This window comes from Taudactylus pleione, unplaced genomic scaffold, assembly GCF_031769625.1.
Source record: "Taudactylus pleione unplaced genomic scaffold, aTauple2 ptg000007l, whole genome shotgun sequence".
NCBI lineage: Eukaryota > Metazoa > Chordata > Amphibia > Anura > Myobatrachidae > Taudactylus > Taudactylus pleione.
Genome location: NW_028284410.1, coordinates 806170 through 878258, shown reverse-complemented (window position 1 = coordinate 878258; position 72089 = coordinate 806170). Strand labels below are relative to the sequence as shown.

General features: G+C 44.9%; 1 protein-coding gene and 1 pseudogene across 1 annotated transcript; one reads left to right on the top strand and one right to left on the bottom strand.

Moving 5' to 3' along the window:
- Positions 1-32157: 32157 nt before the first annotated feature.
- Positions 32158-49492, top strand: CUNH1orf216 (chromosome unknown C1orf216 homolog). The gene is made up of 2 exons (XM_088460285.1): positions 32158-32283; positions 48256-49492. The coding sequence occupies exon 2, from the start codon at positions 48285-48287 to the stop codon at positions 49119-49121; it is 837 nt and encodes a 278-aa protein (XP_088316411.1). The 5' UTR covers positions 32158-32283; positions 48256-48284; the 3' UTR covers positions 49122-49492.
- Positions 49493-51972: 2480 nt separating this feature from the next.
- On the bottom strand, positions 51973-56268 carry LOC148542839 (uncharacterized; annotated as a pseudogene).
- Between the last annotated feature and the right edge of the window lie 15821 nt (positions 56269-72089).

Below are 72089 nucleotides of genomic sequence, written 5' to 3'. Positions count from 1 at the left end.
CACTATGCGATTATTATTCAAATTTAAATGTATATTGTAATTATATATCATATCAAAGGTAGTTAGCATATCATTGGCCAATGATACGGGCCTGCCCACCATCGTCAAGGTCACCTTGTCGAGCAGGTCCCTAACACTCTGGGGTTCGCATCTGTGGTGCAGGGCACCCCAAAAGACAGCCCAGCCAAAGACCTCCCCAGGGCATCACACGAAAAAAAGGGTCAGTGAAGTGTTCTTAAGTATCAAGTATGTGACATTAACTATGTGTGTGAAGTTAGCTATTAATGGCTCTATTTACTACAATCCGCATTGGGAATGCAGATTGTAGTGTGATATTACCGACTGAATTCGCATTGGCCCCCCACGATCGCGGACTCTCTCGCGACCCCCCCTCCCTTAATTGCACTTACCTGCATGATCCGGGCTCTGGTGATGTCCTCCACCTGATGACTGGGCCGCAGTGCAGTATGGGAGACCAGCTGACCGGAGGGAGGATATCACCGGAGCCTCGATCTCTGGTCCCTGGACTCAGGTAAATAAAAAAAAAAATTTCTTTTTTTTGCAGTGTATCAGCGTGTGGTCTGTTTAGACCACACAGCTGATCGCTGGGGCCGCCTCCGGGCTCTGCTCTGCATGTTAGAGTGGAGCAGAAGTCCGGTAACCGGGTGAGATCCTGGATAACGCCACCTCCAGCTGGCGTTATTATCACAGGGCCTCCCCAGGTATTTTTTTCACAATTTATTTTTAGTAACTTGCACACAGACCACTTTTCTCATTACAATTATGGGAAATGCGATCTGATTACAAAAAATAAGTGATACTTAGGGGTAGGAGTAGAATTTTACGAATTCTACTCCAATTGCCCTTTAGTAACTTTAGGTGAAACTAAAACAATGTGAAAAGGGTGTGAAAACACCCCTTTTCACTTTATTTTAGTAAAAATAATGATAATAAATAGAGCCCTAAGTGTTGGAAACAGTAATAAAGGTGAAGAATATGTGAAAAAATGTGAATAATAAAAAAAAAACATAAAAGTGATATAAAAAGTGACTATGGGCTCTATTTATTATCATTATTTTTACTAAAATAAAGTGAAAAAAGGTGTTTTCACCCCCTTTTCACATTATTTTAGTTTCACCTAAAGTTACTAAAGGGCAATTGGAGTAGAATTCGTAAAATTCTACTCCAACCCCTCATTAACACTTATTTTTAGTAAACCATCATTTAAATATGTTTTTCTTGAAAAACAAAATTGTATTTATGCATGTAGGTGGTATATGAAGTGCATCAATATGCCTAGCAATGCATTTAGCTATTGCCTCCATCCACCCAGCTCATCCTATCTGGAAGCACCAACTTTGGCAGCATCAGATGTCATGTTTACTTTCATTTCCTTATCAATGCTAGAAAAATGATACATTGGTTGCTACAGGTTACACATTATTAAACTTTACCTATGCACACATTTTCATAGATGATTCCAATTGACTATAACTAATCATACCACATGCAAACTTCCAAAATCAAAACAGCAAGGCAGCTAGAAGGGGTTAAACATCCCTTGACTCCAATTTGAAGGTCCTAGACAAACATATTTTAGTTATTAAGGAGGAGGATATTGTTAGTTCCTGCTAGTAGATAACTTAACATCTCCCAGTCCTGAGAATTTAACTCATGCAGAGAGAATTCAGCAAGAGGGGGTCATTTCTGGGAGCTATATTGTGCTGACAGAGTACAGCCAGATAGTAATTCTTTCCGTCTAACTCATACGTATCTATCTCTATATATTTTGCCAGGCCAAGAAAAAAAGATAGAATATAGGTTTTGTTTGCTCTATGTCCATCGTCTGACTCTCTCTATATAGTCTATTTATTATCCAGCAATTAGCCAAAAAGGCTATTGCAGGACTTCACGCAAGTTATTACAGGGTCAACAGCAGAGAAAACCATTTTACCAGCACTTACAGCCGTCGCCACAAACTTCTATTAGGTAATTAGGCAATCCATCATGTAGCAAAACACTTTGTAGCACCATTTCTCGTGATGGTATTATTTATCTTTAAAATGGTATCCAACAAAACCGGAGAGGCTTCAATGGATCTGTACCCGGGTCACAGCTCTAGACGCATGCACCCATGTTAGCCGCACATGCACATAGCACTACTTGTTTTCATAGGTAGTGTACTGGGTGACGGGATAAATGCACCGCCACCCCAACTTGATTCTAACGGGATGGAATCCAAACTGGATTCGAAACCAGTCAATCAGCGGGTCCACATTCACGCACCGCAGCATTGGTGAACCAATCCTAGCTCATCATGGGCTTGAACACAGCAGCATGCAGAAGGGAAAACTTGGCTCGCTGCATAATTACCCCACTCCCCTCGTGTCAGGTTATGATTACCTCCGCAAGGTGTCACAAGGCAAATTGAAGGTGGAGATAAAGACGATGTTGGAAGCCCTGGGGAAATGCTGACCACTACAAAAGAGCTCTCACAGGCTGCTGGCATCCAGGTGAAGACTGGGACAGAAGACTCCAGAAGACCTGAAGCACCTCAGGTGGAGCATTCTACGAGCCATGAGTGTGCCACAGCCCAGGTGAAGTCCAGGAAAGAGGTGACCGGAGAGTAATGCTTGTTGAACCAGGACTAGTTTAGCTGATGACACAAAAATAGTAGGACTTCAGTGGGTCCTTTATACTTATTTTCATTAGGCCCGAGCCACTGTATATCTTACGGCACTAAACCTGTGCCACACCACTGTTGAATAATGAGCACTAGGCCCACAAAACTGTTTATCTTCAGTCACTAGGCACCTGCCACTGGTTATCTTGGGCAGTAGGCACATGCTGCTGTGTAACCCCAGCGCTATGTAACCCGGAGTGTTGTTCCTGTGCTGCTGTGTAACCCAAGGTCCTAGGCCCGTGCTGCTGTATAACCCTGGCGCTAGGCCAGAGCTGCCAAGTAATATTGGGTACTAGGCCCGCACCACTATATATCTTCGGGAACTAAGCCTGCACTACCATTTAATGTCAGGTACTAGGCCTGCGCCACTGTATACTTTTGGGCACTAGGCCTTTGGTGCTGTGTAAGACTGGACACTAGGCTTGTGCTGCTGAGTAATTTTAGGTTCAAACGTTTGGGTGCTAGCCACCCACTCTTTACAGGTGGCACTAGGTTTATGCGGTTTTCTGGTCCCGACACCACACTGGCCCACCAGGGAAAATCATCACCAGAGCACTGAGGGTAAAGACAGTTATGGGGCTGCCTAGTTAACACTCTGACTTTAGGCTACCCCCTATTCCCGGCTGTAGCATACCTAATGGGACATATTGCCTTATATATTAGGCATGAGGCGCAAAATGTCCGATGATAGAAAAGGGAAATTGGTATGTAAAGTGTTTAGGTCAGTGTACTAATTTTATGCTTATATTAATGTTTATTGTTGTTGCTGGATATTTCTGAACGATGTAAGTTGTAAAGGGTAGGGTTTAGTGTAGTACACATCACACTTGAGTTCTAAATTGTTAACATTGATTCCACTAGGACAGTTACAGTTAGGGCCAAAGTGTCAGCCATCTAGTTGTTGTGTAGAGAGGTGGCAACAGTAGTGATTAGTTTAGTTAGTAGTGTTATTTAAGGGGATACATCATCCGTAGCGGTGTTGAGAAGACGGTTCTTTGCCCAGGTTCAGGAGGATTAAGAAACCTTCCCTCAATATACAATACACTCCAATAGTGGATGGTAGAAGTCCAGAGAAGAAACCTGAAGGTTTCCCAGTACTCGGAAACGGTGACCATTTGCTCTGAGATTAGTTCGTAATGGGATTACGGAGTGCGTATTTGCATCAGGTCCTGTTGGACAAAATATCTGCAAATGAGGACCTTAATTTCCATAAGGTTCAGAAGGTCACTGTCACCCAGGACCACGAAGGCAACTTTGGCTCATACACTTTTTTCCAGCAGTGGTTACATCACGCAACTATGCCACCAAAAGAAGAGACCAAACCTTGGGAAGTCTTCATCTGGGAGTTGAATGATCCATTGACCACAGTACAGGAGGAATTCCCTCAAATGAGAAAATCCTCTTAGCAAAGAAGAGGAAGAAGAGGACAAGAAACTGTGGAGAACAATGAAACATTGATGACATCCAGTGTTTCCGTAATAGATTAGTACACTATGCCAGCCAGTGTTTGGGGATACCCACCCTCGAACTTTTAAACTAGCCTTCCTTTGAGTTGTGGGGAAGAAAGAGTAAATGCTAGTTCTCCCAATTGTACATGTAAAGAATATGGGACTCTTCCTTTTTGTGTGGATTATAGGCGCTTGAATCTGTGTATCATCAGGGACGCCTATACCCTTCCACACATAAAGGAATCATTGGCAGCTATTGGACAGGCCTAATACTTTTCCACGCTTGATCTGACTAGTGGATATTGGCAAATAACAGTGGCTGAGAAAGGTATTGAGAAAAAAGCCGTTATACACCAGTGGGGCTTTTCGAATTTTGTAGAATACCTCTCGAACTAACCAATGAGCTAATCACGTTTCAACAGGTTATGTAATGATATATTGATATATTGAGGTATTTTGTTTTATTCTATACTTATCTAATTGGATGACATTATCTCTTTGCCCCTCCCCTGGAAGAAGGTCTGAATCAATTAGTTGTGGTACTACAGTACATTGGTTGGAACAGTAGCAGCATTTGGCTGCTGGTGAAAATTAAAAGATCCTTGCCAAGGAAGGGAGCTTTGCTTGGCCTCCCAGAACAGCCCTGTCAGAGTAAATAGCTGTGGTACTCATTGTGTATAACCTCCATATGCAATTATACACAATCAACTACTAAAGATAGTTACCAATGCCCACAAATAAATATAAGTAGACATCTATCTCCTTTGTAAGGCAAAGCCAATTAGGGTAAAAAACAAAAACTCTATCTACTTAATATCCATCTGCTTAATATCTCACTGGACCAACCACAGTGGCAGATTATACTGTAGGTGGTGGGGTCTGGTGTCCTCAGCTGCAGGAAGCACCCATTCCTATTTGTGGAAGGTTCTGCAGGTACTTCAAAACAGTACAGATTTTCAAGAGAAGATTGTTAGAGGCTAATAGATGTTTGACCTTTCTGCTATGGAGTGGCTACCTGGGAAATACGCAGGGGTGGATTGGGTTGTGACTTAGACCGATTGGAGATTTGTCACAATTTGTTCCAATTTTCCTATTGGGAAGGTATGTCTATGCATTTCTAGAAACAATGGGAGATCTTGTTAAACTCAAATTAGAACTCTACACTTCTCCACACACTCCACTCTGTTGGCACCTACACTACCATTTAGGTTATACAGCTGCCTATGCACAACCTTAGACAATCGAGGGATTAAATAGATTTTTACACACTTTGGGGAAATATGCCCCATCCTCCTTTGCAGTAACAATATGGCCTTCCTTCCAATCTCTAGTTTTATAACACCCAAATAAAAGGCTTCATTTGGGGCCAAATTATATCTTCAACAACATAGAGCAGGCCTGGCCAACCTGAGGCTCTCTAGCTGTTGTGAAACTACAAGTCCCAGCATGCCCTGCCACGGTTTTGCTATTAGGAAATGTTAAAACTGTAGCAGGGCATGCTGGGACTTGTAGTTTCACAACAGCTGGAGAGCCACAGGTTGGCCAGGCCTGACATAGAGCCTCAACCTTATTTGCAAGCAAATGCACATGTAAATTATAAGTTATTATTCACTGATCCTGTCTTGGGTAATTGCTTAGAGAAAAAACCTACAGTACAGTAGTTTTTAAGAAGGCTAGGAATTTAAGAAATATGTTGGCCCCTAGCTTTTTTATTAATCCTCATCAGGGCCGGATTTACCGCTAGGCAATCTAGGCGCCCACCTAGGGCCCGCGAACGGCCCCGAAATCCAGCCCTGATCACCTGGCGAACTCAGTTGCAACGGTGCAGCCGGTATATTGCCGGTGCTTGCTGCAATGAAGGGGGCCACACGGAAGCATTGACTAATGAGTCACACTGACTCATTACACTGCGGCCGGCCATAACAAAGGAGGAGGCTGTCCGACATGCCTCCTCTCCTCCCCTGTCATCTCATCTTATTCCCTCCTACCTCATTACTCTCTGTGGTGAGAGGCGGCCGGTGATGTCTGAAGGATGGGGGCTTTAGAGACCAGGGGCTACAGGGGTTGAGTGGGCTTAGGCGGCTCCTGAGCGGCGGGCTTCGTCTCCGGTGCAGGCTACTGTGCTGCGGGGGGCGAGGCTTCTGCGGTGCAGGCTGCTGTGCTGTGGGGGGCGGGGCTTCTGCAGTGCGAGTGGCTGATCCGGAGACTGCTGCTGCTGTTTGTGCTGATGGCCGCGATAGTTGGACTTGCTGCCCATGCCTCGGCTGCCACTTCCCCGCCTGTAAATGTTCCCTCCCATACCTCCTATACCTGCCCTAGTGATCGACCCCGGCGTGAAAACCAGAGGAGAGGAGCGGTACAGCAACTAGCCTACAGTCAGACTGCGTGAAAGGTCAGTTCTCTCACTCACCGTTAATTCCTGTTGTGGTTTTTTATTCATTCTCTCGCTCTCTCTCTCTCTCTCCCCCCTCTCCCCCTCCCTAACATACTGTACCATTTGCCTCTACCCAGTGGCGGAACTCCCGGAGACAATGGAGTCAGTCGCCGCCGGGCGCCAGCCCTGAAGGGGGCACCTGGCTCCATTGTCACCAGGGTCCCGGCCATTCCACCTACGCCTACCAGTACTTGCTTCTTAGTTCTAACAGTAAAAAGAAAAAACAGAGCCAGAGGAGCCGCTGAGCTGAGCGCCTATCAGCATCAGCGGCGCTCCTCCTCCGGCTCCACTACTCTCTCTGGTCTATGTGGTTGCGTCGCACCGCGGACATCACGTATCATGTGACTGTCCGCGACCCTGTGCCTGCTCCTTCTGAGGAGCCTCTGACACTGCATCGGCGGCTGGCACTGACTACTGCGGATGCGGAGTGTGGACCGTGGAGAGACTAGTGGCCGGGACCTGGGAGAGAGCGGCTGTGTCCAGGGCCGCCATCAGGGGGGGACGGTCCACGAGCTCCAATTAAATTGCAGCCGTCATTGGATATGTCACTCATGTTACCTGGGCCTCTCAGCGTCAGCGGTGTGCCTGGAGAAAGAGCTGTGCCCGGCAACTGCCAGCCAGCATGTGGAGGCCGGGCTAGGCCACGAAGAGTACACCCGGGGGAGAGGGAGGAGCAGTAGCGCCTGGGGAGAAGCTGTTTGCATCCGCTGCCGCATGATTGGCAAGGTAAAGAGCTCAGAAGAGCAGGAGAGGCTGCGGGGGATCCCACTTCCCATCCACTTATTCCCATGGTAGAGACATCAGGTACAGAGATCACTGCTTTCCCACCCTCAGCATGCTCTCCCACCCTGCTCTCATCAAAGGCCAAACTTAAAATTTAACTGGTTTATGCACCAGTAATGCCCCACCCACATTAGCAATACCCATCTCTGACAAACTGCCCCCCCTCTGAAGAGGAAGGGCCCTGCCTATTTTGATAGTCCTGGGCCCCACAATCTCTAATGGCAGCCCTGGACTATATTGATTTTTACTGCCTGTCTCCAGTCACAGCCCACAGACGCAGCCTGTGTCTGTGTGCTGTGGCACTGTGACTGGAGACAGGCAGCAAAAATCAATATAGTAAGCTAAGTCTGTCTCAGTGTCCGGCAAGCCAAGCCTAATGAGGGTGGGGTCGTTGCCTGGCGTTGGAGTCGGCGGTGGTGGTGGTGGTGGTGGGGGGGAGACTGGTCTAGGACTTTGGGGGTTACAAGCACATTTTCAGGAGCATTCTCTGCTTTGAATTTTGGAACCATAAAAAGATCATATGGAGATCATGTTTCATCATTACTGTTCTTATAATATCATACACTTTACACATCATTTGAACTTCTGTGGCAAAGTTCATTTCTAGCCTTCCTTTTCACAAAAAAGCATTAAATAAAAAATGCCAGAAGTAATAAAGACAATTTTCTTTGCACTTATGAATATTTGAAGCAGTGGCAGAACTATGGGAGACAATGGAGGCGCCTGCTGCCAGGCTCCAGCACTGAAGGGACACCTCCTCCATTGTCCACAACATATTCACCCCTCTTAGGGCTGTAACTATGTACCTGGAGTGTACCGTCATGGCCGCCCAATACATGGCACCTCTTCCTGGCACCTGAGAAGCCACCATACACTAGTGGAGAGCTCCATGTCAGGCTATCAGCTGCTGCCTTCATCTATCTATAGCCTGTCTGCATGTGAATTACTATATTACATTGTCAGCGGCTGTGACGGGGGCACCAAATTATAACTTGTCTCGGGCATCTGGGATGAACTTACACCACTGCCTCTACCCTTTAGCCTTTGCCTATCACTCACTGCTTCTCCTTGTAATCCTCTTCCCGGTACACTCTCTCTCCATCACCCACTGCCTGTCTTCCTCTTTGTCTCCGTTACCCTCTCTGTTACAGACTCATAGGCAAACGCAGGGGGGGTTTCTGTCTGCCTGGAAACCCCCCTCCCCAGCCCACTCTATGACCACAATAGAAATAGTAATATAATGGAATTTTACTAGTGCTGCATGTTCTTCTCAGTATCATAAATAAAATAAATAGCACCACCTGTGGATCTTTTAACATGTATCAGCCAGTAATAAATAACCTGTGCACCAATTAGGGGATTTGGAAAACATGCGCTGTTAGGGATGCACTGCTATAGAGCCCAATATTTACATATATGTCCAGGGCAGTGCTACGGTAGGTTCTTCTCCTGCTTCCGCAGACTCCCGAACTTGCTCCCATGCCCTGGAATGGTGCTCACATCTAAAATAAAAACATTCAGCCCAGGCAGGATGACCCTACTGCTGTATTTAATGGCTTACTGTGATCACTGGTCCTGTATATGCTGGAATTATGATACACAATACACTTTGTATGATGCATATTAAAGCTGGATAAGTGGTAATTATGCCATCTTCATGGACTGGCCACACTCACTCTAACATCACACATTTGGAAACCCCCCTCTAGAAATCCTGCGTTTGCCACTGCCACTGCTTGACACCCTCTCCCCATCACCCTCTGCCTCTACCTGTCCCCCTCTCTCTTACCCACTGCTTCTCCTTGTTGCCCTCTCCCATCACCCTCTCCCCGTTACCCACTGCCCCTCAACCTCTTTCTTTCACCTGCTCTGTCACCCACTGCTTTTTCCTGTTGCCCTCTGCTTGTCATTCCCTCCCCGTCACCCACTGCTTCTCAATAACACCCTCTGCTTGTCACCCTTTCCACGTTACCCTCTGCCTCTCTCCGTCACCCTCTGCCTCTCTGTTACCCTCTCCGTCACCCTCTCTCTCTCCCCCCATCACCCTCTCCCTGTCACCATATGCCTCCCCTGTCACCCTCTACCTCCCCTTGTCACCCACTGCTGTGGGGAATAAAATTGAAATATATAGATATATATATATTATCTGTAATTTCCACAAGGTTTCAACAGAGCCTAACAAGGGGTGGGCCCCAAACCGGTATCTTGCCTAGGGCCCCACAATGTCTAAATCCGGCTCTGATCCTCATAATCGAAAATCGGAATTTATACCGAGTACAATCACAGGAAAACAAATTGTGGTTTCTATAAATGCAACCACAATAAGTGTACAACATATTTGCATGTAGTTAACAAGACAAACTCCGTGTTTTCAAGCAAAACCGATAGAGAATTTAAAATAGATACATTCATTAACTGTAATTCAGATTTCGTTGTCTATTTATTATATTGCCCCTGTCATACATATTATGTGGGCCGCACTATGAGTAATCTGAAATGAGGATTTATGGAACATAGGAGAAATGTTTTAAATAAGTGTACAAATCATAGTGTCCCTAGTCACTTTTTAGAATTTCATGAGGGGGATCCTTCTGGCTTATGTTTAGAACATATTCCCATTACTAGCAGGGGTGGCGACAGGTTTAGAACATTACGTCGCCAAGAAGCTGCTGGATACTTACATTGCAATCGTTAAAGCCACAGGGACTAAACGAGACAATTGATCTTGAAATTATTTGATAAATTTATAGTCCTTAATTTGATCCTGCTTCTGTTTATCTGTTTGAGAGATAAAGATATTCTTTTGTAAACTATAAGGATATTGTATGTATAGTTATATGACATTTAGCTCTCTGGTATACTATTCTTTATATATATGTATTCTTCCTATATATGAGCTATAATATATTGCTCCAGTTATTATGTGAAAGATGAGTGACAGTTGGGGTGCATTTGGATTGAATTTCAGTGAACAAGACAGGTTATAAATGTCCAGTCGGTGATTTACTACTTTGTTTTATTTTATATGCATATATTTAAATGTAATTATGTCCATGAGCACTATGTTTGAGCTAAACAGCTTTTACATTATTGCTACTTAGATTCACCTGAGCATGCTGATTATCAGCCCTATTTAACAAGGATCTGGCTGACTGACAGACACTTCCACCTTTTGAAAAAGCTGCCTAAGTGCGGAGAAACGCATTGAGTATATGGAGTTAATCGGACTTGTTGCAGGATCTTATCATTCACACTAGTACTGTAGCAGGATGCTGTTCTTACTCCCCCATGAAACCAATCTGCAGTTGCCGGCGTACCCATGTGATACCGCTGAGTTGTGTAGGAGTGTGAGACTCACAGAGCTGAGTTCGGTGAGACCCATGGAGAGAGAAGCCGGGAAACTGCTCTGGGAGGAATATTCACACCAACAGAGTATACAGACTGAGGACCGCTGGAGCAGTGATTCAAGTAGGTGGATCGTGAGTACAGTAGAGCGCTGGGACTCCAGAACTGTCCCACACTCTCCTTTTCACTTGTGCACATTGTTGTTTCCCCAGTATTAGAGGATTGTGGAACCTTGGAGGAAGCCTCTGACTGAGAACTTAAACAGCAAATACAAACTGCTACAGTGTTTATATTCATCTGCTACATAGTTCCTATTTAAAGCTGCTACATATTAGAAAACTGCTACATTTTAGAGATTTCTGTCGATAGTGAGACCACAAATTTAGTGGCTGATTTGATTATGAGAATTACCTACCACAAGTTGACTTACATGTGTTGATCTAATGTGTACTTATATGTTTTTATATAATTTTATATTGTGATTAGATTGTTATATCTATAACCCCACTCCCGGGAGTTTTATAAAGTGATGTATACTGATTATTTGGTATGTTTACTTTTTACTAATAAATATCTGAGTCATTACCCCATGCTGGGATCCCACAAAGAGGGATTTTATATTTATATCCATTTTTATATATTTGTTATCATTTTGTGATATCTATTTTTATTGTATGCGAATAAAACCTGTATGGAATTTTTTGGGACATTTACGAACTATCAGTGGTTTGGATTTTATACCAGTGAGCACCTGGAGATAAAAGAAACCTTTCTACACCTAGAGGGATTTACTGTATATCTCAGCTGTGTGTTTCTATATGAGTGTGAAAACTTTTCTTCTCTGGAAAGAAGAACAAGGGGCAATTAAAGAAAGCTTTATGTGAACATATCTCACCAAAATAAGGTGAGTCTAAAAGTGGGCATTAGTCCAGGCTGTCAACCCATCTATCTAAAAAGAATTCTAATTCTAACCCTTTATCTGAACGTTTAAACACCAAATTTAAGAAACAGCCTTATATAATCCCACATAGAAAAAATGGATCCGAGGTGTTTCATTTACCAGAATCTGGAAATCCACCAATACAGGGGGGACCGAGATTCAATCAGTGGTCTCAGAAGAGGACTAGAAAATACTCATATAGGACGAATATGAATAAAAAAATTCCATATAGACCCTCAGAAGGAGCTGTGTCATATAACAGATATGAACCTCTTCTAAAGACCCGTAATAGGTTTGATATCTTGCACAATACAGGATCTTTTGCCAATGATGATGATTTTTTAGAGAGGAACAGGTTTCAGAGGAAATATCATTAAAAAATTTAAATAATACTCCTAAGGCCAAAAAGAAAAAGAGGTCTTAGAGCAGGAAAAAAGAAATGTATGAAAAAAGTCAAAAATAGTGACATCACTTCAGGTATGGAGATTAATGAATCTGGAATTAAATGTATTGAGGAGGGTGTTAAAGTCTTTAACCTTAGTAAATATGTTCTTAATGAGATTGAGGAAAAAGTTTTACAGAAGGGCTTGAAATTTTCACCTTCTAATGATGTCAATTATTTTGATATATATGTAGATTTACAAAAATGTATATGCAAACTATCCTTAAATAGATTTTTTAAAAAGAATTCGGAATCTGAAGATGTTAATATTGTGTTAATATTTTTAAGAAAAAAATCTACTTTCAACCCGACCGATAGCCGTGGATGTTTCGTTGAAGCATTTTATAAAAGTGTAATAGATGACATTGAAAATATGAAATCAAAAGGTCTTAAATATAAAAATAATTTAAATCAGAAAGAGAAAGAAGCTTTAAAATCCTTGCAAGACAATAAAACCATTATTGTCAAACCCGCGGATAAGGGGGGAGGAATCATAGTAATGGATAAAGATTTATATATTAAAGAAGGTATACGACAACTAAATGATGGAGTGATATATTCCAAATTGAAAAGTGATCCCTCCGTATATATTTTAAATAATTATCAATCTTTAATTCAATCATATAAGGATTTAGGTACTATTAATAAAGAAACATCTGAGTATTTAATTAATGAGAATTTTTCTGTTCCTGTGCTGTATCTGATGCCTAAGATACATAAGAGTTCACAAGATCTGCCGGGCAGGCCTATAGTAGCAGGGACTAATTCCATTACTTCCAATCTTTCAGCATATATCGATCATTATCTCCAACCTTTTGTCATAAAAGGAAGATCACATCTGAAAGATACTAAAGATGTTTTAAATAAACTTAATGAGATAGAGTGGAAGGAAAATTATTCCCTTGTTACTGCGGATGTATCATCATTATACACCATCATTGCCCATTCCCAAGGAATAGAGGCTATCCAGTTTTAGAACGAGAAAATTTGGATGAAATTACTAATAGATTCATTCTTGATGGTATTAATTTTATACTTAATAATAATTATTTTAATTTCAATGGAGTTTTTTATAAACGACTTGTGGGTACAGCTATGGGCACCAGGTTTGCGCCCAGCTATGCCAACCTTTTTATGCCCAAATGGGAGGAGTCTCTCTCACGTGTGGTCTGGACATGGCTGGGGCGCAAACCTGGTGCAGTGGTGGCGTTATATTGATGACATCTTATTTATTTGGGATGGGGATGAGGAAGAGCTGAAGGAGGTTTGTCTATACCTTAATAAGAACTTGTTTAACATAGTCCTTACCTTTTCCATTAGTAAGTATACTGTGAATTTTTGGGATTTACAAATTTGTGTGAGTAATGGTCAGATTGAGACTAGCAACTTTAGGAAACCTACGGATTGTAACACGTATATTGACAGAAAAAGTAATCATCTTCCCCGTTGGTTGGAGAATGTACCAAAGGGACAACTGTTGAGACTCAGACGTAATTGTTCTAATAACTCCACATATGAAGTTCAGGCTAAAGAAATTATTGGGAATTTTATCAAAAAAGGATATAGTCCTTCTAAATTAAAATGCAATATGGAGGAAGTACAAAAGGTAGACAGGAAGTCTTTGTTGGAAGACAACAGAAATAAAAACCGTAATAATAAATATATGGTATCCTTCAGTACACAATTTACTAACAAATATAAGCATATTGAGGGCATATTCAAGAAACACTGGGGAATTCTATTGAAAGATGATATTTTGAAAGAGATATTGCCAGTAAAACCTAAAATTATATATAGAAAAGCTCCTAACATCAAAAACAGATTGGTGCCTAGTGCATTACCTCTTAATGAAAGACGCCTATTACCTAGGAATAAAGGTTTCTATAGGTGTGGAGATTGCAAAATGTGCAAGGCATGCAAAATCTCTCAATCTAACGTAACTGAAGTATCCATCAATGGACATTGTTTTCCCATAAGAGATTTCATTACCTGTCATACCAACTATGTTGCATATGCGTTGACCTGCCAATGTGATTTAACTTATATTGGAAAGACCAAACGTCAGTTGAAAATAAGATGGGCGGAACATGTGTACAATATCACAAGAGGTCATGAGAATCATCCTTTCTCTATGCATTTTAAAGAAAAACACAATAGTTCCATTAAGGGTTTGAAACATTGTTGTGGCATTGTCTGTGTTAGGGATAATTGGTGTGTTAGAGATAGGGATATCAGACTCGCCAAAACAGAGATGCGCTGTATATATGAACTTCAGACACTTAAACCTAAAGGATTAAACTCTGATTTTGAAATTAAGTGGTTTTTATAAAGTATGTCTTTTTATTCAATATGTTTTTTATTATGGTATGTTTTCTATTTGATTTTATTTATTATGTTTGTTTATTATGTGTTATGTACAAGATGGAAACCGGCTATAATGCAATGGTTAATTTCCCCTTCTTGGGTTGCTAAGCAACTGCAAGTTTTTCAAAACCTTCTTTAAGCTTTTGAATTTTATTTATAAGATCACATAGAGTGATCAAGTGATGCTACATGTCTCCTGCCCTGGGTTATAATAAACATATGCGGAGTTAGTGAGACAGTTTTGAGGTTAATTGTATATTACCCAGTTATCATCTATGATTCATGGGATATGTAGTTTTAGGATCAAAATGGCGCCTGTTATATTACGTAGTTAACGTCATGTTATTGGGATTTGTAGTTTTTTACCATCTGGATGGCGTTTGTCATACCACGTTATTGTTATAAGTGGTATTTTGTGTAATGGTATTTTTAGTTAGACCCATAGATGACTGTGATGTCCAATTTAATATCTGGACATCGAACATATAGTTTAATACTGCTGGTATATCCTTCTTCTTTTTTGGTTACTTAGCAACTGTAAGTTTTAAGTGTATTTTTTATTTCTTTTTTATCTTACGATAGAGGGATTATGTGACATTATAGGTCTCCTGCCCGGGTTGATAACAAACATACGAGGGAGTTAGTGAGGCTGTTCTCATCCAATCAAGGAAATACCTATACTTTATGGGATTTGTAGTTTTCTTCATCAAAATGGCGCCCGCGATACCACGTGGTTTGCGTTGTGTCATTGCCTTCTGGATGGCGCTTGCGATACCACGTGATTCACGTCATGTTGTTGTGCGTGACGCACTGCGATGATGTTCTCGTTGGGAGCTACGTGTAGACACGTGACTGTGATATCCAAGGAAATATCTGGATATCCAGCATAGGGTTTAAATGCCAGCAGTGATTTATGGGACATGTAGTCTTTCCAAACAAGATGGCGGCCGTATGATAACTCATGCTGCACGGTTTGGTAAGTAATACCACATTGTCCTGTATCATTATTTTATTTTATATGTGTTGTACCTTATTTAGGGTTCATATTTCTCATTCATACAGACATTTAAGTTGATAAAGACGCTGCAGAGCGTCGAAACGCGTCCTAGTGTCTGTTTATTTTCCTACCCTGTGCGATCTACCTACCTATCTAGCGTTATTCCCGGGATCCATCTTCACGCTGTAGGATTGTTTGATGCACATAGGGTATGTTTACTATGTTTTCATGTATTTGTAATAAACTTTGGAGTGTCAGCTATCCGTGGTGAATGTTTGGTCCCTTTATTTTTGGGGTGTCGTGGATCCTATTCATACGAGGAATCTGCAGATTTGTGATTGTTAAAGGAGACGCTTAAAGAAACCGCTACGTGTGTGCACTATACCTTATTCATGTAAGCACCATTTATTGTGATCACAGTGTGGATGCTTTCTTTATGGACGTTTTGACTATTCTCTTACAATCTACCTCCACTGTGGATCGAAACTGTCTTCACCTCTCCATCCGTTTTCAGCACTGAAGGTGTACAATATTTATGGCAAGAACTTTATTACAAAAAGAGTTCTTTTTTTCTATGTTCTTTTTCATATGGACTGATTTAAATACGTTTGGAGTCTGTGAAAAAGGTTTGTTATCTGGAAACATGTCATTAGCGCGGACTTGTAAGATCATTTTCTATGATTATATCTGTAAGTTGGTGACTTATATCGTGATCTTTTTTCTGCTGCTATATGAGGCAGCGCCAAAGGTTGTGAATATCTTTTTCTTGTGTCTAGACTGCTACTTCACAACAGTAGAGGAATCCCATGCTTATTGTCATCCTGTTTAGCAGGAACCAGCCCAGGCTGTATAGTACAAGCTTTTATGCATGATTTTTGAATCAGGTTTCTACATGTAACACACATGCTGATAACCCCCTTGAAATTTAAGGCTATTAAAATTAAAGGCGAATAAGACTGTAATGCTTGCTTTCTGGATGCATCCAAAAATGCATACTAACTTGTACACATGTAACCAGCATATCAAACCTTACAGGATCAATGGGCTTATACATAGCATTGATACATGAGGTTTTCACTTGTGTTTATTGATGGAAACACTGTTTTTTTTATATGGAGGTATACGGGGGGTACGCAGTACCAAAATTTTTTTGTAATTTTTAGACATAGATCCATACATAGGAAGAAATCGGTGAAATCATTCCAAAAATGAATAAAATAAGGATCTGCAAACTTATCCAGAGTGTGGAAAATATAATTTCAGGAGCGTATTAACACCCGAGGTGTGCAGCAGGCCCCCTCCTCTTAGCAGTGCCCCCCAAGCATCGCATCTTACCATGTGGGTCCCTCCTCCTCTGCGGTGTGCACAAGAATCTTTGCTTTCACTACGTGGTGCCATCTTCCTGAAGATGTCACTGGCGCAGTGGAGGAGGGACCCACTTACCGCATACATGCCTACCCTCCCGGAATTTGTGAGAGGCTCATGATTTTTTGGGTAACCCCCCCCCCCACAAGGGTAGGTACTACTACCGCATTCTGCCCACTTCCTAGTGAAGTAGGCAGAATGGGGGGAATATTAGCGGGATCTGCGTGTCCGTGTGTTAGGGGCGGGGCCTATTGATGCAATTCTATGAGAATCATGTCATTTAGCCCCTTCCCTTATTTAAAATATGCGCTGTCATGGCAACTTCCCATGAGGGGGCAAGGCTTAATGACGCACATGCTTCTCCTCCCAGGGCTTCTCCCGAGGAGGTGAATTACTAAGTCGGCAAGTATGACTTACCGGCACAAGGTAAGTAAACTATGGGTGCAGGGATTGCAGTGCAGTCATTATGTCGACATTTACAATGTCATTCATAATGTTGACACTCCAATGTTGATAGTTATGATGTCGATAATGAACATGTCGGCATATGCAGAATGTCAACGTGAAATGTTGACATTCTGCATGGACTGGAGGGTTAGGGTTCGGCTGTGGCAGCAGAGGATTAGTGTTAGGCTATGGGAGAGGAGGGTTAGGGTTAGGCTATGGGAGAGGAGGGTTAGGGTTAGGCTGTGGCAGCAGAGGGTTAGGGTTAGGCTATGGGAGAGGAGGGTTAGGGTTAGGCTATGGGAGAGGAGGGTTAGGCTATGGGAGAGGAGGGTTATGGTTAGGCTGGGGCAGCAGAGGGTTAGGGTTAGGCTATGGGAGAGGAGGGTTAGGGTTAGGCTGTGGCAGCAGAGGGTTAGGGTGAGGCTATGGGAGAGGAGGGTTAGGGTGAGGCTATGGGAGAGGAGGGTTAGGGTTAGGCTATGGGAGAGGAGAGTTAGGGTTAGGCTGTGGCAGCAGAGGGTTAGGGTTAGGCTAAGTGAGAGGAGGGTTAGGCTATGGGAAAGGAGGGTTAGGGTTAGGCTATGGGAGAGGAGGGTTAGGCTATGGGAGAGGTGGGTTAGGGTTAGGCTGGGGCAGTAGAGGGTTAGGGTTAGGCTATGGGAGAGGAGGGTTAGGGTTAGGCTATGGGAGAGGAGGGTTAGGGTTAGGCTGTGGCAGCAGAGGGTTAGGGTTAGGCTATGGGAGAGGAGGGTTAGGGTAATGGCTGTGGCAGCAGAGGGTTAGGGTTAGGCTAAGTGAGAGCAGGGTTAGGCTATGGGAGAGGAGGGTTAGGCTATGGGTGAGGAGGGTTAGGGTTAGGCTATGGGAGAGAAGGGTTAGGCTATGGGAGAGAAGGGTTAGACACTAGGGGTTAGGGATACCCACTGCTGGAAAAGCGGCAGGATGACACAGAATTTATCATGACGTCACCTGGGACCTGGAAGATACCTCTGTTACCAGCGTACCCGTCATACTAGGTAAGTCATCACTAGACCTCCAAGAACGTTTTGTCAAGATTTCAATCATGCCAAGTATATTAACATGCTGCATATCGACATTATGATCACGTTGATATTCTCATGTCGACATGATGAATGTCAACAAAATATATCACACACACGCAGTATGTAATTGTGTAAACTACAAAGCAAGCTTGCAACGATTGTAAATTACATAATAGTATTTATATAAACTATTATACAACAATTACATAGCAGACTATAAACTAGTTATTCATGAATGTATTTACAGGATTGTGTATGCAAACGTCAGTGCTAACACAATACTTTGTATGAATCTTCCCAGTTTTCAGTGTCTGGAATCTCTGCCTGCGGGGAGTAAATTAGAGGGCTTTTTGAACTTGATCACATAAAGATCATGTGAGCACTTGATGGAGATTTCTGGAGCAGAATATGAAGGCCTGTCCATGCTATCTGTGTCACTAAGAACATTCAGCTGCGGCGTCAACAGCAAGCCTTTTGTATGGATGTTGGTCTAGCACACAATAGGTTTAGGCATTCAAAATGCTGGTATGAAATATATTATATCTTTGCAGACGCACCATTAAGTGGCCATAGGTATATTTCAGAATAAGTGAAATAAATGCTTGCGTAGGCTCCTTGATAGGATATTATCGTCACAATCAGGCTGAGATTAGTATTAGAGATATGTCGATTTTAGCCATGAACTTTTAGCCAATAACAAATTTCTCAGTATTTGTTTCAGTGGGTATGCGCTCTTGGAACTGCAATAATTTTGCACGTGCCGTCTCTGTGGTTAGCTTTATATTACTAGACTCTAATGCCACTACCAAGAAGTCAGACACCTGCGTAAGATTTTGCAGCATCTTCATAGCTATCTCTTCATTGTCAATAGCAATACCAACTGAAATTAACTGCTGAGAAATGGATAACATTGTTATTGATTATTTTACATGCACTAAGGGCCTGATTCAGACCCACTCGCGAGCGGCTGTCCGCTCGCAAGTGGGTCGATGTTCTGGACTGAGCGACGAGCGAAGGAAAGTCCTTCGCTAGTTGTGTCTGATCAAAGGGGGCGTGCTGTCGATGTTGATTGACAGCACGCCCCCTTTGGTAGGCGTGCCGGGGGCGTGCCTCCCTGACGGGGGTGTTCCCACGGGAACGCCTCCCGTCAGAAGCCGGTCCACTGACATCACTAGTGATGTCAGTGGGAGTGATTTTGGCTCTGATAGAGCCAAAATCACTCCGGAGCTTGCGGTTGAAAACCTCAACCGCAGGCTCCGGCTCGCAGTTTCGATGGTCGCGATGGTCAAGACCATCGCAGCCATCAAACTGCATGCTCGTATAGCCTGTGGGTGGTGACCCACAGCTATACGAGCGTCCAGGAGGACGCTCCATTTTCATGGAGGCCGGCCCTCATTCAGAGCGTGCGATCTGCTCAGAGCGTACGGCTCTGAATGAGGGCCTAAGTTTCATTGCATACAATGTGCACCTCAGGTTATTTCTCCTCATTAAGGCCTTCATTCAGAGGCGGCCGTACGGTCTACGACCGCACGGCCGCCTCGATGTTTGTCAAGTGCGCATGCGCATGAGGGAGCCGGCTACTTCGTGCGCATGCGTGAGACCCGCTACGACCGACAGCGCCGGTCGTAGCGGGTCTCTTTCCAAAGGGGGCGAGCTGTCGATGTTGATTGACAGCTCGCCCCGTTTGGAAGGCAGGCCGGGGGGGTGGCAGCCCAAACGGAGGCGTTCCCATGGGAACGCCTACCGTTTGGGGGAGGCCCCACTGACATCACTAGTGATGTCAGTGGAGAGCATCCGGCTCTGACAGAGCCAGAAGCTCTCTGGGGCTTACGACAAGTGAGACCCTACCCTAGGGTCTCGTCGTAAGCCCCGATGGTCGCGATGGTCTCTGACCATCGCGACCATCACCCTAGCGGTCGTTAGAGCTGTGGGTGTAAACCCACAGCCTAACGACCGAAACAGAGGCGGGCGGTCAGGATGCAAGCGGCCGCCCAGTTTCTGAGCGACCGCTTGCATCCTCCGACCGCCTCTGAATGAGGCCCTAAGTCTTTATCTACATAAGTCATCTGCATCTCCTTTTAGACCTCTAGATATGGAGTGAAATCCAGATCTACTTCTATTGACCAATATGCTGATGGTATAGTTTGTGTAAGGCAGGTATTGGTGCTGGTGGCGGATAGTCCACACATAAAATGCCTAATTAGTTCTTAGATTTATTATAGTCTGACCAGGGCCGGTTGTAGACATTATGGAGCTCAGGGCAAAAGTTCCCAGTTGGGCCCCCCCACCAAAATAAAGAAATAACTTTTTTAGATGGCGTTCCTCTGCGCGCACTGAAAGCGCGCGTGTTTCCGGAAAGGGGCGTGTCCTTGCGGAACACCCCCAATTCATCACACTGTGGGGCGTGCCCAGCACTTACGAAGGTGCTGGCCTTCCCCCAAACTCTTCCCTCGTGGCGAATAATTTCCATGCAGTAATGCGCCTTGCACGGTATGTCTTACACAGTAATTCCCTGTATAACACATTATGCCACATGCAGTAATGCCCTGTATAACACATTATACCACACGCAGTAATACCCTGTATAACACATTATGCCATACGCAGTATTGCGCTGTATAACACATTATACCACACGCAGTAATGCCCTGTATAACACATTATATCACACGCAGTAATGCCCTGTATAATACATTATGCCACACGCAGTAATGCCCTTTATAACACATTATGCCACACACAGTAATGGCCTTTATAACACATTATGCGACACACAGTAATGCCCTTTATAACACATTATGCCACATGCAGTAATCCCCTGTATAACACATTATGCCATACGCAGTATTGCCCTGTATAACACATTATGCTACATGCAGTAATAACCTGTATAAAACATTATGCCACATGCAGTAATGCCCTGTATAATACATTATGCCACAGAAGTAATGCCCTGTATAACACATTATGCCACCCACAGTAATGGTATTTATAACACATTATGCCACACGCAGTAATGCCCTGTATAATACATTATGCCACATGCAGTAATGCCCTGTATAACACATTATACCACATGCAGTAATGCCCTGTATAATACATTATGCCACACGCAGTAATGCCCTGTATAACACATTATGCCACACACAGTAATGGCCTTTATAACACATTATGCCACACGCAGTAATGCCCTGTATAATACATTATGCCACATGCAGTAATGCCCTGTATAGCACATTATACCACACGCAGCAATGCCCTGTATAATACATTATGCCACACACAGTAATGCCCTTTATAACACATTGTGCCACACACAGTAATGGCTTTTATAACATTATGCCACACACAGTAATGGCCTTTATAACACATTATGCGACACACAGTAATGCCCTTTATAACACATTATGCCACATGCAGTAATCCCTTGTATAACACATTATGCCATATGCAGTATTGCCCTATATAACACACTATGCTACATACAGTAATAACCTGTATAATACATTATGCCACTCGCAGTAATGCCCTGTATAACACATTATGCCACACACAGTAATGGCCTTTATAACATTATGCCACACACAGTAATGGCCTTTATAACACATTATGCCACACGCAGTAATGCCCTTTATAACACATTATGCGACACACAGTAATGCCCTTTATAACACATTATGCCACATGCAGTAATGCCCTGTATAACACATTATGCCACACGCAGTAATGCCCTGTATAACACATTATGCTACACGCAGTATTGCCCTGTATAACTCATGCTACATGCAGTTATTAACCTGTATAACACATTATGCTACATACATGCCCTGTATAATACATTGTGCCACACACAGTAATTCCCTTTATAATACATTATCCCCAATTCAAATTGCGCCACACAGCAATCCCTTATTCATGGTATGACACACAGTGGTGCCCCTTTTACACAATGCCCAAATTAGTGCCCCTTATACAGAAGGCCCGCAGTAGTAGTGCTCCTTATACAATGCCCACAGTAGTAGTGCCCCTTATACAATGCCCACAGCAGTGGTGCCCCTTACACAATGGCCCTGGTAGTGGTGCCCCCCATGCAGTGCCCTCATTAGTAGTGCCCGTAGTGGTAATGCCCCCATTGGCAAAGCCCCCAGTACTAGTGCCCCCATTTGTAATGTCCCCTATAGTAATGCCCTTATTAGCAGTCCCCCAGTAGTAATGCCCCCCCTATGGTCGTGCCCCCAGTAGTAATGTCCCCCTATAGTCGTGCCCCCAGTAGTAATGCCCCCTATAGTAATCTCCCCAGTAGTAATGCCCCCTATATAGTCCTACCCCCAGTGCTGGTGCTTCTGAAAAAAAAATACAATTAAAATACAAACACAACCCTTACCTTAAGCCCCGATTCTGTGTCCGCAGCTGTCCGGTCCGACCGTGGCTCCACGGAGCTATGGGAGAGACGTCATGACGTCCCTTCCATAGTGCTCTCTATGAGAGCCAGAGCTCAGGAGTGAGCTCCGGCTCCTCGGATCTATGGGAGAGACGTCATGACGTCCCTCCCATAGTGCTCTCTATGGGAGCGGGAAGCCAGAGCTCAGGAATGAGCTCCGGCTTTCGGATGCCGTTGCAGGGAGAGAGCCGGGTGCCCGTGGGTAACTAATCTCAGTGGGCGCCCGGCAAATGGAGCCTCTTGTGGCGGCTAGCGGGGGGCGGAGTTCTGGCGCTGGGGTTTTTTTTTTCTTCTGGGAGTTTTTTTTTCTTCTGGGGACTCAGTGGCGCTCTATAGGGGTCGGCGCTCCGGGCGACGGCCCTGTTAGCCCGCCCCTAGAACCGCCACTGACAGAAGAGCAAGTAACATAAGACACAGGGATATCACAGGTGTAACAGCAGTAGGCAATGGAACATAGCAGCCTGGAGCTTAGGATAATGGGTGTGGGAGTGAGTCCGGTGTGAGCTGGGAGTATGTACTGGCGGTTGATAGCCCCAAAGTCCCTCTGTGTAACTGTGGTGGAATAGGGTACTTGCAGTTATTGTCACTGGCTGTACTGGCATGTATTCTGGTGGGAGCCTTAGTAGTCCACGTCCTATCCTCATTGATGCTGCGTAGTAAAGACACGCAGAGACGCCACGCATATCAGAGGTCAGGCTCCTCCTGACTGAACTGAGCTGGTTCTTAGTGACCACTGGCTCAGCTACACCTACAGGACGCTTGAGGGAGTCAGCAGCATGCGCACTCCTTCCAACAGTTCTATCCTTTAAGTTACCTAAGGCAAAGTGTGAAACTGAAAAGGCGTCAGTAGCATTAATGCTAATAGTAATGATTATTGTGGTGTGTAGGTAATGTGAATGCGTAGCCCACTGTACACCCTTCTCATCTGAATTGTTATGTAAACCCTCTTGTTGTTATGCCAATATATATGTGTATGTATTATAATGTAGTGTATAATGTATCATATATTCTTAAGTTAAGCAAGACGGGGTCACCACTCTACTATTGTGAATGATCCTTAGTTCTGTAGTAGATGTAAGGATAAAGGAATCATATAGACTGGAGCTTCATTCAGATTTTCTTTTGTTTCACTGGCTTGCAGCCAGTCTGGACAGTGCCAACACAGAGGCATTACTCTGGCCAGACTAGACGTAGGACGAACGAATATCAGCCACAAAGTGTTCACAAGAGCGATGAAGGGCCTCAAGTTCTCCAAGCAGTCTCCATGAACTGTGCTACTTTGTCCACCTGCCACCTGGGAATATTTTAAACTAGTCCATACCAGGTGGGTATTGGAGTGAGGAGTGTGGCTTGAAAGCTTGGATTGCGAATTGTAGTGACTATTAAATGATGCTGGGGAGATATAGGAGTGTTCACATTGTCACATTTATGCTATTATGTTGTGGTGTATGTTTTTATATTTAATAAATGAGTGAATACAGACCATGTAAGGCTAGGGACTATGCATAAGACCAACAGGTGAATCAGTCAGCTGACAGGGGTATAAGAACTAAACTTGTGTTCTCACCGTTATATGCCAGTAATAGGTACAACAGCGGCAGTGCCAAGTAATATGCTATTAATGATAATACTGAGAAATATACCAACAGTAGTTGTATGCCTATGGTATTTGACCAACACTACACCAGCAAGTTTTCATCATAAATGTTCTAGAATATGACACAGAAATAGTTATATACCAGTAGTAGCTACCAAGTAAAGGCCAGCAGGACTGTACAGTAATATTACAGATGTGTTCTCATATACCTATCCTTTTTGTGCCATATGGCACAAGACACGTGGCGTGACTTAGATGCTCCAACGCCGGTAGCGTTTCCCGCACTTAAGTACTTTTTCCTGAATTTTACGTCTTAATTCACTAACCGTGTACTTAGTAGCTAATAGTGTACTAAATACTTAGGACTACTTTTTTGTCTCAAGGGAATTGATGTAAATTAGCAGAAGCATAATGCATGGCGCAAGTCACTCATATAGGACCCCTGTCTTTTGATTTTTTACCCAGAGTCTTAATTTGTTACCAGAATACTAGGGGTAACTTTATTAAAGTGAGAGTTTTTAGAAGTGGAGATGTTGCCCATAGCAAACAATCAGATTCTAGCTATTATTTTCTTGAAGGTGCTAGGTAATATAATCTGATTGGTTGCTATGGACAACATCTCCACTTCTAAAAACTCTCACTTTAGTAAATATACCCCTACATTTTTTAGGATTAGTATTTTTGCAGCAAAATAATTGGTATAAACTAAATAGCAAATTAAGATGTATATTTTAGGAAAAAGTTGAATGGTATTGAATGATGCATCTAATTTGCAAAGTCTGTGGCACACCAAACAGAGCTATGTGGCACAATTTGAGGACAGACATATGTACTACACTTTCTGTGCACTCTTTGAACTGGAGATGAATGTTTATGCTTCTGGTTCATTACATAGCTTGATGGTCAGGCCATGTCTGGTATCAAATCTAAATATATGAGTTCTATCTGGTGTGAAGTCTGATATACATAGTCATATATCATAGTAAACCAAGTCATATCTGGTGACCAGTCCAACATACAGAACCATATACAATACCCATTCCATTATGCAGACGCATTTCTCGTGTGCAGCCTGATATGCCAACCCTTATCTGGTGCCAAATCTATTATACAGACCTATATCTGGTGGCCAATTTAACATGCAGACACATATCAGGAGCTAAATAAAAGTTAATACTCTCGGCAGAGCCTCCCCCTTGGCTTCCTCCTGCAAGTCCAGTTCAAAGTGATATTGCTGTTTCCTATGCTGTACAGAATGCCACTAGTCTTTCAGGATTTAATGTAGTAAGGGAACCTGAATATTAAACAGCCAGTAGTGGTCCCCCCTATGCAGTGCCCCCAGCAGTGGTCCCCCATATGCAGTGCCCCCAGTAGTTGTCCCTCCTATGCAGTGCCCCTTATGCAGTGGCCACAGTAGTGATACAGTGCCCCCGGCCAGTAGTTCCCCTTGCATATATAATAACACACAGACATACACACACAAAACACTTACCTGAATCCCTGCTCCTGCCATGCCCGCCACTGTCCGCTCCTCCGCCACTGTCCGCTCTATACTATAGGAGAGATGTCATTACATCTCTCACTGCTGGAGCTGGAAGGCGGAGCTCATGAGTGAGCTCCAGCCTGGCTCCAGCCAAGGGTGCAGTAGCCAATGAGAGTCTGTCTGACTCTCATTGGCTGCTAAAACAAACACATCGCCGCCAGGTAGTAAGAGTGTACGACCCAGCGGCGGCGGTGTGTTTGTTACTGTGTAGTGCGGACCACAGTCACTGCGGTCCACACTAAACTGACTTTAACTGACCTGGACCTGGCCGACTCCCCCTGGTACGCCACTGGGTTAGGCACTAGGAGTGGAAGGTTAGGTTTACTGTAGGCACTAGGAGCAGAGTTTAGGTTTAGGGTGCGGGAAGGGAGGGTTAGGTTTCGGGATAGGGGTATGGTTAAGTACTTACCGACAGGTGCCGGTATCCGACCCCTGTTGTGATGCCGGCATCTGGATAATGACAGTTGGGATCCTGAGCGCCGGCATCCAGTACCCAACCCGCCTATTCTAGTCCCCATTTTTCATATGTGAAGTTACATCCATTTTCATTACCTTTCGATAGCCATAAATCTTTGATGACTAGTATAAAAAATACTAGTATACAATGCAGTCTACTGATTTATATACAACATACAGATGATATGCAAACTAAGAGTCACGTTAATTGCATAAATGTATATTCACAATAAAAACTCCCTGTTCCAATACAGCCAAAAATTTAATGATCTCCTTACTGAAAAATGAGGTTTAAAACCACCACATTTGCCTTTGCCATATCACTGACCCATGTTTTCAAACTTTATCATAGAAATGAGAGAATCAACCTACATTTAATAACTACAGCTGTCAATGCCATTTTTATAATTAAGGAAGGAGAGTCCTATCAGAGAATCTGGCTCCTAAAGATTCATCTGGTTAAAAAAAAATTAAAGAAAAGCAAAAGTGCGATTTTGCAATTCACACATTCACAAATTGTATGATTTATAGACTTGTATAGAGGAGAAATAAAAAAGTTTCTTGTTATTTTAGGCCCCTACCCTGTGAGAGCCCTGGGTAGCAGTTTAGTATGCCTATGATAAATGTGGTATGTTTTGTCGACATTCCAAATTTGTGCGAATGGATCTCTCCACCACGTCCCGTAGATCCTCAATTGGGTTCATGTCTGGCAAACGTGGTGGCCACACCATTCATCAGAACTCTCCAGAATGATCCTCAAATCAATAATGGACAAGTTGGGACTGATGAAATTGGGCATTATACTGCTGTAATATTCCATTGTTGTGGGGGAACATGAAGTCCATGAAGGGCATCAAGCAATACAACGTAGTGGTCACCGGTCACTGGTGTGTTCAGACGGGCCAAGTAGACCCAGCCCATGCCACGTGAACATGCCCCACACCATTATGGAACCACCACCAGCCTGCAGGGTGCCTGTCAGGTTGCGGCCTAGGATCGGCCATTGCTCACCTCTGCGCCGGCTTCCCCTGATCTCCCATGTGGTCAGACGTCAGGTGCGGCGGAGAGTAACTCGCTGAGTATTCTGCTTCGTGCCATGTGAACTGCCTTAGTTTGCTCCATGCCTGGTTTTTTGCGGTTGCCAGCATGGATGCAGCTATGGATGCATCACCTGACAACTCCATACCCAATGGTAGCTGCTGCTGGTCAGGTGACACTGTACACCAATGATCTGCTACTGCTGGGGATAAAGCCAGACTCCGGATTACAGGAAGTTGCCTGTGCAACATTGTCGCTACGAGTGCTTCTTTGCTGCTACCTCGTTCCAGGTTCTCCTGTGTCTTTCGTAGATTATTGCTGACATTCTTTGCAACAGTGTACTGACCATCTTACCTGTGTACCGGACGATTACCACCTCTCACCGCAGCAGTGAGATTGTTACCTAGCCTGTGTGCAAGTTACCAGCTCTCTGTGCAACAGTGTACTGACCATCTTACCTGTGTACCGGACGATTACCACCTCTCACCGCAGCAGTGAGATTGTTACCTAGCCTGTCTGCAAGTTACCAGCTCTCTGTGCAACAGTGTACAGACCATCTTACCTGTGTGCCGGACGATTGCCATCTCTCACCGCCGCAGTGCAATAGTTACCTAGCCTGTGTGCAATTCACTTACTCCCTCTCTGCAGCAGTGTACGGAACATCTTACCTGTGTGCAAGGTTTTCACCTCCTCGAGGCAAGGGAGCGACCAGGAATCCTCCAGATTGCTATTTGGATCTGTCTCCAGCAATTAGCCTCAAAGGGTCCTCCTCTCCCTCCTGGCTGACACTTCTCCAGGGCCATTGTATATTCGACTCCATTTCCACGGAGTCAGACACCAGTGCAAAGGACCGCGACCTGCCAGCTGGGTGCAGCAAAACTCATATCCCAATTGGTAGGGGTCACTGGTAAACACTTCCCGGCTGGTTAGACTCCGCACCTTTGCACTGGTCTCGTCAACATCTGATGTCCGTGGATGAGGAAGTCTTATATACAGGCCCCATGCCTACGTTTCTGTCCACAACCTGGGACTCCCGCTTTCACCCCTCCTCTACAGGGGAATCTCCCACCGAGACCGTGACAGTGCCTTTTTGACAACTGGGGTCCATGGCCTTATGGGGTCTAGACCACACCCGAACCCTACCATCAGCCCAAAACATCTGGAACCATGACTCATCAGACCACGACACATGTTTCCAGTCCTCTAGGGTCCAATTAGTGATGTCACAAGCCCAGGTGAGGCACTGTGTCCAGTGTCATAGTGTTAACAGGGGCACTCTGGTGGGTCTTCTGCTTCCATATCTCATGGAAGCTAAAGAACGCTCCACTGACAGGCTGGATATGCGTCTGGTACCTCCTGCATTGAATGTGGATGTGATTTGAGCCAGTGTTGCTTGTCTGTTACCATGGACATTTCTGGCAAACACCACAGGTCATGATCCTTAAGCACCCTGGTCGGCCACTGCGCTGTCCACAGTGGGTGGTAATGCCATCCATGAGTGACACCATAGATCGAGGAATGTTGAATGTCTGCACAACTTCAGAAGAAATGGAATGTCCCATCCATCTGTCACCAACTATCATGCCCCATTCGAATCCGATAAGTTACGTCGCCTTGCCATGAGCAGCCTAGCCCATGTTCAAACTGACTCACGAGATGCCAGATTACTACTGATGCAGGTCTGGGCATTTCCAAGACGTCACAGTACGGTGGCATTACCTTTACATACTGGTATCCCATGGCTTTTGGTACTTCAGTATACTGAAACGTTTATATCACCAAAATGCTATATAACGTGTGTGTGTATATATATATATATATATATATATATATATATATATATATACACCCTTTGCTTGGCATATCATTCAAATGTAAAAACAAGAAACAGTTTTGGAAGGAGGCATATTTTTATATAATGGGGTAGATATTGCTCTTGTTTGAAGGTGTTTAGTGGGGTCTGCATAACTCTTTAAATGGGAAAAAATGGTGCTATATACATAGCTCCAGAAGTGATGGCATTGAAATCGTGACCACTGCATTTTGTATATGGTTTGGTATATGGTTAGAATACTGTCTATACTTTATAAATGTAAACCAAAGTAATTATCAAGTAGAAAATATAAAATTATTTCATTTAAATAATAGGAGGCATGTCACATTGAAATGCACATATTCACAAAATTCTAACCTCATATACCACATGTAAGGTTTTGATTTTGAGAATACAGTATGTGCATTCCAAGCCAAGACCAAAAATCTGATAAATGGCATCTGCTTAACCAAACCATGGAAATATGGACTGGGGCATGCACCACTCTATCCTTTATGTGCTAAACTAGGCACATTAGTATGTAAAAAAGTGCACTGCACTCACATATTTCAGCATTCATACTTCACCCTCATTGGAAAATAGTGTGGCAAATAGTTCCCCAGCTCTAAGTGGGATATTAAGCAAACTCTCAAATAACTGGCTACAGGTTTCTCATCTTCACAGATGTCCAGCAACGCAGATTTAGCATCTAGAAATGTCTTATTTAGTCACTGCCAATGTCACTAATGTTATAGTTAATTTTGCAGGAGCTTTCTAAGATTACTGAGGTATAATGTTAGCTCATCACATTACTGAATCGCACCTTATATGTTTGTGACTGTAAAAAATTTCTATTTTAATTAGAAATTACCAGCAATGAGAATAATACAAGATTTATTTTCAAGTTAACATCTGTGTTTAATAAAAGCACAAGGAGAGGAAACACGTCTCTCAAGGAGATCCAAAGAAATTAAAATAAACAATAGCTGGCCCTCTGCCCCTTCAATCCGCTTCTCATCCCTACAGATCCCCACCCCTTTTCTTGACTTCGGTCAGAATGGTTTAATTGTGAACACATGGGATGTACCTCTGTCCTAGACATGTCCCCAAATCTAGAAGCAGATGAGGCTTTCCAAAGCCAAAAGCTTTTACTGTATACAGACCCTTTAATAACGTAATAATCACACACTGCCAGGTGGTAATGTCAGTATTTATCATACTAAGGCGACACAGATCAGCCATATTGAACTAATGTGGGAGATTACTGAATTGTTTAATTGTTAAATTAGAACTCAGTTACAGCACAGTGACATTATATGTGACTTGTTTCTGCAATAAAGTGTATACCTATCATGCAAGCTGCGGACAGAAAGATTTTCTTTACTACAGCCAATATTACTGTATTGTGGACAATAGGGAAAAGTACTGTGGGCCTGATTCAGACCCGCTCGTGAGCGCATATCACTCGCAAGTGGGTCGATGGCCGGGCTGTGCGCACGCACGGCGTGCACGAGCTCCAGAGCGAGCGAGAAATCACTCGCTCCGGGGCTCGCGACAAGACGGAGCTCCCGCCGTCGTGCGCATGCGCAGTGCACAACATCGACCCACTTGCGAGCGGACAGCCGCTTGCGAGTGGGTCTGAATCAGGCCCTTAATTTGCAATCAGAAAGATTGTTACTGCAGCAGGTATCTCTGATATATGCCTCAGTACCCTTTGGTAATTGTCCCCAAAATTCAACATGATAGTTTGAAATGTGACCTATGTGTTTGTTTTACTCTGTGACCTGTATCATTTTGTTTTGCATGTTAAGGGCCCTACATAGTAGACACTAGACAATATCTTGAGCGATTTGGCCAAATCCGAAGCATCGGAAAGACAAATTGTTCATATCGTCGAGTGTGAACGCACGATGCCGATGCTCGCTCCCGCGTATTGTCCGTCGCATCCTCAGATCTTTTGTACATGCAGTAAGATCTAAGGATGTACCTTGGGATGCCATGTGAATGCAACATAGCCCCTGCTACCCCCCTGCCATTGCTGCCGGCATTGGCAAGTGTGTATGCACTTGCTTATGCCAGCACCACCTCATCTACTGTGTACCCAGCTTTAGAGAAAGCTATTAAGGCATATTTAAATGGGAACAAAACATTTATTTTCTTAACAATGGGCCTGATTCAGCAAGGATCGCAAATGCGATTACGCACGCAGACGGCCGATTGTTGCGTTATGCACATGCGTATGCATCACAGTGCGATCAGGACTGCGATCGCAGTGACTATGTAGACCCATCGCAGAATGATTGACAGGAAGCACCGTTTGGGGTGATGATGGGGGTTGGTTGGTGAAACGCAGGCATGCCAGTGCGTTTGAATGCCGTTGCGGGGGTGCGCATAAATTAGGCACTGTGATGTCATACGCAGCCTGAGCTCTCACTGCATACCGGAAGCTTAGTAATTCCCGAGTAAGGTCAGAGCTTATGCAAGTGGGTGTGAGGCTCCGATGGTACACGATGTTACCGATGGTTTCGCAGTCTTGCTAAGTATTACGGATGTGTGTAAGGTAAGGTAGGCGTCCTTATGTTGTGCTGCGACGGCATAGCGATCGCAGTGGATTAGCATATCATCGCAGTGAGACTGCATGCGTAATCGCAGCCACGATCGCAGTTGCGATCCGTACTGAATCAGGCCCAATGTCCAATAAGTGCATCTATTGTATCTGTCAGGATAATACTCAATTAATCTTTCATCTATTTACCTGGATTAGAACCTTCTTCTTTATCTCAGTTGTATAATAACAAGGCAGTCTGTGCTATACTCAGTAATCACAAACTAAATGCAATCACTGATAACCTAAAGCAGTGACTGCTTATGTAACAGCAGAGAACATAGAACAATGAGTTAGGAAATGACGAGTGCTGTGAGAGTGAATGTGTTTCAGCTTCCAGTAAGTGAAGGATGCTGTGGCTGCATTGCTCTAGATAGGAAGTGTGTAACCACTGACGCTTTCCTGCTCTGCTGCTGAGGAGATTTCCGTTCCTTTAGCTGCTATACAGCTGAGCCTGGCCAGGGTGGATAACTCAGGAACATACAACACAGTACTGTCGGTAGGTCTGTGTGCCCTTGTGTCTGCTGCTAACCAGACGCTGACATCCAGCACGGGTGATATGTTCTAAGCTGTAACAATGTGGCATCGTTTATGTTTACATTTTCATAGTAATACTGGCGATAGGTATGGCATGGGTGTGTGCTGTACAGGCTGCAGCACTGGGTGTACAGTAAGGTGCAGGCTGCTGTGAGGGGATACCTCTGCTGCTGGGTGATATGTTTCTGGCTGACCCACTAGATACTACACAATGCGCTGCAGCCATGACTATTAATATGTTTATGAAGGTATTTTATTTTGATTACTATAAACGGAAAACGGATTAATTATTATTATTAATAATAATAATGATGCTCGTCACAAATCATTCAGTGGGCTAGATTCTCTGGAAACATCATAGATACAAGTTATGATAATTCCCTAATGTTATACTTTAGAAAATGTTTAGGTCCCAAAATGTGAAGGGTGTATGGCAGGCTTGGTGCAAATGTTCTCTGTACCTACTGTAGTTTTTGTTAACAAGTTGCCTTAAGAGCTAATTTTCACTGTAGTGTTTTTTTTTTTTTTAACACCGCATTGCATGACAACCAGTCATTCTAGTGATGTACAGGCTTTGCTGCATTCATCTTCGTTAGAATTTTATAGAAATTAAGTAAATGCTGTCTTTCTGAAAAGCAATGGATGAATGCAGTGCATCTTATACTGTATACATCATGTACTGTATATGCACAGCTGGTAATTGCAGTGACGTCCAGGGTACAGCAGCAGCAGGAAGCAGTGTGTGTTTGGCGCTGTCCTTTCAGCACCCCGCATCTAGTACAGGCAGGAGCTACCGGCAGCATCAGGCTCCACCTTCCCAGCTTCAATACACAGGCTGAGCTCTTCTCTCTGGCTGCAACATATCATGGAAGCAGCAGTAGACTGCCCATACGTGCTATGAGATGGTACTAGTACTGTATGTCCCTGCAAGAGGACCGCATCTTCTGATGATGTGAACGACGTGACATTGGTGCCTTGTGTATTATCTGGGTGTGTGTTCAGAGCTGCAGGTGGAATTGCCCCCAAAAATGAATAAATGCAATTAAAGAGGCTAGTGGATAAATGTGTTATATAACAGTTTCTTAAAAATTACCTTTTATGACTTGTTATGATCTAGGGATCATAGTAACAATATTATGTTAAATGTTGGTATTCTATTTACTGATATATTTTGTGGATAAAAGTGCTATGTCCAATTACTGTCAAATTTATCCTTAATTGTAATTATCTCAAATTTTTCTAAACATAACATAACACCTTCATGCACTCGCCTCTTCAATTATTAAAATTAAACAAAACTGGATAACCCCCTAAATTCACCTTCCAACCCCCACATACATATATTCAAAATTCACAAGAATAATAAGTGCTGGTCTATGTTGAATAGATTTCATGTTTATTAAATTGTTGAATTGGATTCATAGGGAGAAAACTATCTATAGAAATAGCCTTTCTCTCTACCACCTCATCCCATCTTACAGTCTATGGGCCTGATTCAGCAAGGATCGCAATTCTGCTAATACGCACGCAACGCAGTTGCTAATATCAGCGGTGATATGCAAACAATTGCATTCGCATTGCGATCGCAGCCTAACATAAGGGCGCCCACTTCCCCTTACTCACATCAGTATACTTTAGCAACATAGTGAAATAATCGGTAACATCGAGTAACATCGTACCCATACACACACTTGCACAAGCCCAGACCTTATATATATTTGAGTGTGTGTAAGTATGTATATATTTAGGGATGGGACTTTCAAGGAACATATATATATTGTATATATTTGTGTGTGTGTATGTATATATTTAGGGATGGGACTTACAAGGAACATATATATATTTGTGTGTGTGTGTAAGTATGTATATATTTAGGGATGGGTCCGGGATGTCGGCGGTCAAAATCGAGCCGGGCTTAGGATACCGACACTTGTCAGTTGGTATCCTAACCCACCCCTCTCCCTACCCTAAACCTCCCTCCCCAGGGCATGAACCTAACCTCCCCCCCTAGTGCCTAACCCTAACTCTCCCCATAATGCCTAACCCCTAACCCTCCCCCCAACCCCGCTACTTATTTTCGGGATGCTGTCGCAGGCCCTAGCTGGCTGCCAGAGAGGCGAAGGCATCGCCACCTAAGCAGGGTAAGTATGGGAGTGTGGACAGAGCCGTATTAGAGGGGGACGAGGTGGCAGAATGGCGGCAGAACAGCAGAGAGGGGGGTAGGGCCAGTCAAAGCAGAGGGCGGGACGGTTCCGGACTTGGGTCCAGCACCCATATATGTGTTTTAAATTACGTCACCCCCCCTTCTATGCAGGGGTATATGTGTTTTTCGGGAGCCGGGAGACTTGCCCACCTTTTCTGGCGGCCAGGAGCGGCACCCAATTTTTGGGAGCATCACGGCCGTTCCGGGAGAGTTGTCAAGACATCCATTAAGTCATAACATAACAAGACAAATATATATATTCTGTACTAATATGCCCGTGGCAAACATTTCGCCAATTTTAACCCAGAACATACATACTGAAGTGCTTAGCTAGATAATGGCTAGATCATATGTTAATACGATGGAATCGGGTAATAAAAGATGCGTGTGAAACATAACCGGTTAAGCCACGCTAGATAATGGCTATATCATATGTTAATACGATGGAATCGGGTAATAAAAGATGCGTGTGAAACATAACCGGTTAAGCCATGCCCTTTTATTGTTCTTGAGGATTTTTTTATTGTAACATTGCCAATTTGTAAGTGTGATGATATATTTGCCCATGGACTCTGAAGCAAAATAGACCATTTCCAGGGGGTATTGCAAGCTGAGCCCCTTTAGATGCAAATGATAATGCACTGTTACTCCGCCCCACCGTCTCCCAGCCTCCCGCCAATCAGCGGTTGCCGGCAGCTGTCATGGAAAGCAGAGAAAAGAGGCGTTGCTTTCGAGGTGCAAACCCGGTACTGATTGGCTGGGTGTTGCAAGCCTGGAATTGACGTGTTGAAGAAGGTAGGTGAGGGAAGAGTGCCCCCTATGGAAGCAGCCTCACGTGTTGTGCCACCCCTGCGCCCTCCCTCATTATTTAATAGTTACATCACGCAACCAGGCAGCCAATCAGGAGCCAAACTCTGCAGAATGTAAACCGTGTCCGCACATGGCTAGGGTGCCGGGTCCATGTGATTGCACAGACCACCAGTAATGCGTGAGAACAGCAGCCAGCAGTGGTCACCCCTATCCCACTTCCCCCGGATCACTGTGCCGGCTCTGTGTGCTGGTAGTTTTCTTGACATTTACAGGTTAGCTATACCAAAGCATTTACAGTATTATGGTTTTTGGCAATTTTTTTTTTCATCAAATTTAATACAGTTTTTTTCCAAAGTCTGTAATTTATTGCTGATTGAAAATCCGTTGCAAAAGAATCATATTAATATCTTAATTAGTCTTTGTGATATTCAAATTCAAGCAGCGTTCCAGGCAAAGGGACCAAGCAAATTACATGTACTGTATATATAAAAGATTCACCACAACTTGACAGATATCCAGCTTGAAACCAGGACCCATATATGTGTTTCAAATTGCGTCACCCCCCCCCCCCTTCACTGCAGGAGTGTGTGTGTTTCGTGGGCCGGGGGTGGCACCCAATTTTCTGGGAGCCTCCCGGCAAGTATAATGACATGGGACTGACATCATGTGTAAACATTGGCCATGAAGGAGAAAACTTAAAAGATAGTGGCATCGGGAAAGTCCGTGAATAATATAAAATATAGGGGCCTATTCATCAACACTAAAATAACGTTTTTAAGGACATTTTCCTTAAATAACGTTATTTTGGTATTCATGAGCAGACTTAACACAGGAGATATCACAGATATCTCCTTGCTAAGTTCCCCTGCGTTAATTTCCACACTCCCCATACATTACTATGGGGATGTGGAAATTGTGGTATTCATCAAATTCCGAAAATTATCAATTTTCGGAATTTGATGCAGTTACTATTCGCCACTGTGAGGTGGCGAATAGCAGAATCCACTTACCTGTATCAGCGTGTGCAGGTCCCCCGACGAGTCCCTCCGGCGCTCTGCTCCCTCCTCAGGCTCCGGAGGCTGGTCTGTCATGTGTGCTCCCCAGCAGAGCACAAGAAAGTTTAGAAAAAGAAAAAAATATATATATTTTTTCTAATCTGTCATGTTGTCTGCTGGGAAACCACATGACAGACCAGCAGGACGGAGCCGGAGGCTGCTGCGTGGACAGGTAAGTCGGGGGGGGGGGAAGGTGAGCGGAGGGGGGAGGGGGGTGGGGGCGATCGGGTGGGGTACGAAACTTAACGCATCTGTAGGCAGTCCTGCGCATGCGCTGGTTTTACAGATGTAACAGCGCATGCGCAGCACTGTTTCCAGATGCGATAAGGTAGTGTAGGCAGGGAAAAGTATCTATTTCCCGAAAAGCTGTCATCGCAAAAATGACAGCTTTTCGGAATAGATACTTATGGAGAGGTGGAATGATGAATTCCACCTATAATTAGCTAGAACTCCATGAGAGTTCTAAAGCTAATTATCTCCAGAGAATTTTAATGTTTAATGAATAGGCCCCATAATGTGGAATGCACCTCCCCAAATGGAGTATATAAGAGTGATATGTTGGAATATGAGAATTACTTGCAATTTGCAAGCAAAACATATTCAGCGTGTCAGCGTAGATGTGATAAAGTGTGATGTGCAGTGAGAAGGAACCTAATGTGCATTCCACTTTTACAATGCCGTTATTTTTTAAGTTTTCTCCTTCATGACCGATGTTTACACAGTGATGTCAGTCCCTTGTCATTGGTTTCCCAGACAACCTTATCTCCACCCACGTACACTTTGCAGCGGCACAGTCCGGCGCTGTATTTACAAGTGACTTGAGTCCAGGGTCACTTGTTGATAATCACCCTAGCAACCATCCCCGCTGCCGGCCTGAGGAAGCGGACGTCGGCTCTGTGAAACGCGTTGTTAGGTAACTACTCATTGTTACTCTCCACTCTTTCATGTTTAATATACTTATTTTTTAACCAACTTTTTATTATACTTTTTTATTAACTTTATTGTGAAATTGGTGTAATTTGATCACACCGCTATAGACTAATAAACACAAATGATTTGGTAACTGGATTTTGTAAGAGCAATTCATTTTGGATCCAAGGACCAGATTTTAAGATCCACAAACTCTATATCCATTCACAAAAAATGACGGACATCGGTTTTTAAATATACTGTAACACACTACTCAGAAGTCCTAGCAGCAAAAAAGAGCGACAGGTGACTGGCTGAGGTGGGAAGGGTCAGCTGACTCATGTAAGTCATGTAGTTACAGTTGTGTATAATTGCTTCTGACATGGCACAATTGCAAACTGCAGCATCTCGAAATACACATGTAGACGCCTTTTATGTGTAGCATAGTTTAGGCCTGTGCTTTTGGCGCAAATGTATCCAACTCTAAATGAACCCCAAAAAGAAGTCATAATAAGACGTTCTGTATCAGGCAACAAAAGATCATGGAGATCAGAATGTGTTTCTTGGGAAACACTATGTTTGCATATGTGTCTGTAGCATGTGACACATATTTTACTATCCCTTACCCAATATAAAGGGTTTTAGAAAGAAAAAATATTTTTCATAACAAAACTACTCTTGTTTTAGGATCAGTGATCTTTGCGAGTCAGGGTTGTCAGAAACAATGGTCTCTTCTGTTAATTTCATCCGAGCTGCTATTTCTGTATCTTACAATTCATGTGACTTTCACATTAAAGGCTAAACTGTATCTTGTGGATAACAACTGTTTGATAGCTCAAAATAAACACTTGGAATATGAAGTCTTTCAACTTGGAGTCAGGCGATGTAATCATTGGATCTTACAGTGTAGAATCATACATCTTTAACTGTACTCTTTGGATTAAACTGTTACTCATATGGACAAAATGAGGCACAGATATTAATACTTCATATACTTGAATCCCAGTACTGAAATAGAGACTAATGCATAATTGATAACTAATTGACAAATCTATCATAACTGGTACAAAGGTAAAATAAGTAAAGCTAGATTTTACTAAGCCTCAGCTTTTGCAAAGCTGGAGAAATGTAAAATGCCAATAATATTAACTGCATAACTTTTTAAATTTTATTTGTCAAAACTGTGGAGATTTGGTGGCTTACCAAAGCTGCCGGATGCTTACTGAATTCAGTTCATAGTGCCTCTAGGGCAGGGGTCTTCAATCTTTAAGACAGTGTGGGCCACATTAAAAAATTAAACGAAGCTCGAGGGCCACTAAGCTATACTGTGGTATTAGACCCTGCCCTCTCCTCACACAATTATGTCCCATTACTGCCCCCCTCCTACAATTTTAAATAGGTCGCAGAATGGCCCCCCTCCTCCCACAATTATAATTATGCCCCATAACTGTCCCTCCTCCTCCATTAATTATGTCAGATAGTTGTCCCCATCCTCAAAAAATTATGTCCCATAAGTGCCATATACAGTGCCCCCAGTAGTGGTCCCCCCTATGCAGTGGCCTCAGTAGTAGTCCCTTCTATACAGTGCCACCAGTAGTGCCTCTTATATAATGCCCCCAGTAGTAGTCCGCCCAATGCAGTGCCCCAAGTAGTGGTCCCCCCTATGCAGTGCCCCCAGTAGTAGTCCCCCCTATGCAGTGCCTATTATTCAGTGCCCCCAGTATTAGTCCCCCCTATGCAGTGCCCCCAGTATTAGTCCCCCCTATGCAGTGCCCCTAGTAGTGGTCCCCCCTATGCAGTGCCCCCACTAGTGCCCCTTATATAGTGTCCCAGTAGTAGTCCCTCCATATGCAGTGCCCCCAGTAGTGCCCCTTATATAGTGCTCCCAGTAGTAGTCCCCCCAATGCAGTGCCCCCAGTAGTGGTGCCCCCAGTAGTAGTCCCCGCTATGCAGTGCCCCCAGTCGTAGTCCCCCCTATGCAGTGCCCCCAGTAGTGCCCCTTATATAATGCCCCCAGTAGTAGTCCCCCCAATGCAGTGCCCCAGTAGTGGTCCCCCCCTATGCAGTGCCCCAGTAGTAGTCACCTCTATGCAGTGCCCCCAGTAGTGGTCCCCCCTATGCAGTGGTCCTTATACAGTGCCCCCAGTAGTAATCCCCCTTTGCAGTGCCCCCAGTATTGGTCCCCTCTATGCAGTGCCCCCAGTAGTGCCCCTTATATAGTGCCCCCAGTAGTAGTCCCCCCTATGCAGTGCCCCCACCCCTATGAAGTGCCCCTACATATATAGGACAAAGACAGAAAAAAAACACTTACCTGAATCCCCGCACCTGCCGCTGTCTGCTCCTCCGTCCTCCTGGCCCACTGCACTATGGGAGAGACGTCATGATGTCTCTCCCATCACCCACTGCGGGAGCCGGAAGGTGGAACTCATGAGTGAGTTCCAGCCGTGGGTGTAGCAGCCAATGAGAGTCTGTCTGACTCTTGTTAGCTGCTAAAACAAACAAACACACCGGTGTTTGTTTCTGTCTAGTGCGGACCGCACTCACTGCGGTCAGCGCTACACTAACCATCTGTGAGCCACGGGAAACAGCTCCACGGGCCACCCCTGCTCTAGGGCCTGATTCAGAGATGTCTGCTAATGCCACTGCAGCTGTGAATTTGTACGCATTGGAAGTCCAAAAATTTGCAAGTGTCGCAGCAGTATAGATTTGTATTGAGATGCTGGTGAGACACTGATGACTTCACAATCCAAGTGTACAAAGACGCAGCATCAGGCGCAGATTAGTTGATAATGTGACTTCTGAATAACCCTATGGTTGCACAGAAAAGCCACTGGAACTGAGACATTGAACTAATTTTTTACTACATACGGGATCGCAGTCGCCGGCTGAGACACGCCCATGAAAACGGTTGCAACACGCCTGCGTTGAGTCACCACCTCCACAGTTGCGACCCACAAATTGGGGGTCATTCAGACCCGGTCATTAGCGCCGATGCGCTCGGACCGGGTCGATGGCCCCCCACAGAGCATGCACATGATGGCGCCGGCGCCGTCGTGCGCATGCGTGAGACCCGCTATGACCGACAGCGCCGGTCGTAGCGGGTCTCGATCCAAAGGGGGCGAGCTGTCGATGTTGATTGACAGCTCGCACCGTTTGGAAGGCGGGCCGGGGGGGTGGCATGGGAACGCCTACCGTTTGGGGGCGGCCCCACTGACATCACTAGTGATGTCAGTGGAGAGCTTCCGGCTCAGACAGAGCCAGAAGCTCTCCGGGGCTTACGACAAGGGAGACCCTACCCTAGGGTCTCGTCGTAAGCCCCGATTGACCATCACCGGAGCGGTCGTTAGAGCTGTGGGTGTTAACCCACAGCCTAATGACCGCAACAGAGGCAATCGGTCAGGATGCAAGTGGCCGCCCAGTTTCTGAGCGACCGCTTGCATCCTCCGACCGCCTCTGAATGAGGCCCATAGTCCCTGCCTGTCAATCACTTTGCGAATAAATCCTCACTGTGAGCAGCAACATAAATCTTGACGCATATCCTATCCAGTGAGACTCAGATTCATGCGCAGATTACGATAATCATTCAACTTCATAAACATCGGTATTGTATGCATCTCTGAATCAGGCTCATAGCTGGCAATTACATGTTATCTTTTATGTTCTGTTTGGGATACAGTCAGTATACCAGCGGAATCCCGATGCCTCTCACAGTACTGATGCCGGCATCCCGACCACAAAGATACCAAAAGTAAGTAGCGGGGTGGGGAGAGGTTATGGTTAGGTTTAGGGGTTAGGCACTAGGGGGAGGGTTAGATTTAGGCACTTAGGGGGGAGGGTTAGGTTTAAGCACCAAAAAGGGGGGGTTAGGATAGGGACGGGGGGGGGGGGGTTAGCATACCAAACAACAAGTGTCGGTATGCTAGCCCTGTTGGGTGCCGGTCTCGGAATTCTGACAGTCGGGATCCCAGCTGTTGGCATCCCATACCCATCCTGTTCTGTTTTTAAGGCCCCTATTTATTGTGGTGATAATAAAGAGAACACATACAACCATTATGTAACCAAGTGCTGTTTAACTTGATAAATGAAGGAAACTCATATTTCAATATCAATGTGGCCACTGGTACAATACTATTACAGGATGACATAAAGTCAGGGGTGTGTAGTAGCTGTCTCAAGCAACAGCTTTGAAGGGGGCAGGAAAAGGAATAATTATTTTAAAAATGTCAGTTTTCTTGATGCAAAAGTGTAAAATAGTAGCACTTATCCGATTCAATAATGCTTAAAGGTTACAATATTTGTATTTCTACATCAGGGTCCATAGGGTATCCACAGGATACCTTGGAGTATAGGTGATGACGTCAGGCATCGGGCACCATAGAGTTAAAGTTTTTAGCCTCCCAGGATGCACTAGGGTCCCCCTCCTATACCCCGCCCCCGAGCCAAGGCATCCCAGTTTCGTTGGTGCCCGGCTCGGAGTCGGATGCACCTGTTTAGAGGGGGGCTAAGATTAGCCCCTCAAGTTTCTTCGCAAGCAGCTGTGGCTGCTCATCTGGAAGTACAGCATGGACAGTCAAGGCTGACATCCATGCTGTCTTCCCTACACCCCCGCCGGTACCAGAACGCCGGTACTGATCTGGGGATGCTGGTAAGCATCTGGGGTCACAGCTAGCGGTGACCCCAGATGTTTGGGACCATGGCCGGATTCAAGGGGGCAGCAGGTAAGCAGTGGGGTCCCGCGGTGGGTTCCTGCTGAGTACATGGTCCAGAGTCCCCAGGCAGGGGGCTCCCTGGGGACTGGCTGCACCGTGGAGCCAGGTAACTAACCTGCGCTTCCATTACCCCCCTGGGACAGCGGACCGCGGCTGAGCGGTAGCGCTGCAACGTCCCAGGGGTTAATTGCATGTCAGGGGAGCGCGCCTTCCCTGTACACAGCCGGCGCCTCCCCCGCTGCACACGGCCCTCTCTGCATCTGCTGACTGGCCCTGTGGCAGCGCTCCTCCCCCAGGCCAGCGTCCTCTATGCTCCTCGGTGGCCATCTTTTGCTGGAAGCATGGTGAGCACTGCTGGACGCTGATGATAGGTGGCATCGCGGTCTGGGTCGCCCGGCATACCTCTCCTCCGTTGGTTCTAGGTCTGTGTATGCAGCGCTGTGTCCTACCAGGCTCTGTGTCTGTGTAGTTGAGGATCAGCGCTGATAGTGCAGGAATTGATTTCTTTGCATAGTATGTGACTTCTGCTAGCGTCTGCTGCCTGTACTTTCACTTTCTACTTTCAGCCATTTCACTGTCCCTGCTCTTCTTCTGCTAAAGCCCTTGCGGTGCAGTGATTGCAGGGTGGTTCTCCCACTATACTAACAAGTATCAGTGAGAGGGGTCACATACTTACCATCATGTCTGAGAGTGACTTTCCTCTCCAGCTTATTTGTACTACATGCAAGATACCAATAGCGGAGGGGGAGGGTAACGCGGAGGGGCTATGTCGACAGTGTTATTTATTGGCGCGGCCAATTACTGTCACGGCTCCAGTACAGGAGCCACCCTGGGCTTGTTTCACCAAAGCGCTTACAACCCTCGTGGGCCAGTTAGCTCCGCAGCCTGCGTTCCCACAGATGGGATTGTCCCAGCAGTCAGAGGTGTCGTCACCCATGCAGGGTTTCCCGAGACAATTGATGGTACCACACAGTCTCCCTATTTCCCCTCCTCAGGTCTCTCAGGAGCCTGCGTGGGTTAAATCACTGACAAGTTCTGTACAGCATTTGTCGGACGTGTTACAAGGGGAGTCTGTGTTGAGGCCACATAAGCGGCCGGTTGCGTCTCTGTCCGCTCCTTATGAGGATGACGATGTGACGACCGATGATGGGGAGATTCTGGATCTTTCTGACCAAGAACCTCTCCGTTCTAAAGAGTCGGACGCTAAGTCCAAGGTTTATATTCCTGGACTTATTCGGGCAGTCCGCACGGCTTTAGTGATTGAGGATGAAGATCCTCCAGTGTCCAAGTCAAAATATGCCTTTTTTAAGGATATTAAGGGTGACGCCACAGTGTTTCCTCTTTCGGGTCAGTTAGCAGACCATTTAGAGGAGGCGTGGAAACACCCTGGCAAACGGTATCAGCCTCAGAGACATTTGGCGGTGGCTTATTCGTTTGTGGACAATTATTTTACACAGGTGGATTCTCATGTGACACGCCTAGTCCGAAGTGCCACATTGCTCATGCCCTCCATGTCCTCCTTGAGGGATGCTATGGACCGTAAGGTGGAGATCTGCCTAAAGTCCGTTTATTCCCTTGCGGGGGGGGGGGGGGGGGGGCAGCCAGGCCGGCTATGGCCATTTGTTGGGCTGCCAGAGCTATGGAGCGCTGGGCTGATAGTTTGGAGGCGTCTTTGGATTCCGACTGTTCAGCTGAACAGACCGAGTTGATAGGCAATCTCCGAGATGCGGCCACTTATATCAATGAAGCGGCCTTGGATATCAGTACCCTGACTTCTCGGATTTCTTTGGCAGCTGTAGCTGCTCGTCGCACCTTATGGTTGCGATTTTGGAAGGCGGATGCTGATTCCAAGAAGGGCTTGTAAGCTTTGCCTTTTAATGGAGAAGTCCTATTTGGTCCGGATCTGGACAAAATTGTAGTCACGCTGGCGGCAGCCAAATTGGCATGTCTCACGTCTGCTGCGGTTCCTTCCAGTTCAGGTACGTCATCCTTTCGGCCTTACAGGGCCCAGGGTAGGCCTAAGGCACAGTCTTTTCCCCCGACAGGCTGTCCCAAAAAAATTGGCTAAACCCCGGAAACAGGCCTGGAGTACCAGTCGTCCGGCCCCCAAGCCAGATGACAAGCCTGTGGCCTGACGGTCTGGGCCTCCCTTTGGGGGATCCCAAAGTGGGAGGCACCTGCTGCAGTTCGCCCAGTGTTGGTCGGTTACCACGACAGACACTTGGGTTCACAAGGTGGTTTCTCACGGGTATGCCCTCTCCTTCCGGCACAGGCCCCTGTCCCGATTCTTCACCACGGGTCTTCCATCAGACCGGAACAAAGCCATGGAACTGTGGAAGGTTTTGCACACTATGCTCCAGGCTGGAGTTATAGTGCCTGTTCCATTCTCCCAGAGGGGCCAGGGTTTCTATTCCAATCTGTTTTTGGTGCAGAAACCGAATGGGTCGTACCGTCCGATCCTCAACCTCAAAGCACTCAACAAGTCCTTGCGGGTGCCGAGGTTTAGGATGGAGACCCTACGGTCCATCATACTGGCGCTGGAACCTGGGGATTACATGGTGTCGTTGGACATACAGGACGCTTACCTGCATGTCCCTATTCTTTTACGCCATCAACAGTTCCTCAGGTTTGCAATCCGCAATGATCACTTCCAGTTCCGGGCGTTACCTTTTGGGCTGGCGACAGCACCACGTGTGTTCACCAAGGTTATGGCGGTCATGGCGGCTTCCCTGCGGCTGCAGGGAGTCCGCATGTTGCCGTACCTGGATGACCTTCTGTTGGTAGCAGGATCTCCAGAGCTCCTTCTACGCAACTTCGACCTGACGATTGCGGTACTGCACCGGCACGGCTGGTTAATAAACTGGCAGAAGTCCACCCTGATCCCGTCTCAGGGGATTCTGCATCTCGGATCCTTATTGGACTCCAGACAGCAAAGGATCTTTGTGACGGGGGAAAAGATCTCTGCCTTACAGTTGAGGGTGCGCAGTTGTCTGCAGAGTCGCCGGGTGTCTCTGCATTCAGGTTACTGGGCTCCATGGTGTCAGTATTCGACATGGTGGAATATGCCCAGTTTCACTCCAGACCTCTGCAGCAATTGATCCTGTCCAAATGGAATGGACTGCCTCAGAGTCTAAGGTCCCTGACAATGGTGCTCACTCCAGAGGTTCGCCTGTCCCTAGCCTGGTGGTTGCAGACGACCCATCTCAACAAGGGTCGTCCATTCTGGGTGGCGAATTGGGTCCTGTTGACAACGGACGCCAGCCTTCGGGGCTGGGGAGCTGTCACGGGTCCACACTTGTTCCAGGGCAGATGGACTCAGGCGGAAAAGGAGCTTCCGATAAACATCTTGGAACTCCGCACCGTTTTCAATGCTCTCCAGCAGGCACAGCGGGTTCTCCAAGGTCACCCCGTGCAGGTCCAGTCGGACAACGCTACCACCGTGGCCTACATAAATTGGCAAGGAGGAACCCGAGGTCGGGCGGCACTCGTAGAGGTGTCCCGCATCCTGATCTGGGCGGAGCGCAATCTCCCGGCCATATCAGCAGTATTCATCCCGGGAGTTCTCAACTGGGAGGCGGACTTTCTCAGTCGCCAGGACGTTCATCTGGGGGAATGGTCTTTGCACCAGGACGTCTTTCAACTTCTGGTGGACAGGTGGGGTCTTCCAGAGATCGACCTCATGGTGTCACGGCACAACAACAAGTTGCCGGTATACGGGTCTCGCACAAGAGACGAAAAGGCGTCTCTGGTGGATGCTCTGTCCGTCCAGTGGACATTCTGATTTGCTTATCTCTTTCCGCCGTTTTCCCTTCTTCCACGGGTAATCCGGAAATTCAAACAGGAAGGAGGGACGCTCCTGTTGATAGCTCCCGCGTGGCCCAGACGGCACTGGTTCTCAGACCTTCAGGGTCTGTCTGTGGACAGTCCTCTGTGGTTGCCGCTACGACCGGACCTTCTGTCACAGGGTCCTTGTCTTCACCCGGACCTGACTCGGCTGTCTTTGACGGCGTGGCTGTTGAGACGGCCATGTTAAGGTCCAGGGGGTTTTCCAACTCTGTAGTACGGACTATGCTAAGAGCTCGGAAGCCTTTTTCTGCAAGAATATACCATCGTGTGTGGCATACGTTCTTCCAGTGGTGTCGGCCGAGAGGTTATGCACCTCAGGAGTTACGTCTGTCTAGAGTGTTGGCTTTTCTACAGGCGTGACTAGACCATGGGCTTCGCCTTGCTTCTCTGAAGGTACAGGTGTCTGCCCTGTCCATCTGGTTCCATCGTAGGATTACTGCAATGCCTGATGTGCGCACCTTTATGCAAGGTGTTCTCCGAATTCAGCCACCTTTTGTTCCACCGGTGGCGCCTTGGGATTTATCTGTGGTCCTGAGGGCTCTACAGGGACCACCGTTTAAACCACTGGGCTCAGTGGACCTTAAATGGCTGACAGCTAAAACAATTTTCCTTATGGCCATTGCTTTGGCCAGACATGTTTCTGACTTAGGGGCTCTCTCTTGTAGACCCCCTTTTCTGATTTTTCATAGGAACAAGGCGGTGCTGCGCACTCGTCCTGGTTTCCTTTCCAAAGTTGTTTCGAGTTTCCACATCAACGAGGAAATCGTTGTGCCGGCTTTTAACTCACCTGACCTTTCCGTGGGTGAGGCCACTTTGGATGTTGTGCGGGCCTTAAGGATTTATGTTGACCACACTTCTTCGTTAGGAAGTCGGACGCCTTGTTTGTCCTCTATGGCTTCCGTAAAAAGGGTTGGCCTGCTTCAAAGCAGACTTTTGCAGGCTGGATTCGTATGGCTATTTCAGAAGCATATCTTCATGAAGGCCTTCCGATTCCTTCCTCTGTGAGGGTTCATTCCACTAGGTCTGTGGGTCCTTCGTGGGCAGCTCGACGTGGTGCCTCTGCAGTCCAGATCTGCAAGGCTGCCACGTGGTCCTCGGTCCATACCTTTGTGAGGTATTACGCGTTTGACACCTTTGCCTCTCAGGATGCTTCCTTCGAGCGGCGGATTCTCCTTTCAGCACAGGAGCGTCCCCACCCTTAAAGGATACTGCTTTGGGACATCCCCAAGGTATCCTGTGGATACCCTATGGACCCTGATGTAGAAAATATGAGATATGGTAAGAACTTACCTTTGTTATATCTATTTCTACGAAGTCCATAGGGTTCCACAGGACTCCCGCCCTGTCGCACCTGTGCTGCAGATGGGCTTTGCTCTGGTCACTGGTTTTTCCATCTCCCTCTGGTGAGAATGTGATTCTTGTGTGTGTCCAGATATTTTTTCTCTCTCTTTCTTATCCTCCTCCGGCCTATGGCTTGGTACATAACTGAGATGCCTTGGCTTGGGGGTGGGGTATAGGAGGGGGACCCTAGTGCATCCTGGGAGGCTGAAAACTAACTATGGTGCCCGATGCCTGACGTAATCACCTATACCCCAAGGTATCCTGTGGAACCCTATGGACTTCGTAGAAATTGAGATAATAAAGGTAAGTTCTTACCATATCTCATATTTTTAAAGTATACACTACTCAACTATGAAGGGGTCAAGGCCAGGGTCGGACTGGCCCACATCGATACATGGGAAACCCCCGGTGGGCCCCACTGCCAGAGGGCCCACCCCCTCCTCTAGGGATCAGGTTCCAGACTGTGTACTTAAATTATATTGCACAGGACTATGGTGTATGTTCTACAATGTATTGCTGTTTTTAATCTGATACATTAACATGTATTCACTAGCAGTATTAACTATATATATATATATATATATATATATATATATATGTGTGTATATATATATATATACTGTATTTTAAGGGGCCCAGACCCACTTTGGAGTATGGGCCACTATCAGTGCATTCCTCCGGTGTGCCCTTCACACCCCAGTCCGACAGGGGTTAAGGACATATTTCATTAGCTTCCTTTTGGCAGCACAATGGGCAGGTATATCCCTGCATACAATATAGTACAAGGAGTTTATCTGCAAAGGTGAGAGCCACAAAAATAGTTTTGATGAGGTCACCAGTTGGACAGTCCTGACTTAATGGAACTTTATCCTGCTTTATCTCACGCTCAAATTATTTTAGTCAAAACAGCACAGTACTTTGGTGAAATCTATAGGTCTAAGCATCCCTTGGTAACTTTTGGCTTTCTAGTCCTATCTGTTATATAACAAACAACTATACTTTGCAAAATGTAAACTGATATAATAAAGGAGCTAACATTATTGTATTTACTAATTTACCAGGTAAAGGACTGAGAACAGAGTTGGAAGAAATGTTTGCCATTCAGAAACCTGAATCCAGCCCTCATCAGCCTCTGTTTTATGACACTAAACCCTTGCCATTTTCCTGTGAGAAGGAGAGAAAGCAGGACACCAACTTTAACATCTTGGAGGAGACGTATGATAAAAATGAGAACTGGAGGCAGGACAAGGGAGAAGGAGATGACCAAGAAGATAATGTAAAGAAAAACGAAGACCGCGTTCCATTAGAAGATAATAGGACCAATATGAAGAAGATGGCAATGGCACAACTGAAAGTTGCCAGATCTGAAGGGAATAGTTTATCTTCATCCGAAGAAGAAGTTAGGAGTCCACCAGAAGGGGCAGAAATTATGAAATTTGGAGGGGACACACTAGATATAGAGACAACAGGGGGATGTAATGAATGGCCAGGTTCACCATTAGAGGACAATGGTTATGCCAGCAGTTCACTTAGCATTGATAGTCCTGACAGCATTACTGGCCATGCATGGGAAGATGCCAGAGCCTCAGTCCTATCATCCCCACAGCAGGAAGATCCTGAAATGGAAAACTCTGAAGATGAATCCTCATCAGATACAGAGTCATTTACATTGACATTGACAGAAGCTTTCCAGAGTCTACAGGACAAGGAAAAGATAAAGGAGCAGGAAAAGGAAAAACACCATGCACAATTAACAATGTATAGACGGCTGGCTCTCTTGAGATGGATCAGAAGCCTCCAGCAAAGGGTGAAGGAGCAGCAGAATAGGCTTCAGGAGAGCTTTGACACTATCCTAGACAACCGAAAGGAGATCTTGAAGTACATTCAACATGGCTGCAGTAAGACGCCCACCAAGGAATCTACATGAGATCTTCAGAAAGTATCTAGTAAACTGAACATCCTGCATCCCAACATCCTTCATCTTTGTCCCAGGACAGTGAATTAGTAAAAGATTTTGTGGACTGTAATATGAAGCAAATCAGGATAGAATTTCATTCACACAGTCAAAATATGAATGACCATTATCACAGCTTTTACATACCTTACCTCGCCCAGTAGTAGAAAGGAAGGAATAACTGGTGGATTTATTCATCCTGTTACTGTACATAACAAATAATAAAATGATAAAAGAATGATTATGTATCTTTGTGTACTTTGCATGGTAAACGACAAGTAACTCGTTAGTTATGTTGACTATGAAAGTTACCATTAAGAGAACACCAAATTTTAGGAGCACTGTGACAATAAAAGGTTACATGTATTATTTTCCTTTTTACATTAAAAATAAACAATTGCACATTAACAAGTTAAAATGCATGTACTCCAAATTGCAAATGCCTTTTTAAAATAAGCAAAAACATTTATTTGCACTTATGTGAACTTTTATGAAATAAACAGGTAGACTTTACGTACTGTAGAAATGTGGGTTGATCATGTTTATAACTTGTAATGTAATCATGCATCCATAATACATGTAGCGTACATTTTGCTGCAATGCTATGCTATTGAAGGGGTTTGGACTATTACATACAAATATACACATGTTCAGTGATGCATTTTAATTGAGTAAAAACAATTTTATTAGGCAATTTGTGAAAACTCAAAGGCAGGAAGTATATTGCTCAGCCATAATTGCTACAATATAAAACTTGTCTGGTCAACCTCTATATAAGTAAATTACTGTTTTGAAAGAGAGCGTACTATGAATCAATGCTAACTATTGACTGCATGCAGGCTATTGGGTCTGATAGCTCTTCCCATTCTGGCCATGGAAAGATATTTATCTAAGAAGGCTCAAATATGTCTGGAGTCTCTTTACTAATCCTAGGAGCTATAGTACTGTATATCTTTCATTAACAAGAGCACAGAAGTCCATCAAGTCATGCGTAATAGATGAATGATTACTTGGACGGCCCAAAATATAACTTATGATGTACAACACAACAAGTTACTCTGAGTTGACAACACTAATCAGTGGTGAGACAGGAGAAAGTCATTTGCTTAGCAGGGTCTTTTATATAAGATTGCCAACCAAAGACAGTATTAGTCAGTTAGGGACCTATGTATTAAAGCTGGGAGAGAGATAAAATTGTGAGAGATAAGGTACTAACCAATCAGCTTCCAATTTAAATTTAGCAGGGTGTGTTTTAAAAATAGTTAGGAGCTGATTGGTTGGCGATTTATTTGTTACAATTTTATCTCTCCTCAGCTTTGATACATAGGTCCCTTAGTCTGTTTGTATTATCAGGGAGAATAGCTTGCAAGTCATCAAAATGTGAAAACGTCAGAGCTTCATAGTTCATAGTGAGACATGTTTCAAAGACAGAGTTCAAGTAAACTAAGGCTGGGTACACACATAAAGATTTTCTGTCCAATCGTCCAACTAGTTGATTGGTTGGAATGAAAATCTGGTAATGTATGAGAGCAAACGACAATCAGCAATTTGCTCCCAACGCCAGAAAATGGACAAAAACTGTTGTTTGAACAAATTGTTTAGACCAAACATTTAACAAAGTTGTCTAATGACCATTTTCATCTGTTTTCCGGCATTTAGGAGCAAATTGCTGATCATCAGTTACTCCCATACGTTACCAGATTTTCATTCCAACCAATCAACTAGTTGGATGGTTGGACAGAAATTCGTTACGTGTGTATGCAGCTTAAGATTTTGCACCAACATCTGGTAATTTTTTAACAGAACCATAAATTATGTGCAATGCTGGACTTATCCGTCTTGTAATTTGGACATTATCTGTCTCCCCATTTATCATGAGCTACATTGGAGTTATATGCTCTATGTAGAAATTTGAGGTATATCTTTCGGAGACTATTGGAGCTAAGGGCCTTCATAATGGATTCTAAAGAGATAAGCAGTGTTATAGGATTAGATCAATCAGACGTCCTTCTGCCATCCAGGCCATAGTTTGATAGTTTATCCAAAAGTAATATGTCAGAGTAAAAGTGTTGAATTTTAAATGTCATTGTATTAAAAAGATACATAGTAGTATTGTGTGTAGTACATTATTTCAACACTCGCAATGTTGACATTAATTAGGTCAACATGAGAATGTTGACATGGTTGCAATGTTGACATTGAACATGACGATCATAAAATCGACATTCAACATGTCAACAGTGCTGTAATGTTGATATTGGCGAAATATTGACAATGTCTTTTTTTTAACATAATTCTCTCCATAGCCCTAATGCCCACCATAACCTAATGGAAATGATGACATTATGATAACATCAACATTTTCATTGTCGACATTCTGTCAATGATGTGATTTTGCACGTGTTGATTAATGATGTCGACATTTTAACTAAGTCAACATCAATGTCGACCTTCTGCTAACATTATGATCGGCAGCATATGACTGCATGCCATGGCATTATGGGATAAAATTTTACTAAATGCATAGTGACGGGATTTCAAATACATAAATTGTGATTTAGAGATGTTATATTCTTCTTTGAGATGTTGAAAGTAAACCTGTATACCTGATACCTTATACCTTTGTTTGACGTTTTTACCTTTGTTATACCTTAGTTTGAAAAAGAAAAAAAATTAAAGCGGAAATGCTTCACAAGAAGAACAATTTTATTGAACCGTAACTGATAATTTTCTGGAAGGAAAAATGGTTTGAACTGTGGATTCTGAACTGGGCAGGGAACAGCTATTCCAAACTTAGGTCGGAAATCTTGTCCGGAGTACCGGGTTACTTCTGTTCTTTATTGGTGGTTGCTTGAGGCTTCTGTCTGTCCCTTTCTGCGCCTTAAGGATGAGAAAAGTAAGGTTAATTGATCTCGAGTAAAAATCTCCAGAGTAAACAACAGACCTAGCAAAGTAGAGTAAGAAAAAAGAGGGTAGGGTGGGAGCTATTGCTAGGTTGCAATCTTGTTCCCTAGAACAAATCCAGTTTGCAGGTCATAGATTCCTGCAAACTAGTGTTTTGTTCTTCGGGAGGCCTGCCACCTAGCAACAGTAGGTGGGTAGACTACCACATACCTGGTGGTTGCTCTGCGAAACTCTATCTTTTGTAGATCGGTTGGTCTCCAATAGTGCTTTGCAAACGTCTGGGCCGAGGCCCACCTTGCTGCTAGCATGATCGAGTGTAGGGGCATGCCTTTAGCTGCTGCTCTTGTTGCAGCTGCTCCTCTTAAGGAATGGCTTTTGAAGTGATCAGTGTCTATTCCAGCTTCTCTCATGGATGTCACAATCCATCCTCTAATAGTAGAGGATCTTGCTGGATGAAATGGTTTCCTGCAAGTGATGAATAGCTGTGTGATATTGTCTTTTATTGGTGCTGTGGGGGTCAAGTAAGATGATAAGCATGAAGCCATGCACAGATTAGGTTCTGAAGTGTCATGTATCAAATCGAATTCTACTATTGGGCTATTGAACAAAGATGTTTTTGTATGACCTTCGAGAATGATATGGTACACCCTAGGAGTCCGTGATAACCATGGATCTGAGGTATGTATAAGGGTTAATTCAACCCCTCTGGCTGCTATCGCTAATGCTAGCAAGGATGCTAACTTGCAGGATAACAGGGTAATGTCGTTCTCTGTCTCCCAAGAGGCTAGGGCAGAGAGGAAGGGTTTGATATCCCAAGTATGGGAGTATTTAGGTTGTATGGGCATGGAGAGGCAGATACCCCTTAACAGATGAAGGTAAAGTTAGGTTTGGGATCATGATGGCTAAAGCAGAACCATATGACTTTATGGTGGCCGATGCTAAGCCTAATTGGTATTTAGAGGCTAAGAAGTCTAAGGCTAAATGTAGTAGAGAGGATTGGTCCGATAAAGACCCTTGGGATCGCCAGAGGTGAAATTCTTTAATTATACCTGGCTATAGTTCGGGGTCTTAAGGACGCATTGATTAGGGCTTTTGTGGGAGGTGCTAGGGCTGGATCTGTTAGCAACCTAGTAATATTGCCATCCACATGCACTAGGGAAATGGTTCCAGAATGTCTGGAGTTCCCTGGAAACAGTCCTTGGATAACCCCAGGGGAATCTTGTGTCCTATGCGTAATTGGCTGATCAGGGGAAACCATACCCTGGATGGCCATACCAGATATACTACTACAATACTGGGTACTTGTACCTCCCTAATTTTTTGTAGGACTTTCAAGAGGAGGGCAGGGGTTGGGAAGGCATAGGGGTGAGACAGGTCTGTCTAAAGGAATGACATTGCATCCATTCTCCGTACCCCTTTTGTCCATATTCTGGAAATGAAACGTGGAACTTGGGCATTCGTGGGGATGGCAAAGAGGTCTATCTCTAGGTTTCTGAATGTTTGGAGTATTTTTAGGAAGACCTGGTGTGTCAGTGCTGTGGATCCTAGGGAGATTCTTTCTCGGGATAGAGAGTCTGCGAGTTCGTTGAGCACTCCTGGTATGCAAGTTGCACTCCTGGTATGTAAGTCCCTCTGGACTGCCCAATCCCAGATCTCTAATGCTTCTTTGCATAGGGATAGTGACTTGGTACCCCCATTCTGTTTATGTATGACACTGCGATCATATTGTACAGGCATAGCTGTATACAGATCCTTTTCGTGTGCTCGGGAACTAGGGCTTTTAGAGCAAGTTTTGCTGCACGTAAATTCTAGTACGTTTATGAAGAGACTGGATTCTTTGGGTGACCAGGTGCCCCTGATTGCTTTCTCTTGAGAGAAGCCTCCCCAACCTTTTAGTGATGCGTCTTTAGTGATTGTCATATGAGGTGTTAGGTCTAGGAGTGGGCGAGAAGGCGGTACATGGAGACTGTTCCACTTGAACAGTTCTGTTTTTACTCTTCTGGAGAGGAAAATGGTGTCTGTCCAGGAATAGTGGGCATGAAGCGGAGATCTTAGGAGTGTTTGTAGCTCTCTGCATGACAAAGGCTCATGTCTGAAACCAGGGGACATAGCAATAATTTTTCCAATAATCCTTGCTAAGGAGCGGAGGGATAAACTGCGCTTTTAGGAAGCTCTTTGTATGTACTCTTTCGTATCTAGCCATTTTTCTAGTGGGACTGCCAGGGACAAAGAATGGGCATCTAGATCGAAACCGAGACATGTAATGTTCCGGGTCAGAGCTAATACTGACTTTTGAGTGTTTATTATGAATACCAGGTCTGTTAGTAGGGAAAGGGTCAAGTCTTTGTGTCTCAGTAGGGTGTCGTGGTTTGAGTGTACCAGTAGTATGTCGTCTAGGTAAATGATACATTGAATGCTTTGCTGACTCAAGTGGGACATTACAGCTTTCATGACCCGTGTAAAGGTGTAGGGAGCGGAAGAGAGGCCAAACACCATAACTATCCATTGGAATAAGGTGTCTCTCCAAAAAAATCTGAGGAGACACCTGTGATTCGGATGAACTGATATAGAATGGAAAGCTTCCTTCAGATCTATCTTTACGCAGAAGCAGTCTTTTGTGAGGAAGTAAGGAATGTCTGGAATACCTTCCATGCGAAAGTGTTTTGGTTTCAAATATTGGTTTAAAGCTTTGACGTTTAATACCGGTCTTATATAGCCGTTTTGCTTTATTATGGGAAATAAGTGGCTGATCCAGCCTTTTGCAGTCAGGTCTTAAATTTCTATCTTTCCCCGTTCCAGGGCTGTAGTCAGTACCTCCTCCTGCTGAGGGCTGCAAGTCCTTGGACGAGGAATATGACCCGCTTGGTGTGGAAAATGAATTAGAGGGAGATTTAACCCTGAATGGATTGTTTTCAGCAACCACTTGTCTGTGGTAATCTTTTGCCACTCTAGATATGATTGTTTGAGAGTTCTGTGGAGAGAAGAGAAAATGGGTGAACTTACCGTAGTTACGGCCTCTCTTGGCACTGTTCCAAGTGTTAGAGTACGATCCTCTTGGGGCATCATTGGATCGGTGCACGAAGCCTCCTCTCTGGGCTATTTTTGTGCCTTGGAAGTCTCGGGTCGAACCTGTGGCTCGCGAAGTCCGACCCCCTTGAAGAAAGGGCCTCTTGAAGGGCTCATATACTTTTTTGAGGTCTGAAAAGGACTTCTTTGCCTTATGTATTATTTTAACCTCCTCTATAAACTGAGGGCCGAAGAGGTCTGCATCAGTAAGGTTAGGGAATTCTAACGATTTAGGCGCTAGGTCTGCGAGTCTCTCTCTGCTTTATCTAATACAAACAGCAATTGGCCAGCTGAGTCGGCTATTTTATATTGAAATTTTCTCATGGTACGGTCTGTGGAATCGTTGTGCCTCTTTTCTCCCACTATGGAGGCTAGAGCAGGGTCAATATCGTGAGCAAACAGTGCGGGTACGTCTGGTAGACCCGTGTAGGATCGTAACACCAACTCATCTTCTTTGACAAGTGCTGCTCTAAATGCCAGCTGGGCAAATTTTTGGACCTCAGAGTTGCTTTTTAAGGCCCAGTGTGTGGAATATAACAGTGGGTGGTATTTTCCCTGCTAAAGCAACCCTGGCCATCTGAATCTCACTATATTTCCCATGTTGGGACGAGGCGGAGGTTCTGGTAATTTCCTCTGATTCCCAGTCTACAGAGGAAGAATGGCCACGGTACCTGCGGGAAGTGTGCGACTGTCTGTCAGGTGACCCCACATGCTGAGAGCGGGCACCTTTGTGATGCCGGCTACGGGCAGAGGTATCTTGCCAGCTAAGGGCAGAGGTGATGTGCTTGCTCTGAGCACTATCCAGTTGTCTGCTACAGACAATTCCAGGGAATGGGAGAATGATACCTGAACAGGTCTCCCTGGGGCTAAACTTACTTTTATTTTTATTTTTACCTGTTTTCTTGTGGGTTGGTGAGTTCCCTGAACAGGGAGGTGACTTGTCACAGTGCTGAGGAGATTTTTCTACCTCAGAGTCAAAAGAATCAGAAGTGTCAAAACGTTTTTTCTTCCTAATATGAATTTCCTCTGAAGAGGAGGAAGTAGAGGGGGAAGCTCTTGCCCTTTTGTGGGCTCTTTTCCCCTTATAACTGCCAGCCATGGAGGACATTTGCAGAGAGTCTGTCACAGAGACAGATATTGTGTCCTCCATGCCAGCGCTGACAGAAAAAAATCAAATTCGCGGCTCAGACGTGCACCCACGTGACCGCGAGCGTACACGTGACCCGCAGGCGTGCACTCACGCGCCACGTCATACACAGGCAGAGGAGGTGAATATACTTTCACTTTCCTCTGCCTGAGCGTTTTCCGTTAGGCTTGCTGCCTAACCCACCTGCTGTTGCTAGGTGGCAAGCCTCCTGAAGAACAAATATCCTTTATCCTAAGTATTTCAAAACATCTTGTGTGATACGAAATTGGGACTTTAGAAAAGATGAGCAATGTATGGCATGTGGATTAGCCAGAGATAAGATTCCCAATTTTTTTATATGGAATTTGTATTCAGCATGTCATGATCCTGACTATTTTTTTCCATATTCTATTAGTTTCTCCTGTGTATGGGAACAACCATGTTGGATTCAGTCACCTGACTCTCCTCCACCACTCGAGAGTGCTGCACCCATACCAGCTGATCACAGCATCCAATCCCTGGTGTTCCACCCCTATAAATTCCATTGCCTGACTGGCTCACATTGCCAGTACAATGTCACTTCTGCTGAAGTTACAGCTCTGTGCTGAGCTCCCAGGTACTCTGGGCCTGATTCAGAGCCGGACGCTCTGACAGAGCGCTCGCTCTGAATCAGGGCCAGCCCTCTGGTTTTCTTGAGCGGCCTCCTGGCAAGCGGCCAGGAAGATATAGCGAGTGGCCAGGAAGATGGTCGCGATGGTCAAGACCATCGCGACCATCGAGCTTGCGACAAGACCCTTGTGGTAGGGTCGCATAGCGCATCGCGAGCGGGTCTGAATCAGGCCCTCTATATCTGATGGTTCCAGTCCATATAATTCCAGTTCCAAGTCTGGTTATCAAGTCTCCAATTTCATCTAGTACTGCAGTCTAGTTTTACCACAGAGACTTGTTCATATCTACCTCCATTGGTCCCAGCCGATATCTCCAATCATCGATCCCAGCCGATATCTCCAATCATCGATCCCAGCCGATATCTCCAATCATTGATCCCAGCCGATATCTCCAATCATTGATCCCAGCCGATATCTCCAATCATCGGTCCCAGCCGATATCTACAATCATCTGTCCAGCTGATATCTTCAAACATCGGTCTCAAACTGATCCAGTATTCAATTCATCATCATTGTTTTCAAACCGAACCAGTACTTCAATTCATCATCATCGTTGTCAAACCCATCCAGTACTTCAGTTCATCATCATCGGTCTCAAACCGATTCAGTACTTGAAATCATCATCCTGAGTCTCAAACTGATCCAGTACTTCAATTCATCATCATTGTTCTCAAACCGATCAACATTTGTCTCAAACTGATCTAATTCTTCAATTCATCAACATCGGTCTCAGGGCCTGATTCAGACTGGTTCCCTAGGATGTGTTCGCACACAGCCATCAGAAGCCAAAGTATGCAAATCCTGCACTCGCTAGCAAGACATGAGCACACCCACTATGTCTTGCTCTGCGATCGCGGTATGTATTTAGAAGCCCACCAGCCTGACACAAGATGCCCACTTTCCCTTAGTAACATACATCATCTCCAGGAAGTATATTACACAATCAGTAACATCGAGTAACATCGGACCCATACGCAGCACTAGTGGCTGACCATACCCTACCGCAAGTACTGCGAGCGCTGCTGTGTGTAATTTAGCCATGTGACGTGTACGCTGACGATGCATCTTAATTATGCACGTCCCTGAAATGGCGTTCAGACTCACAGACACGCCTGCGTTTGCACCACCACATCCCCGTTACCATCGACCATTGCTGTCACCACCCACAAATGGCACATCCTGTCACTCATGCTTGCAGAGCGTCTTTATACTTGGTGCGATCGCTTCACGATCACATGGACTAATTCATATGTAAAAAGTATATTATATATTGCATACTGTGGGGACCATTTATCAAAGAGTTTTATCTTGCGTATGATAATGATGTTCGAGCCAATCATCTCCTAACTGTCATCTGTTTGAAAAATTACAGTTGGGGTCTGATAGGCTGGAGCACCATTTATCATACGCAATGAGTTTTAAAACTCGTTGCGTATGCTAATACTCTTTGAAAAATGAGACCCTAAATATTTTTATACTGTATATAGCTTATATTTCTGTATCAAGAAATCAAGTGGAGCGCCAGGAGTTTTGAGAAGTGGTATATCCACAACTCATTGTCCTGTTTAATTCACGTGTGTTAACAATCCTACCACCCATCATAGTTTTTTTTTATTTAAAAAAAATAAAAACTGCGGTTCAGTGGCCATAATGCAGTGTTATTTACAAATAACTTCCTCTTCCACAGTTACTACAATGGCCCGTATTCAATTAGCACCGAAAAGTTGGAATCCGCGAAAAAGTATCGCGGATGACGTAATTTTGCCTGGCGGAACTTTTCGCCATATTCAATTCCAAATAGTTTTTGCGTACGCGAAAACGTAATGCAATGTAATAGGCAAAAAAGATTAGCCTATGAATACGTGTCGGAAAAAGTGCAAAATCGCTATTTAGGGGTGCAAAGGTGGGGAAACCACTGTGCACCTTTGGGACAGCCCCCAAAGGATATCTGCGTAAAAAACCCACAAAAAATAGAGGAACACCCCAAACAATGACTTAGAAAAAGTGCAAAGTGTGGGTACAAACTTAAAAACTAGCGAAATAGACTTTTGGGGGGTCTGCAAGTAGGGGTGAGGTGTTTTTTTGATTGCAGGTGCATGCTTCAGGTGTGTTCTTAATAACTTTAGTTTAGCGACTTTAAACCATGCTTACCCCCATTTTCAAGTACCCCAATTTGACAGGACTACTTATTTTCACCCAAAAAAACTGCTTAATGCTAATCTTCACCACTTGTGCAAAGACACTAATTAGAAGTAATTGACTCCTCTTAAGTACCCCGAATAACTTTATTAGGGCTATTCGGGGACATGTACATTGATCCCCAATGTTAGTGCATCTTTTAGGGGGTGTCAGGTTGATTTCCCCAATTCTGACAGCACTTTTCGCCTGGTTTGGATACGCAGATTTGCGGTTTTGCGTGTTGTGGAATTGAATACGGCGAATCGCGTGAACGCGCGCAATAAGTTTCCGCAGCTAAAACACGTGATAAAGGCAAAATGTGCGGTAGGTGAAAAAGTATCGCGGGTGCGAAACTAATTTTATACGGGCCTTTGTGTGAAATATCTGTACATATCACATTACCATCATAGGCATGTGCAGCAGCCACATAGGGGGTGCTTCAGCAGGACCTCCCCATCCACTGGATCATGGACTACCCCACCCCATCCCTCTGGGACATAGACTACTTACCTGGCCGCTCAGGTGAGTAGTCAATGTCTCGGAGGTAGGAGGCGAAGGGGTAGTTCATGATTCAGTGGAGGAGGTCTCGCCGTGGCACCCCCTTTGCCACTTCTGGGCATGTCTATGATCACCATATCTGTAAATAAGAAGCAGAACTTGCTTTGAATGTCTTTACTGGAAAATTCACATTGTTTAAGCATCAGTGTAAAAGGTACTTTCACAATAAAGGTTCAATCATTATACCAAACATATACAAATAAGAAGAGCAACGATTCCAACATGGTATGTTGGACACTAGCCAAATGTGTTTCCACAAACAATGTCAGCTGCAGTTTTTACTTTCTCCTATTAGGAGGCGGACCACCAGGACTTCTCCATGTAGATCCATCTAATGTGCAGAGTCCACATATGGGTGATGTTAGTGGGGGTGAGCCTCAGGCAGTGTGTGGAGTGCTTGCTGTCAACAAACTACAGTAGCCTGTGTTTCTGAAATACGGACTAATAATTGAATACCAAAAGCAGGCACATTGCTGTTTGAATCCCTTAATGGCCATTCTTTTGGGATTCCTGCATACTAAGGAATAATTCTTATGGCGCATTCTGTTTAGCGAGATGTTGACATTGTCTATTTTCGTAAACAGCCTATTGAGGGCCACATTAACGACAGATAGTGTGCGATTTCTCCTCAATTATGTATTAATTTAGCCTAATTTACATATTTGAGTACCCAAGAGTTCTACCTGACTATCCTCAAAAAACAGGGACACCCTGAAAATATTGTGTTCCTCGATCTGTAGCAGGTGCAGCCATTGGTATTTGGGGTTGGTGGTGTTGGGCTTTGTGCAGTAGGCGGTGATATATCAAACAAGTGAAGAGTGATCATGTCTTCTTCCTTTGCTTTGACAGGGCCTTCTGCTGGATCTGGTGCAATTGCTGCTGTGATGGGAACTGCTGGATCAGTTGGAAAAAAACAAAAGTTTTTTGGCACAAAATAGTTACACAGCACTGCATCATGTTGACTTTCTCAGTTTGAAAAAGGAGAATGCACATGGATTTTGAGAAATGTGCCAAAGGAAACTGAAGAAAAAAAAAGAGAACACATACAACAGCAATAAAGTAAACTGTTGCTTTACTCATGATTGGGGAGCTAAAAATCTTGTGCCGAAACTGGTGGTAAAATTAGAAATTAGAACAAAATAGCACCATACATAGAAACCACACCTACTTAAAGGCATTTGACAATCATTTTTGTGTTTCCATTTTACACAGGTACTCACCTATCGACTAAGCGCAAGGTGGTGTAAATGTGTCCCTGGGAGGGTCAGTGTCCAGAGGGCTTTCTTCACTTTCCCGTGGAAAATGTGCCAATGCTGGAGTCGGAGCAGCTCTTGATGGACCTACAGAACGAAGAACGCTGTCACATAGATCAGAGCCACAACTAGGGAAGGGGGCTAGGGGGGTATGTGCCCCGGGCGCTGTATTTGAGGGGGCGCCGAGGATACGCCCAAAACTGGAGGTAAGAAGACAGGGCCTGACTGGCTGCCGAGGGGGGCCCGGGTGGCAGCAGGTGTGATTTTGGAGCTGTACATCCGCACTGGCAGGGAGCTGCCCGCAGCCCTTGGGAGACACAACATCGCCGTCATTCTAATGTGGCATTGGTCATGGACCAATCGTAGCTCCCAATTATCCTCTGAAATACAGAGTCTATAGTTATGGTGGGCTGGAGGGAGGGGGGGCAAATTACTGCCTTGCACCGGGTGACAGCAATCCTATTTTCTGCCCTGCATAGATGTATAAGTCCCAAAGCTGGAACAAAAGAGAGGAGCTGGAATCCACACAAGAGCCAGCCAGTGGAGCCCATAGTGAATATTTCTTTGGTGTCTGAGGCAGCGGTTTGTCTATAAAAGAAGGATGACTGATCTTCATTCCACCTTAGATAATTTTTCCTTTGCAGGTGTAGAAGCCATAAAAATATAAAAAATACCAAAAAAATAAATTAATGGGTGCTTGTGTATTGAGTAAAAATTGGGGATATATACAGCACTCAGCTGCTGTCTCTACAATAGCAAGAGTCTTGCAACAGAAAACACAGAGTAATTGAATAAAGGCACTGCTATTGAGTATGTATAAAAATCTAATCCATTGTATTATATTTCATTCAAATATGAAATGTGTATCAACAGCACATATATAACAAACATAAAACACTATAATTAAACATATAATTTAAACACTTTATCTGTGGCCACAGAAACAAAAATAAATAAAAAAAGAGGACCTATTTCATGCATACAAAACAATTTTATCAATTATTTCTCACAACTGTGTTAGTAAAATGGCTTTCTCAAAAATGCAGTCGTTCTTTCTAAAATGGAAATTTTCTCATGCGATGTATAAGCAGCTAAAATCACTCTCAGGTTAATAAGCTTGTAATTGTAATGTTAGTAGCGCTTGTTAGTAATATTAACATCCAAATTACCTAGAAACCATAGCTGCTCACACAATAATAGTTATACAGCCTCCCAGGTCCAATTCAATAAGAATAATTTTCCATTCAACTGTTATTATTAAAAGATATTCCAATATCTCCAATCAGCATAATACAGTCCACTAAATAACCAGGGACTCAGGGGTCTATTTACTAAGCAGTGTTAGGAGACAGAGTGAAAAGTGATAAGGTGCCAGCCAATCAGCTCCCAACTGCCATCTTACAGGCTGTGTTTGAAAAATGACAGCTGTGAGCTGATTGGCTGGCACCTTATCACTTTCTTATCACTTTTCACTCTGTCTCCTAACACTGCTTAGTAACTACACCCCACAGTCTCTCTATTCTTCCTGCTTGTAGCCTGTAGCCTATCAGTTTGCAGATCACCATGCGCCTCGCTGGAAATAGTGTCCACTGACGCATTTCTCCAACCCCATCTATGGCAGTTTTGTCAAAAGAAAATATAAAAATAATAAGCAAAATAAAGTGGAACTTCACTAGCACTGGTAATCGATAAGACACAGATAACTAGATATGCACAAAGTGCCTAATTATATCAATTTGTAAGGAGTTAGACCAGAGAATACTTAATAATAGGTTTCATTGTGATGTAAACAGATCAGGTTTAGGTGATATTACAGTCATCAGGATTTACATATTGAAACTAGCTCAATACAATTGTAGGGAGAATAACACACTGGGCCGAGGAATTATAGTAACATTTAAATCCAATAGGTATAGACAGTAGAACGCAAGTTGTTCCAGGCAGGATGACTGTGTTTAGAATCAGATCTAGTTGGTGCCGACCTGGGCTGTTTTCTACAGGTACAGCCCAGTAGAAGGCTAAAAAAAAGAGTAAGCCTGCACTGGTAAGAAAAAAAGAGTAAGCCTGCACTGGTAAGAGTTGGAGTGGTAAAGTGGATATGTAGTGGTAAAGTGGCTGTTGGATATGTAGATACCAAGAGTTTCATACAATTTTTCTGCTGACTCGGTGGAGTTGGCAGTGTATGTAAAGGCATCCAGGCTAAGCGTTCGCTGTGCTGGCAAATTCGTCTTCAGTTGGGAAGACTACAGCCCCTGGTTCAGATAACTTACATCATAGTTATAGCAAGCTACATCACCTTATTTAATTTCTTGGCAGTAAAAGTAGGTTGTGACTCAGCGGGATACTGCAATTAGAAGATAAAATACTTTACTTTTAGGCAGAAATGTGCAACCAGAGGTTTTTCAGCCGAACGTCCATCCAAACCATGCTCCCATAGTTACATTTTAACTAATAATACTATTAGTATAGAGATGCCAAACATGTATGTTATATTAAGAATTAAGAAGTTACAGGGCCTACAAATAAAAGTAACATTTACATTTTTATTGCTTTTTATTTTATTCATTGGAGCATGTCTTCCTTGATAACAGGAGTTTAACAGCAATGTACACAGATACACATGGGATGTCCTTACAGGAAAGCTAAGAGAGGAACCCTGTGAGGACATCAAAAAGGGAGAACCCTTTGTGAGGGCACAACTTCAAAAACATACAGAAATTGTATGTAGAAATAATAGTTATTAAAACTTAACTTTTAATATATACCAATACAAATTAAATAAATTTAGACACATTTGACCCAGTGAACATTATTTATAGAAACCCTCATCTTTAAACTCAGGTATTACAAGAAATACAAACATAAAAACATTATACACATATGTATGAGCACTAACTTTGTTTATAAATACTGGTTGATGTTTCAGAAAAAAGACACACATACAAATTAGTGAGTGTCTGTACAGGCTTATTAGAACAAAATCGCCAGACCCTGGATGGTAAATCTACTCATTCTACTCAGCACAGTGCCTGTTATACGTTTGGATCTCATTAATGATAACTTTGTTTTCTCCCAGTTTGCTGCTCATTTGAAACTCATTTAGATATTAGAAGAAAGGTGCAAAAAAAAAACTCTAGTGCAAATAACCCCGGAAATGTAATGTGAGCAAAAAGAAACTGGTGACCAAACCCTAGGCTCTAAATAACATTCTGTGAAAAGGTGACAAAACTGGAATGCTAATACTTCCCTTCAACTGTGAGATGTTGGGTGTCTCAAAGTATTTTCATCATGAATATGAAAAGAAACAATAAATACAAAATATAGTGTTATCCTGTTTGAGAGATCATACTTAGGGCCGTATTCAATTTGAGGCGTTAAGTCCGGATTCGCGGTAATTTACCGCCGATGACGTCATTATCGCCTGTTTTAGTTTTACCCCGTATCAATTTGAAGACTTTCCGCCAAGGCGTTAAGTCAATGCAATGTAATAGGCGGTAAAGTATCGCCTATGAATGGCAGGCGTTAAAAAGTGCAGAATTGGGGTTTTGGGGTGCAACATTTCGGAAACCCCCGTGCAGCCTTCAGACAGTCCCCCAAAGGTAATCCGTGTAAAAAAAAAAAATAATAATTAAGGGCACCCCAAAAATTTACTTTGTAAAAGGGGGTGAAAAAAAAAAAGTTGGGGTACAAACTTAAAAAATAGAGAACTTGTCCCCAAGTATGCCCCAAGTGTTTTTTTGATTGCAGGTGTTTGCGGCAGGTGGGTTTTTCATGATTTTTTTAAGTGACTTTAGCAACTTTAAAATATGCTGAATCCCATTTTCAAGTACCCCAAATTTGTTGGCCATAGTTGTTTTGCCTTAAAAAAACGTCTAAATTCTCTTCTGCATCACCTTATTCAAAGCCGCATTTATGCACCTGCCGCAGTTATTAGAAACCCTGACTTCCTTCAGTAATTAAAAATGGGGGTACCCATAGTGATCCCCCATGTCTGGACATCTTTAGGGGGGGTCCTAGGATTATTTCCCGAAAATTCCCATTTTTACCACCGATCCAAGTATCGCCGGGTCTCGTTTTCACCTAGTTTCAAATTGAATACAGGGATACGCGGGCACGCGCGCGATACTTTAACGCCTGGAAAACAGGCGAAGGCAGCGTTAAGTCCGGGCCGCGTTAAATTAACACGGCTCGGCTCAAATTGAATATGGGCCTTAGTTGTACTTGTGGTGTGTTCTCAATTACACTTATCTAAAGTCCTTAAATAGGCTAATAATTCCTCAGTAGATGTAGTTCCTCTTTATTCAACCAGCGGTAAAGGGACCAGTTCACTCCTCTTTGGAGAATTCTTCCTATTTAGTGGATCACTAAAAGTATTATTTGGATCCAGGAATGAAATCCTCATACCAAGAAAGCACCCAGAAAAATAATACAATCACACAAGTAGCAGAGTAGCCCCACTGGTGGTTTGAAGTAATAAGCCATCTGTTTCACCCTTAGTATGGTGCAAGCTCTCTTAGCCTATTTAACCACATGCCTGGCATGGTCACATCACATGCGACCACACCAGGCTGGGCTTTCCCTGACATGGTCGCATCTGATGCGACCAGTCAGAAACACTCAGCAAACGACTATATCAGAGTGACCTGCTGGTCCCCCTGCACCTGCGGCTCCCCCTCCATGATGTCCCGATCACTGCTGGTTACAGTGATCCGGACCCAGTGGCACCCCCCTCCAGAGCCGTAACTAGACTTTTTGGTGCCCTGTGCCAGAAAGAGCATTGGCACCCCCCTCATTTTTCAAAGGGACATAATGCACCCAACAAAGGTGAATGGCTTCATGGGGAAGGACCAGGGAAGAGATAGGAGAGGCTAGGAGATGCTGGGGATGAAATAAGAGGAAGCCACAAGTGAGAATGATAAAAACAGAAATTTTGCAGGCCCAAACAGCGCCCCCTGACCTGTGGTGCCCTGTGCGATGGCACCAGCCGCACTACCCTAGCTACGGCCCTGCCCCACTCCAGATGTGGCTGCAAAGGCAGCCATGACTTAGATAGAAGCAGCAGCCACGGCTCCTGGTAGCCGCGGCTGCTGATTACTGCGGCCAGCAGTGATCGGGAAACCAGCATCACCATTCGCCCGCCGTGGCTGCAGTGCAGCTGATACCTGTATGGAGGCAGCTGGAAGCTGGCCGTGGCTACTGCTGTTTCCAGCCGGTGCCACCTCCACCTTCTGCTATGTCCCGCATCCGTAAGCTTTCCCTCTGCTTCAAATTGAATGCAGCAGCCACAGTTTTAAAAGTGATGTTGCCCATAGCAACCAATCATATTCTACTTAACATTTAACTAGCACCTTCTAGAACATAATAGCAAGAATCTGATTGGTTGCTATGGGCAACATCACTTTTAAAACTCACTTTTAAACTCTCACTTCAGTAAATTTACCCCCAGATGTTAGACAGGCAATAGGTCAACTGGGACAAAAGATCGACAGGGACAAAAGGTTGACACACTAAAGGTAGACATGTAAGAATGTCGACAGGATAAAAATGTTGAAATGAAAATGGTCGACACTAAAATGTTTTGGGGGTATTTTTAGGGTTGGACACTTACCCCGATGGTTAGGCACTTACCGGAGGGTTAGGGGTAGGCACTAGAGGGGACAGTTATTGTCAGGCACCTACCCAAATGGTTAGGGTTAGGCACCTGGAGGGAGGTTAAGGTTAGGCACCAAGGGGAGGGTTAGGTTTAGGGTGAAGATTTGGGCAAAAAAAACCCCACAAAACACATGTCGACCATTTTCGTGTCAACCTTTTGACCCTGTTGACCATTTGTACCTGTCGACCTTCTTACATGTCGACCTTTAGTGTATCAATCTTTTGTCCCAGTCGACCTATTGACTGTCTAACAACTGGTGTCTATCTAGACATTGTCAACCTTTTTACTGTCTATCTGTTAATCCATACCGCCTGGTAGCTGCGGCTGCTGCGATGATGTGTCTGGCCGGCGACACCCCCACCGCCTCCTCCTTCCTTCTGGTTCTGCCTTTGCCTCTGCCCCCCATGGGCCCGATCACTGCTGGCCACAGTGATCAGGCAGTACAGACTCTCTCTCCTTATATACAGTATATATAGGGATGTAGTTATGAGACTGGTGGCCGCAAGGCCTCCAGTCTCAATACCAACATCCGAATCCCAACAAGGGACGCCAGCCCGAACTAGGGCCCTGATTCAGAGCCAGACGCTCTGACAGAGCGCTGAATCAGGGCCGTCGCGACGATAGGGCTTGCGACGAGACCTTTGCGGTAGGGTCTCGCTGCCGCAAGCCCTGGAGTGCTTTTGGCTCAATTAGTGATGTCAGTGGGGCTGGCCCCAGACGATAGGCGTTCCCATGGGAACGCCTCCATCTGGGCAGCACGCCCCCGGCATGCCCACCAAAGGGGACGTGCTGTCAGTCAACATCGACAGCACGCCCCCTTTGGTGCGAGACCCATAACGACGGCTTGGCCGTCGTTATTCGGGTCTCGCGCATGCGCACGACGGAGCCGCCTCCGTTGTGTGCATGCGCACTTGGGCAACATCGACCCGCTTGCGAGTGCTCAGCGCTCGCGAGCGGGTCTGAATCAGACCAAGGGTTAGTTCGGTGCACCCTTAGCGTTAGCTGCGCGGTGGTTTATGTTTACTGAACATAGCGGGGTTAGGTTTTGGGGGGGAGGTTAGGGCTAGGCACCCCTAGGGGAGAGATTAGGGTTAGGCACCCCACGGGGAGGAGGTTATGGTTAGGCACTAGGGGGGGAGGTTAGGGTTAGGCACCAATAAGGGAGGGTTAGGAGGAGAGAGGGGTACCTTCGGGCTGTTGGCATCGGGACTGACATAATATATATATATATATATATATATATATATATATATACACACACACTACCGTTCAAAAGTTTGGGGTCACCCAGACAATTTCGTGTTTTACATGAAAACTGACTTTTATTTATCAAATGAGTTACAACATGAATAGAACATACTGTATAGTCAAGACATGGCAAGGTTAGAAATAACAATTTTATTTAAAATAATAATTTCGTACTTCAAACTTTGCTTTCATCAAAGAATGCTCCTTTTGCAGCAGTTACAGCATTGCAGACCTTTGGCATTCTAGCTGTTAATTTGATGAGGTAATCTGAAGAAATTTCACCCCACGCTTCCTGAAGCACCTCCCACAAATTGGATTGGCTTGATGGGCACTTCTTGCGTACCATACGGTCAAGCTGCTCCCACAACAGCTCAATGGGGTTGAGATCTGGTGACTGCTCTGGCCACTCCATTACAGACAGAATACCAGCTGCCTGCTTCTTCCCTAAATAGTTCTTGCATAATTTGGAGGTGTGCTTTGGGTCATAGGACCTCATTCAGAGGCGGTCGTTAGTTGCAAGCGGTCGCACTGAATCAGGGCGGCCGCTTGCATCTTGAACAACTGCCTCCTTGTCGATAGCTAAGCTGTGGGTTAACACCCACAGCTCTAGTGACCAACATGGGTGATGGTCGCGATGGTCAAGACCATTGCGACCATCGGGGCTTACGACCAGACCCTAAGGTTGGGTCTGGGCACTCTTAAGCCCCAGGGAGCTTCCTGCTCTGATCGAGCAGGAAGCTCCCTACTGATATCAGCAATGATGTCAGTGGGGCAGCTCCCAAATGGCAAGCATTCCGGGGGGAACGCCTCCGTTTGGGCAGGTACGCCACCTGCCTGCCTCCCAAACGGGGCGAGCTGTCACTCACCAGCGAAAGCTCGCCCCGTCTGCTGTGAGACTCCTAGCGATGGAGCGTCCGTCGCTAACCAGGTCTCGTGCATGTGCACGACGGAGCCGGCTCCATCGTGTGCATGCCCAGTGGGGCAACATCGAGTCGGTTGCGAACGCTCAGCGCTTGCGACCGACTCTGAATGACCCCCATTGTCCTGTTGGAGGTGGAAATTGGCTCCAATCAAGCGCTATCCACAGGGTATGGCATGGCGTTGCAAAATGGAGTGATAGCCTTCCTTATTCAAAATCCCTTTTACATTGTACAAATCTCCCACTTTACCAGCACCAAAGGAGCCCCAGACCATCACAGTACCTCCAAAATGCTTGACAGATGGCGTCAAGCACTCTTCCAGCATCTTTTCACTTGTTCTGCGTCTCACAAATGTTCTTTTGTGTGATCCAAACACCAGTGGCGTAACTATAAATTTTGCTCCCCCCTGCCAAAATATTTCTGGCGCCCCCCTCCCCTCATAAAAAAAAAGAAGACGACGTAATGTATAAAGATTACATATTTGTTATGGTTAAGAACTAAGTAAATTTAAAAACTTTGCAAGCCCATACATTATGATGCCGCTGGTTGGAATAGTAGTGGGAGGCAGGGGGCAGGTTGGGAGTAGCAGTGGGAGGCAGGGGGCAGGATGGGAATAGCAGTGGGAGGCAGGGGGCAGGATGGAATAGCAGTGGGAGGTAGAGGGCAGGATGGGAATAGCAGTGGGAAGCATTGGAGTGGAAGGACTCGCTGGGAAGGTCACACACAGTATGCTGAAGGAAAAGCTATGGGGGTCACCTCATCTCTGCTGCTCCCAGATCCCAGCCTCTATCTCTCTATCCATGAACAGTGCTGACTGCAGCAGCCGCCCTCACACAGAACAGCCAGTGTGACCGGAAAGCAGCACCTGGCGTTTACTGCTTCTCCCATCCACACCGCAGCATGCCAGCTCCTACCCCTCTCCTGAGTCTCCTCCCCCTCTGCTCCTTGCATGGTTCAGCGGACCTCCAGGGAGCAGCTCTAGAGTACAGCGTAGACAGTATTACCTCCCCAAGTAAAAAACAAATACACCCTTCCCTATTGAATAAGTATACCATCCCCCTAGGTCTGATGGGCAATGTCGCTGACAAAGAGCAGGCGCATGCCTCGTCAGTGACATAGCGGGTACTAGATATTAAGTTTAGGGAGGGAGAGGTTAGGTTTAGGCACTACGGGGGAGGGTTAAGTACCTGGGGGGAGGGGGAGGATAGGTTTAGGCCCTAGGGGGAGGGTTAGGCACTAAGGGGGGAGGGTTAGGCACTATGGGGGAGGGTTAGGCATAGAGGGGAGAGTTAGACACTATGGGGGAGGGTTAGGGTGCAGGGAGGGGGAGGTGAGATTTAGGCACTGGGGAGCAATGGTTAGGGGTAGGGAGAGGGAGGATTAGGATACCGACTGGCAGGTGTAGGTATCCTATCCCTGTCGGGATGCTGGCATCAGGATTTTGACCGCCAGAATCCTCAGAGCTGGCATCCCTTACTCATCCCAAAGGAAATGCTAGGTTAGGTAGGCAAGACATAGTAATGGGGAAAGGGAATGAAAACAGAAGTCCGCACAGACCAGGCAGTAAGGACAATGCGAATAAGCCTTGAATTTTATATAAAAAACATAACTGACAATATTTATTCTCCAGGAGCAATTAAAGAGATTTCGTTTAGATAACTTGGTAAAACAATGCACCACTAAATAGGGCGACCCTGTGACTGAAATTACACAGCCATCCGAGAGATAAAGCATAGGGAGAACACAGCCCCTGCGGGCACATGTATAATGGACACACACACACAATGAGGCCCATTTATTAATGATCGCATTTTGCAATGCGATCAGGGAATCCAGTACCGCCCATGATCGCATTGCAAAATGCGATCATAGTGGCTGAATGTATTATCCGGCACATGCAGGGGCTGCTGTGCCTATGAAACCTATTGGAAAGGCGGCTGCCAGCGGCAATGCAGGGATCGCAGTAGCTCCCTCCTTCATACATCCGGGGGATACTTAGTATTTGAGGTAAACCCCCTGAAAACAGGCGTTTTCGGGGAATTTACCTCAAATTAACTTTGATAACTGGGCCCCAATGACAGGTAATGCTCCCCCCCCCCCATCTCCCCTCCTCCTTCCTGAATTATTTACTTCCCATTACACAGTCACCTATACATCCATAATAGACAATAGTTACTGTACTCACTGCAGTGCTGTCTCCCATTCCCTTCTCTCCATTTTCCCTGACTGGGAGCCAGAGGTCAGGAGTCACGCTGGGAACAAGCAGGGACAGTGTACAAGCTACTTGCCACTATTCAAGTGTAATCAACAGTGTGTTAAATTGAATACACTTGTAAACTGGCATATATTTTGCAGACTGTGCCTGCTTGTTCCCAGTGGCAGCCTGATGATCTTTAAAGCAGGGAACAGGAAGAGAGGGACTCACTGAAGAGAGAGAAGGAGTAGACGCTCAGCTGCCATCCAGGCATCCAACCCGGCGCTTCAGTTCAGGCTGATCGTCTTACAGGTGCTGTAGCTAGTCAGCCCCCTGCCTCTGATGCCCCTTCACATGGATGGGACTGAATGAAGAGTGCTGCTCAGCCGCACTTTTCTCCATAGTAGGCTGCCGCTGGCTGTTTCACTGTGACAGGCGCAGTAGCAGCCAGCAGAAAACAAGAATTGTATCAGCAGCTGCTGCAGGGAGAGCGCCTCTCCTGCCTGGTGCCTCCATGCAGTGCAGGACCTGCTGAGCGGTTTGCACTGTCCCTGGCCCTGCGCCTCCCACTCTTAATCGCCCCCAAGCCACAGCAGGGTCTGCGTGGGCTGTTGTTACGCCACTGCCAAACACCTCAAACTTCGATTCGTCTGTTCATAACACTTTTTTTCAATCTTCCACTGTCCAATGTCTGTGTTCTTTTGCCCATATTAATCTTTTCCTTTTATTGGCCAGTCTCAGATATGGCTTTTTCTTGGCCACTCTGCCTAGAAGGCCAGCATCCCGGAGTCGCATCTTCACTGTAGACATTGACACTGGCGTTTTGCGGGTACCATTTAATGAAGCTGCCAGTTGAGGTCTTGTGAGGCATCTATTTCTCAAACTAGAGACTCTAATGTACTTGTCTTCTTGCACAGTTGTGCACCGGGGCCTCCCACTTCTTTTTCTACTCTGGTTAGAACCTGTTTCTGCTGTTCTCTGAAGGGAGCAGTATGCACCATGGTAGGAAATGTTCAGTTTATTGGCAGTTTCTAGCATGGAATAGCCTTCATTTTTAAGAACAAGAATAGACTGTCAAGTTTCACATGAAAGTTCTCTTTTTCTGGCCATTTGGAGAGTATAATCAAACCCACAAATATGATGCTCCAGATACTCAACTAGCTCAAAGGAAGG

What these genes read in the sequence shown, in the direction of transcription:
- CUNH1orf216 (XM_088460285.1), top strand. Translation starts at nt 48,285, where the DNA reads ATGTTTGCCATTCAGAAACCTGAATCCAGCCCTCATCAGCCTCTGTTT.